At 38.8% G+C, this 72,089-nt stretch overlaps 1 protein-coding gene and 1 long non-coding RNA gene across 2 annotated transcripts; one reads left to right on the top strand and one right to left on the bottom strand.

Moving 5' to 3' along the window:
* Window positions 1-18,167: 18,167 nt before the first annotated feature.
* On the bottom strand, window positions 18,168-26,341 carry LOC306805210. The gene is made up of 3 exons (XR_013775148.1): window positions 26,242-26,341; window positions 26,088-26,137; window positions 18,168-18,293 (listed from the first exon to the last, which is right to left on the bottom strand). It is a non-coding gene; the product is annotated as an uncharacterized lncRNA (long non-coding RNA).
* A 10,915-nt stretch (window positions 26,342-37,256) lies between these two features.
* RAB11FIP2 (RAB11 family interacting protein 2) lies at window positions 37,257-69,703 on the top strand. The gene is made up of 5 exons (XM_079312317.1): window positions 37,257-38,317; window positions 49,011-49,450; window positions 50,137-50,596; window positions 61,473-61,518; window positions 65,088-69,703. Exons 1-5 carry the CDS (start codon window positions 37,965-37,967, stop codon window positions 65,313-65,315), a joined length of 1,527 nt encoding a protein of 508 aa, XP_079168443.1. The 5' UTR covers window positions 37,257-37,964; the 3' UTR covers window positions 65,316-69,703.
* Window positions 69,704-72,089: the final 2,386 nt, after the last annotated feature.

The following is a 72,089-nucleotide window of genomic DNA, read 5'->3' as shown; positions in this document are numbered from 1 at the left end:
GGTAGGGAATGTGGTGGCAGCACAGAAGCAACCCCAGCTGCACCTTTCCACCTTGGAGCTTCAGACCACCACATGTCCCTGCAGCCAGTGCTGGGGTTGGACTGGGAAAAACCCCAGTACAAATCACTGACCTGGCACAAACTGCTCCAGTTACTTCTGCAGTCTGGAGGAGCTCAGCAATCCCCTGTCCTTGCCTCCAGGAGTCTGACACACCACTGCCCAAGCAGCCAGAATAAAGACAGAGAGGTTTTTGCTTCAGTGCATGAACTGGGCACTTAGAGACGATTGTAAAGCAGAGCTCTGAATGTTGATCCCACTGAAAGGCTTTCCCTGCTAATCTCAATAGCCCTAATTTCTTTAGACATTCCAGAAGGATTTTGCATCTCAGTCTAGACACACTTCATCCCTCTGTTTTGAGAGAGAAAGCCTTTTGAAACTGGCAGAGCTGCTTTGTTTTCCTTCTCTGAAGGGCTTTGGTGCCTGTGAACAAAATAGGATAGCCTAGGATGAAGATGAAGTCTTCAAAGCTCAGTGTTACTCTATATGGTATTCAAGGTACAGGCTGTATATCTAGAGTTTCTAGTCCCTTTCTGCTTCTTGTTTCTTAAAGTTCCCCATTAAAGTCAACAAAAGCAGAGTTCTAGTTCTGCCTCAGCTTCTCTGACATATGGAGAAAGTCTCCTCATCTCTTGCTTTCCTACAAATATTCTTTTTCTTGTGCCAATAAATCATCCAATGTCCATACAGGGTTCAGAACATTAGACAGAGTCAAGATTTAAAAGGCAAAATCACGTCTGTTTCCGTTTCCCTCTATGAACTCTTCTGCCCAAGAATCAATCAATTGCAAGTTATAAATACCTTCTGCTGGGAATTTCTGTGTATTTCTGACATCAAGTAGAATGAGACCTGATTATGTTTATATGGGGTTTTGGGGTTTTTTTAACTCACTCAAGTGCTCACATATGGAAGCCAAACAGTTCTTCTAAATGCAGAGTTCAGTAAGCAACTGCCCAGCCCTGGTGAGAAGTGCTGGTCCCATCATTGAGCCCTGGGTCATTTTGCAATAAGTAAATCAGCAGCATCTTAAAAGCAAAAGCAATGCAATGTGCTTTATTATTTTCTTACCTTTTCATACAGTCTTCCTGAAAAATGTCACAAAGTGTGACTCATCACATCTGCATGAAGTTATGAAAAAAGTAAGCCTTGTTAACCTGCTGTTTGAAAACCAGAACACTTTTATCAGTTCATATAATTGCTAACCCCTTATTCACTGTTCAACACTGAAGGGTTCTTTGCCTCCTAAGATCCCACTAATTGCTGACAGATTTGATTTCTCTGTGACAGCAGGAGTCCTGTTTCTGGCCTTTACATCAAGTAATTGCTTTATTTTTCTCCCTCTGCTCTGAAAAACGGAATTCCCTTCTCCCCTGCTTGAACCTCTGTAATGACTTCTTTCTATGTTATTAAATCCTTGCCATTTAAATCACATTTAGAGATGTTTTGAATAACTGATTCCAATTACTAAGGCTCTTACTAAGGAGCAGCTGAAAATGCAAGTCATTACTTGCCCATACACAAGCAGCTACACCTTGCAGCAAAGTCTCTGGTGGACTGTATTTTATTTCTACTCAGTAAGGTGCAATTTATGCTCACAGGAGGCGGGTGTTCAACAAATATACAGCTGCTGGAGTTCCCATAATTTGTTGCTTGTGCAAAATGGAGAGCTGATTTTATATTTATTTTATAAATAGTGCTATTCCTTAAAGAAATCATCCAGTCCTTCCTGTAGTGGCTGGGGAAGGCAGATGGAACAACAACGGAGATGAGCAGTTGACCGAGGAATGACCCACGTGAGTTTGCTATCCCAAAATCTAATAAAACAGCATGGCAGGGAAAAGGAAACATGTACAGGTCGTGCATTCCTTCTGTGAAGTATGACCAACCTCTGTTGTCCCCAAGTGGTTTTTTTTTAATGCAGGTCATGATTTGCTGAATGCACTAAAACTTCCCGGCAATAACAGTTTAGTTCAGTTATTAATCATACTTGTAATCATTAGCGCCTTTGTAGACAAAGAAAAAAATGTACCAGCAGATGATTATTTGACAAATTACTGCAGGGGCTCAGCATAATAGCTTTGCTGATACAATCATCATTGAGCCATTAAAAAAAAAAAAAGAAAGAAAAATTTTAAAAAAAAGAGAAACTTTCAAACTGTTTATGAAAAACACTGTGGAAGGGAGCTGACATTTAAATAGTACCACACAGTTGTCTTCACAAGCACAGGCTCAGCTCTTTTTATATCCAGCTACTACCATGGCACATGTAAACAGCTAATAAGTGAAGATAACTCATAATAAGTGAGGAATTTGCATTTGTCTCCAATTCACAAGTTTATTAGGAGCACAAGTGCTGCAAATCTGTGCTGTGGCTGGATCTGAACTGGAAGCCAGTGCTCGGTGTACTGGGAGCCTGTGTGCAGCTCCAGCTTCTGCTGGGGCAGGCTGAACTAGTGCCTTGGAATCTGGACAGAATTAAATAATCCCTTCTGTATTTTCATATGTACTTCCTTCAGCCAAGCACTGATAATTAGCCCTGCTAATATCCACAAAGGGCAGCAGTGTACTTTTGACCAGCAGAGTAAAACCACCACCAAGTGGAATAAAAGGTGTGCTGATAAAAGCACAGCCTCACCACTAAACTTGCATCAGTTCTGTCAGCACAGCCAAGCTGAAATAAGGATCCCTCCCTTCTCCAGCCCTGACAGCACAAAAACCAGCACAAGATCTTAATTTTCAAACCCCAAAAATGGTCTGTGCAATAAAATTCATCTCCCAAAATGCAATTATTGTTTTCATGCAGCATGACTTGATAAGTAGATACAGTCATGACTTAATAGTTTTATTGTAGTTGTTCTGGAAAGTTATTTGGTATAGTCTAAGGTGCTTCTGTAATTTTGTTGGAATAAAACTGCTTCTTCAGATTGCCTAAAAGGGTGAGCAGACAAGTATCTGTGCATCTCCTTACAGGCATTGCTGTATTTTCATGCACACATAGATAACTATTCACTGTGGTCCAGCCTCACTGTCGCTGAAATAAATGAACATTTTCCCATTGACTTCCACAGGCAAAGATATGGATCCAGAATCCAACTGCCAATACTAATATTGCCTCAAAATTCCACTTCATGCATATAAAATTATGCTTAATGAGCAAACTAAAGTAGGTGGGTTCATTTGGTATTCAGAGATAAGCTCCCTAAATGTGTAAATTAAAATAAAAATAAAATTTTGATGAGTATAGGGGAGTTGTTTTCTGTTCTTTTCTGCAGATATTATTCACAACTTTCCCTTTCTATGCATAAAAATAAAAGAAGATTTAAAATACCTGCCATTGGCTTAAAAAAAGCTGCCCAGTATCATGAAAATGAATAGCTCTGCTGCTAATTTTGTTGCTATGAGCACAGACCAATACACCTGGCAAAGTGTATGTGGGCTGGAAGGCTTTGGCCAGGGGCTAATGAAGGGACTCAACTGCACATACCAAGCACAGGCTGAGAAAGAAATGCTGGCTTGGTGCTGAACCTCTTGCTTTTCATGTGCTTTAATTAACCCCGTTATTGGTTTTAATTAGAGATGCTTGGGAGAATAATGGCTGAGTTTTGATCTGCTGTTTCTAACGTGGCTCCTAAGGAGCCATGGAGTCATTTCCCATGGGGAAACCCAGAGTCAGCATCTCCAGAGGGCTCCTTGAGCTGCCCAAGTGGATCTGGCAGGAGGGTGAGATTCCCCTGGCTGTGAGCAGGGCCAGGGACTCAGCAGGACCCAAGGTTGGATCTAAGGTTGGGATCCAAGGCTGGGATCTAAGTCTGGGATCTAAGGCTGGGATTCAAGGCTGGATCTAAGGCTGAATCCAAGGCTGAATCCAAGGCTGGATCTAAGGCTGGATCCAAGGCTGGATTCAAGGCTGGATCTAAGGCTGGATCCAAGGCTGGGATTCAAGGCTGGATCCAAGGTTGGGATCCAAGGCTGGGATTCAAGGCTGGATCTAAGGCTGAATCCAAGGCTGAATCCAAGGCTGGATCTAAGGCTGGATCCAAGGTTGGGATCCAAAGTTGAATCCAAGGCTGGGATCCAAGGCTGGGATTCAAAGCTGGATCCAAGTCTGGATCCAGGACTGGGATCCAAGGCTGGGATCCAAGGCTGGATTCAGGGCTGGATCCAAGGCTGGGATCCAAGGCTGAATCCAAGGCTGAATCCAAGGCTGGATCCAAGGCTGGGATCCAAGGCTGGATCCAAGGCTGAATCCAAGGCTGGATCCAAGGCTGGATTCAAGGCTGGATCCAAGGCTGGGATCCAAGGCTGCCCCAGGGGTGCCCAGAGCCCCAGGGGTGGGCAGAGCCCCAGGATCCAGCACAGAGCTGGAACCAGTTAAGCAGCTGTACCTCAGGGTACCTGAAATTAGGCCCATAAGGGCAAGCCTCTAGAAATGTTTTAGAAAAGAGCAGCGATGCTCTCAAAAGAGCCAGGATGTCAAAATTCACTTTTGAAAATCTCCCCAGGAATCCCATCTATCTGCCTTTTTAGTCACTTTGAAGGTTGGTGATTAAATCCATACTTACAGTGTGATTCTCCCACACATGGGGAGCAATGGGAGCTTTGTCATCACCACTAATGGGGACGGGATTGTGAGGAATGAAATATGCAAGGAATATGCAAGGGGAAAAAAACAGGCTTGAAAATCATCAAAAGCCAGGGAGATTTTAATTTTTGTTCATGCTTTAATTACTGAAAATTATAGAGGCACTTTGCCATTTTTTTAAATGGTTAAATTTTAAAATGTCTGGGGTTGTTTGCTTGTTTCTTTTGGGAATGCCTTACAATAACCAAGAGATATAAATCAACCCATGGTTTTGCTTTGCTTTTCTTCTGCAGCCACAGCTTAAACAACCAAACAGCAGGGCACCTTCTCAGCAGCCTGGATCCACCCCAGAGCTCTGGGGAGGCTGTGTGGGGCTGGCAGCACATGCCAGCTTTGTCCTGATGGAGTTTCCACAACATTCTGGGTGCCCTCCTGGTTGGGGTGCCCACAGAGCCTCTTAAGGAGGCTGATTTCTCTTTGCCAAACTTTTGAGAGCTTTTCCACCTTGATTCAAAAAAGGAGAGCTACTGAAAGTGGAAGGACAGCCCAGTTTTTGTGATTATTCTGGGGGAAATACTTACTCTGTATTATTCTGCATTACTCTGTATTGTTACTCTGTAAAATACTTTTCTGGGGGAAAAACAGCTCTGTAAGACTTAGCTAAGAAATGGATCAGGTCACACACACAAATCTTTTTCTGATTTCATATCTCTCTGCACCTTCCCTCTCCCCCTTCCCCTACCCCGTATAAGTGACAGATTTTAATGTTTCTCTCTCTTTTGGGGTGTGAGCCTACAGTGTCCCAGATCCCCAGTCCCCAGGGAAGGAAGGCCATGGAGCCATCCCCAAACCTCATCCCCAAGCCTCAACTCAAACCTTGGGTACCAATGTTGGTGCAGCTGGTGTGGGCCAGATGCTTCAGGGACACTTACTTGGAGATTGGGACAAAATCCTCTAGGATGCCACAGTTTTCTACCCTCTGCTGTTCACAGGGACTCAGTTTGGTTTCTCTCAAGGCCCCACAAAAATGGTTTTGGTCCAGCTGTCAGGCACAGAGAACCAACGAGCTGCCAGGTGGCATCACCCTCATCATTCCCCCTGCACCTCTGAAGAAAAGGGCCAAAGCCATGGAACCTATCAACAGACTATTCATTCCTTCCTGTTTAAAACAGTCCCTCCACCCACAAACCATGCTGGATGGGCAAGCAACCCCCTGGCAGTGCTAAGCAGTGATGTGTGACACTGCACATAGCAGAGCCCTTTGTGCCACGGGGCAAGAGCAAATGGCCAGGGGAAGCCAAGGCAGGAGCAGGACTGGCTCCCTGGGCAGCTGAGCTCCTGGAGCAGCTTCTGCTGCCACATCTGCAGGAGGTCAGCCTGACAGCTCTCTCCTTCAGTGTGCCAGCTCTCTGCTTTGCAGAGCTGCAGAATTTCTGCAGAATGCAAATAGTAGCTCCTCTGTGTCTCACAGGCATACTGTGAGGATAAATGTATTAAAGATGTGCAGAAGTCAGAGCCTACATCAGGGCAAAAAATCTTAGGGAAGATAAATACGCCTGTAGACACCAAGTAGTCTCTTTCTTTGATGCTTTAATGCTTTTATGGTCAATAAAGAAACCTTGAGTTTCACAAAGGCTGTCTGACAGTTCTAATATTAGCATCCTCACCACATCCTTGACGATGCCTGTTTGTATCTCTGTGTGATGCTGATGTTGTTGGCAACATTTTCGTGTATGATAAACCAAACTACAAACCTGGTTTGTGCTTGACAGTGAACTGGTTTGCAAAAAACACAGTTGAATCATTTGAAAATGTGAGGAGAGGAAGATTACATTAATATTTCTGTGTTACGTGAAAAGATGTCCAAGTTGTTTTTTCATAGGAAGAATAATAACTTAGTAAAGGAGTAAATGTAATTCCGCAGGAAAATCAGTGGATATTTGCATTTCTCTTGGCTTTAGTTCAACCAAGTCAAGAGCTTTTTTGTGATGAATTCAGTGGAGAGAGAGACCAAGCTGCAGGGATGCTGTGCCAGTAGCTGCAGACCCTACTGGGAGCTGCTCCCACCCCATCACACACAGGAGCAGGAGTGCAACCCCGACCTGACAGAGGTTACACACCCTCAGCATGGCCAAATTCATCTATACTGGAGCAGGAGAGATTGTGCCATCAATCACCTGCACCAGGGATGAAGTTAAGCTGCGTGTACAACTTCCCTTTTCTCCCCTCTTGCTTGTGGAGCTTTACCCACTCAATTGCAGCTGCCTCAAAGGAGGGTTTGTGTGGGCTCTTTTTTTTTTTTCTTTCCTGGAACATTTGACTAAATCACATTTACAGATATTTCAAATGTTTCATTCACGTGACACCTGAGCTTTATTTACTTTTGAAATAAGTCATCTCATTAACAGAATTCATTATCCATTATTACTGTCATGTCATTCTCCTAATAAAAGGAATGACTGTGGAAGCATTCAGTGGCTTAGCTGGTAGCATAGTGAGCTATTATGCAGCAAACCTGCATTCACTCTGTACATTGGTATGCCAAGGCTGGCAGAGACTGGGAGCATCAATGAGGTAATAGTCTTAATCTCTGAGGGGAGGATTATGTTGTGCTGCACTGCAAATACCTCCTACTGTTAGCAGGATAATACTTCAGATGGAGCTATAAAGTGTTCAACAAATAAGGACAGGTGCTGGGAAGAGGGTGAAAAAAACCCTGCAATGTTCCACCATTATCTCCAGATAAGAGGTGGAAAAACTGTTGTTCTCACTGCTAAACTATTACCACTCTTTCCCCATTTAAATTACCAGCGTGGCATGGCCAGCCACTTAAAAGTGAAGTGCACTGATAGCAGTTGGGTCTCTTCTTCCCAGAAATGCTGTTTGCTGTTGTGACTGAGCAAATAAATGCTGGCTGTGGATACGTGTGGCACAAAGTGATCACGGGCAGGGTGCCCCAGAAACACCACCCCACATGGGTTCCCTTTCCCAGGCCGTCCTGTCTGGAATCTGAGCCTGGACAGACTGTGCTCTTCACTCTTCTCCTGCTCAGAAGAGCAGTTAGGATTCATTACTGTCCATGGCATCACAGTTTGCAGCTGCTCTCTTTACAGAACCATGTTTTATAGGCCTGATACTCTGTTTTCACCTTAACTGACCCTTAACAGCAGGTCCTAGAATGAGAAAGAGATTTCTCACTTATTAGTGGCAATAAAAAGGTTGGCACACTCTCCAAAACATCTTTTGCAATAGGATGTCATTGAATATCACAAAGCTGGGCAAATTGTATTATTCCCACTTTAGAGAGGACAGATATGAGATAAACACTAAAAAATATTTAAGCAGTGTTTTGCTGGGGTAAACTTATTCCATTGACCCCCTGGAAAATGCTGCTCTGTCACAGGATAGCAGAAAAGCACTTAATAGCAATGTGCAGATCACCAGTTCAGGCTGAAACATAACCAGAGGTTTGCTCCTAAACAAATGTTGCATTTTACAGGTAGTAGTGGTTTACCATGGTCCCAGCACTTGGCTCTACTTTAATCCTACTGCTCTTCCCACTGCTAGAATTCATCCAAAGCCTCATCCAGCCACACTACAAACCAGAGGTGGGTTCTGAGTGGCAAGCACTGCTTTCAGCCTCCTGGGTTAGTTCTGGAGTCTGACTTTCCTTTGGATCAAGGCAGCATTAATTTCATTTGCCTGGCTCACTTCTCAAGGAACAGAAGTTGATTTCTCTGCTTACCCAGCTGTAACTCAGGGACCTGCTCTTTGCCCAGACCACATCTCTTATGATGCAGTGAGGACCTTTTCACTCACCATGTGAAACACTACCTTTTGGTTGGAAATGCCCAGAGGAACCTTTCCAGGCCCCTGAATCAATAATTTTTTTAATAGTTTTGCTCATGGAAAATTTCAGCACTTGCAAACACTGTCCTGTTTTAGGATTACAGCAAATGAGGGAATACTGACCTTGCCCACCAGCTTGAAATTACTTTTAAAAGTTTATCGAAGCTCAAATTTGTTCAGCTCTGAGAAGTGGGAAGAGAGACCTCTTTTGGGCAAACTCTTAGCAACATCTGATTTAAAAGATGTTCAGATTGTGGGTCCAACTCTTTTCCAGCCATGCCCATGGAGGCATTCAGTAATTCCCCTCAAATTCGTGGTCTGTCCTGTCTGTGGAACCAGTACAGGCTGGAGGAGAAACAAGGACACAAAGTAGTTGATGATATAACTAACAGATTTATCCACCAGAATCACTGGAACAAATTAAAATCTCTATATGCTAGTTTAATTTTTTAATTTTGAGCTGATCCTTCTTCTGCAGGAAGCACATATAAGGAGCTCCTGGTTTTCCTTGCAGAAGGGTTGACCTGCTGCTCACTGCAAAAAAATTTCATACTTTCCATGTCTTCATCTCCCTTCCCATGAATTATTAACTTTTTTTTGCTCTCAGCTTTTTTCACCCTTTCCAACAGAAATACCTGGTTTCATTTGCTACAAAGTTACCAGTTCTCATCAGTTTCAAAGAGTGGGATAAAAAAGGTTTGCTTTAACACCTACTCACCCAGTCACAGCAGCTTGTCCCACCATGGATCTCACTCCACAATTTCCATAGGAGTTGGGGCCTTTTTTGACACAAAAGGGAACTTCTCCAGATTAACCACTGCTGAAAGCAGTGTAAAGGGTCCTTCTGGTGACTCTAAGCCTAAAGCCACCTTGGCAGAAGTGAGAGTGAGATTTGTAAATATATCCACAGAACAGCTTGTCCGTGGTTCCCCTCCAGCCACGTATGAGAGATGCTCAGGGAAAAGCATGAAACACTTAATTTCTGACAATGCATTAGCTCAAAAAAATTCCCTATATCAAAATCCAAACACAGGCTGCTTTACTAGCATTGTAACTCAGTGAATCCTGGTCTTTTGGTTGGTTTTCAGCAGTCTTTGGAAGAGTTTTTATCTTTCTGATTTAAGATACAGTGTTACTTAAAACCCCTTAACAGTCAACCAAATGTCAAAAGATGAAAAAAACATTTTACATCACCCTCTGCTTTTTATAAAAATATATCAATTTAATAACTTGGTTTAAAGAAAAACAGAATGATCATGTTAAAATACTGCCAAATTTATAAACTTTGACAGTCCCACATACTGAGATGAACAGGCAAATTTATTTAATAAGAAATAAAATACATTTTCTCCCTGCATTCACTGAAATAATAAGACAGACACATCTGTCCCAAATTTCTTTTAAGGAACAGAATGGCTGCTGCTAACTAGAAAATAGTGCCTTTCTGCTGGCTTACCTCAAGATAAATTTACAGCTTCACTGTAACAGTATCAGAATTCAAAATGTAATAAGTTCAAGTAGAAGGAGATCAAACATTTCTGCCCACATTAACTCTTTGATGTCACAACTCAATATCTCACAATGAAAGATGGGGATGTAAACTGCAGGAAAGTTTATGCAACTTCTCACTGCTCTCATAGTCGAAATATCTTCAGGGTCTGTTCTGTGGGGTTTGCACATTCCTGTAGGAATGTGTGCTGAGCATGGTAGAAAGCTGCACTGCCACAGGAGTCACAGATTTATGAGATTTTGGGACATGCAGATCTCATTGTGGGCACAGATCTCAGAGCCTCAGAGTCCAGTAGCTGTTTAGGGACCTAAACCAACATCTCAGAGATAAAAACTGTCCCAGGAAAACTTCAGTGCAAGTTCTTTGTGCACTTAGAGTGCTCACACATTTCAAAAGGATTTCAGGGAAAGGGATGGCTCTTCTGCATCTGACCTCAAGGAGGGATAGAGCACTCCCACCCCCAAACAGTGCAGAAAATGGAAAACGATAACTGCAGCCACACAAAAAAAAAAAACATGGTGCATTTGTCAAGACAGAGAAGACTTGTCCTCTGTGACAACAGGTGGAGTTATTATATCACTGTCCCTAAATGTCCACAACAAGGGATTTATGCAATGTCCCATATCAAGTGGAAAACCCTCCTTTATGAATTTCTGCTGTCCTCCCAGACCAGACATTTCTTCTTTGGTCCTCTCTGTTTCCTTTGTGCTCAGGTGGCACCAAGAGGATACCAAGAAAGATACTCCTTTATTGATGAACTTAGATCAAGCAAAGCCAAAGAGCACTTTCAGTTTCATGTGGCATTCCCTTATACTGGAATATTCTGGGAAACTCAACTTTGAGAGAAGTGCTCCCAGCAGAATGCAGGCAAGGTGTGCCAATAACCAGCTACCTGGGTGAACCTTCCTTAAGGGAACCAAGAAAGGGTTTACTGGGGGTACATGAGAGCCAGCTCAAGAGGCTGTAGCTCCCCAGCAGTGCTGCCTGGCAAAGTCCTTGTCTGAGGGTTGATATGACACTGCTGCAGCTGTGCCCTGGCACACATTCAGCTTGTGCTGGCCAGAGAGTGCTTTTCTGGTCTAGCCTGAAACAGTTCTGCAAACAAGGCAAGCTGTATGAGCAAAAATCACTTGATGCCAGTATAAGCTGGGTTTCCCTGAAAGCTTTTTGCCAGTGTGAAGTGTTCTTAAAAATTGTAAAAATAAAAAACAAAAAATGTCACTCCCTTGGCTGGCATTGGCATGTGTGCAGACATTTTAAAGATATATTTGGCTCAGGTTTGCTTTTGCTGGATAAGACTGCACAATGTAATTGAAGAATGTTATGATAATAATAAATGTCACGTTTATTAACATATTTAACTGCATTAATAAATGGGAAGCTGTCAAAGTGGTGTTACCCTGAGCAAAGACCATAATAACACTAAGTGGTTACTCTTGGGGACTATGTGAAAACAAAAATCTTTCTTCTGATGGAGTTGTAAAGTCTGTATCTGAAAACTAAAGCAATATCTCTCTCTCACCTTTGTGAAGAGCAACTTTTAGATAGGGGAGGTTACTTAGCAGAGTCCAAAGCACACAATGAAAGCAGGGAAGGAAAAAGAAATGAGCTTGGACTATGACAGGTCGAGGTCTCTGGATTCCCAAAGGCCATTCCTCTGCCAACAAAAGTGTTTTGCTGTCTAAGAAACAGATTGTGAACATCCTTGCCTATGAGCATCTAAATCTAAAGTGTTTTAACCTGCCACAGTGAAATGAAATCTCCCATGAGAAAGTCCCCAGAGGAAAAATTTGTTGCCCTGAATATACCTGCCTGGTACAAACCATGTGTCCTCCAAGGGGCAGACAAGTTAGACCTTGCATCTGCCCAGGAAGTCTGCATAAAAATCCTTGGAAATTAAAATTAAAAAGTAATTACCTGAATAAGGGCCACAGAATTCATTACTTTGTAGATAGGGCTTATTAGAACAGGAGAATATCAGGCAGACATGGCAAGTATGACCTGCCATAAACCAACTAAACCACAACTGAATGTGCCATTTTATCTGCCAGCTTTTCAGGGCATTGTTGGTGCTGGAGAATAGCTCTGCTCAATGGCAAACAAGTGATGGGCTCACCTTCTGCATAATTGGCACATAATGGGAACTGTAAACTGGGGAGACTAAACAGCTGGGAGCCAGAATGGACCTTTCACCCTATTGCCAGCTCAGGTTTGGAGAGGGGAGGTTTTAAATATATTTTTGCATATTTTTTCCTATTCAATCAGTGCTTTTTCCATAAATGCTTGCAGGTTAGAAGGACTTTTGGACCCTGACCAGACAAAGCTTTTGACTACTTGTAAGTAAAGAGTTTGGAAGTCAACAGAAGTCAACCTATTTGAGAGCTCAAAGGAGCAAGGGAGGCAAGGTTTGCAGGGAGAGGTAATGTATTTTATGAGGAAAACTGTTATCACTGGAAAAAATGGACAAGCTGTCATGGACACAATTTTTAAGTGCAAGTACTGTCAAAGGTTTTTAGTTCCTGGTGCAGATGAATTATTTGGTTTACCCCTTCTGTTGCTTTGAAACACCTCAGGGGCAGTTTCCTCCCATTTCCAGTCACTTGGCTGTGGTGCCTTTTCCCACAGCCTCATCCATGAGATCTGAGCTGCTCTCTAGTTGTACCTTTATTTTTCCACAGGGCACCTGAGGCACCTCCTGAATTATATGTCTATAATTCAAGGGGATTTAGGACACCTGACGTGTCATGTAATGCAGCACAATTACATCCCAGATCCTGGCTTTCAACATCTAAAATCCAGCAAACCTAGATTAAGTGATTTTAGGCTGAATTTCTTTGTGGTTCCATCATGGATTTTTTCTTTCTTTCTTTTTGGACAAAGATTAGCTGTAGCATAAAGCAAATCTAAAAAGAAAGAAATGTGGCTCTGGCTTCTTTATGTACTCAATCCTGTAATCCACCCTCTCATAACCTGTTGTGTCACACAGCCCTTGGTGTAGGTGTGTGGATGGGCTCTGATGACTGAACTGCATGGTGTGAACACCCACACAGCACAAGCAGACAGAGCTGTTGCTGCAGCTCTTCCTCCTCAAGCAGTGCAGCTCCACCATCCTCATCCCCACCCACCCCTCACCCCCTCTGTGCTCTCTCCTTCTCCAGTGCCAGGGAGCTGCTTTCAGAGCAGAGCCTGAGCTCCACTCCCTGCTCTGAGCCTGGAAAAGGATCCTCACCAGCCCCTGACATCACCAGAGCAGCAGGGTGCCAGCTCTGCAGGTGAGAGTGGAAAATGTGATGTGATGTGCTTCACATTGCACAAACCCATGAGCTGACAGCTCTTTGGGAGATGAGCAAGAGGAGAGGGTGGGGATAAAGATTTCCACTGCATGTTCCCCAAATATTCCACTGTGCTTGTACAAGGTCTTCATTTGGTTCAGCTCGTGCTGGGGATATTGAAACTCTACTGGAATATATATTATTTCTACCAGTGCTGCAACTTTGCAATCAAATAAACTCCTATACTCATTTTATATTTCTCAGCCTTCACAATATGTGCCAAATGCAGAATCTCTGAAAAACAGAGGACTGGTGAACAAGTGCTACTGCCATAATAAAATAAATTGTGCTACAGAAACTAAACAGGTTGTGTGTTGAGTGTTTGAAGAAAAAACAACAAAAAGATTTCCACCCACCCAAATACTAACTGAATAAATTGGCCAAAAGCCTCATATTCTTACAAAAATCTACTTTATCATTAAGAAAGATTCAGTCCCTAGCAGGATGCAGCTTAAGAAATGAAGAGTAGCAAAAGAGAGATTAAAAAACCAATGAGGCACGTCAATGGCAATATACTCCTTATATTTGTCTAAAGGAAACCTTATTGGAAATCTAACTAAAAATTGTTGCCAAATACTCCATTAGCTGATTCCAAAACCTGTTTCAACAGCTCAAACATTTTTCATATCACTGTGACTGCACAGGTGCCTACAAAGGTATAATTTGAATTTGTTTCTTATAAAACAGCTCATAAGCAGCAAATACCCTGGTTTAGCCATTATCAGGCATATTTTTCTAGGTGCCCATAATGGCAAAACCAGCATAAGCCATTCACATCATTAAAGCTTTGGGAGCTGACCAGGCTTAGCACAGGGGCTCTGAGAGACCATAAAGAAAATGTCTGTGAGCAAATTCCTATCAAGAATGAATCAGAACTCTGTGTAAAAGGTAATTTTAGCATCTCTGGCCTAGCAAACTATGGCCAATTTAGGTATATAAGATAGGTATATATACCTATATAAGATATAAGGCCAACATCTTTCTACTTAGTCAACATTTCCAAGCAGAAAAAAAAAATTAAATTATGTTGTAGGAAACCTAGGTGGGTATTAGTCCTTTTTTGTGCTTGGTTTTTTAACAAAAAGTAACAACACACCCTCATTCTAAAATTCACAGTCACATCATTTAATGGTTGCTGCTTGTGCCAGCTCTCTGGATTAGTAGATCAGAATAATGAAATTGTGAAATATCTTCCTTCCATCAAGAAAAGAAAAAAAAAAATAGTTTTAGGGTTTTCCCAAGCATTTGCAGTGATGATCTTGCCAATCAATTCTTGTTTGTGAGCAGAAAACAGCTAATTATATGACTTTTCTTTTTTTTTTTTTTTTTTTTTTTAATTTCAGAACAAAGAACATATAATAATTATTGGTCCTGGAAACTTAAATATAGAATGTGCTGTAATCCTGAGTTCATTATGACTTGAGGGACTGGTAATAATAATGAGGCATTACAGCAGCCCTAAGGAGCTTCATATCTAGAAGGTAAATACTTAAAAGCCCTGGTACATCAGCAAATCCAGAGGCAGGAGTAGAGATTATTATGGTTTTAGGTGAGGGTACATTATAATTCTTGTTTTTAAATCAGCTTTAAATCTGATTGCAGAAGAGCTGGATTTCAAAAAAGAGCTTTGGTGTGCAAGAAGATGGGAAGGGCCTGTATCCTGCTTTCTACTCCTTGTTTTTGGTACTCTGGGTTAGAAAAAGTGCCTGAAAATCATTAAGAATTGAACAAACTGAAGCTAAAAGCTTTGATCATAGAGTGGAAACAGGAAGCAGATAAGTGTGCTGTTTTCCTTCATTGCTTTGCCCTTAGACCACAATATTTGAAATTTAAAGTTGTTGTTTGCCGACTTTTTTTTGTTTGTTTGCCCTTTGTGTGCATAATGTTTTGATCAGCTCAGTTCACTTTGCCTTACAGAAGGACTCTCACTGCAAAATAGCAGCTACAAAGCTGCCCTTGTCTTTGACAAGCTGAAATACCTGTGTGATTAAAGCTATCAAATAACCTCCCCATCCTTAAACCACTGAATGGCACCTGAGGCATAACTCAGAAATAACACATGATCTGTAGAATACACCCCCAGTTATAGACCCCCCCCCCTCTAGTCACTCTGTAGTCCCAGTAAATAGAATATTGGTGATTAATGAAGGGTTGCTCTGTCTCCTGAAGGGCCAGGCTGCCCGTGCTTTGCTTTGCCTCTGAGTAACAAAATCTTGTGGAGAAAAAGGAGAGAAGAAATCACTTTTGAGGCACCCCAGCTTGACAGTAATTTCACAGCCCTGTTCCAGATAAAATACAGTTGTGAGCTGGTTGCATATGCCAGCCACTGGACTACAGGAGAGGGGGACTGGGGAAGAGTAGCTGAAAATAGAAACTGAGCTCTGAAATAGAAACTTTGGTTGGAAATGAATCCTAGAGAGCTGATGCTCCTTTGAGTTCTTTTTCTGAAGGGCTGCTTTAGTGAGTTTGGATGCTGACTCCTCTCACCAGGATGCAACCTCTCCATAAATGCCTAGAGTAGCACAGGTCACAGAACCCACCAGTCAGCATAAATATTCTGTTTCCATAATTCCTAACAATGTGCTTTTGGATTTAGCACTGATAAGTGACCAGGACTGAGCTGACATCCTATAGAAATGAGACATCTCCTGCAGCAAGGGGGTCTTGGAGAAACACTCTGTAAAGTTAAGGGTGGAAAAGTCAAAATGAGAAAAGCATCCCAAAGAAACTCATGAATTGAGGGAAAGGTAACAGCTGGATTAATGTTCAACTGCTTCATTTTGGGGTTTGCCATGAATAATTAAGTGTAATTAATAAGTAGTGCCCTGAAGATAGGATCAAACAGACTTTGGGTGTGGTGCTTAATCCTTCCTGAGTTGGAGAGCAAGGCCAGCAGCCTATAATGGATTTAACTAATTCTCTTAATTGCAGCTTCATTTGCCTGATCTTTCTAAATGGTATTAATCTAGTGATTTGCAGAATAAGCACTTGGAAAAGACTTACCAAAATCACGGTAGGATCTCAAAGATACATTTCTCTTCTTAGATTTTCTGCAGTGAGAGATTTCATTGTCAATGCAAATTCTATTAATTTGGCTAAGCACTCACAGTCTTTGTTGGCATAAAATAAGAATTTAAAATGTCATTAACAAATTCAACCCTTAGAATCAACATTGGAAATGACAAATTCTGCAAGACTGCTAATTAGTTATTTACAGATTAAATACTTCTAAAAGGCAAAACTGCAGCATTGGACTCTCATTTCTGTACTGGGTACTGAAGCACTGCACAGATTTCTGTGTTTCACAGAAGGAAACACATCCCACGTGTTGACAACCACACTGGGAGACAAGATAATCACATTTCTTTATCATCCTTTGCCTGGACAGCTACAAATCTGCATGAGAGGCCTTTAGCTCTGAGCAAATTCCAGCCAAAAGGAGTTATGGATCATATCCTCTGGTTTTCCAGATCTGATCTGCCCTCTGCTCCCACCACACTCCACCACTCAGGTGTTCAGTTCCCTTCTCTACAGAGCTCACTAATTTGAGCCCATCAGAGCTAAAACAATTAACACAACCTGGAGATGCTGAGGTCAAATCCAACAGGTTCTGTTCTTGGGCACAACAGAAAATTTTTTTCTCTGACAGCATTTTTCCACACCAAACTCCAGTTTGTGAGTGGAAAAAAGTGAAGCTGAGTGAAAGGCTTTGACTTGCCAGAGGTGACCAGCTGTGCCAATTTTGACTCTTGACCCATTTTGAATTTGATTTCCTTCCTTAGTCCTGCAGAGGTAACTGCTGTCCTGTTTGCCCAAAACTCAACAGTATCATTGGTGTTATCACCATGAAAATAAATGGCAAAATTCCCACTGGCTGAGTGGTGCAGCATCTGCCAGCTGAGCCCAGTTCTGCTCATGGCAAGGATCCTTCTTTCTCTTAATTACAGACTGTGATTAAGATATATATAAAAAACTAAACCAAACACAGGCAACATGGGCTGTCCAACCACACACAACACTCTGCTGGTTTAATGTAGGCTCACACCACCCATCTTTTTCCTCCCCATGGTTTGCTGCCTCCATTGCTGTGTTGTGCCTCAAGCTGGGCCGTAAATTATTAGGAAAAACATGTTTGGTTTTTTTCCCCCTGTGTTTGTGCAGCATTGAATACTGAGAATCCAAATGCCTGTCACCCTACTGTACTATTAAAATTAAGACCAGTGATTATTTCATTCTCATTATCTAATCAAAGAAATAATTCTGATTCAAAGCTACACATGTTGGAAGCAGCAAAGTGCATGTGATATCTGTGGCCCTTTTGCTGCTCTTAGCTAGCCACTAACTCACTTAATTTTGTGTAGTTTAGCACATTACAAGATTGTTCAGGAGTGCCATAAATGATGTCAGGCACCATCAGAAACCACTTCAGAAAATCATTGCCTGTAGCCAGATCAAAAGGTGAACACCTGGAAACTTGCAGTTCTGGGAAAGCAGAATAAATCTTTTTTCTTTCCCCCCTTTCTCTCTCTTTTTTTTTTTTTTTTTTTTTTTTTTTTTTTTTTTTTTTTTTTTTTTTTCTTTCTCTTCCTCTTGGAGATTTGTTTCTTTTTCCTTAAAGAATTTGAAAGGTTTATTTACAGCTTTTCAAATGACCCCTAATCTATTTAGAAAAACATAGCACGGCAAATTCATCTCGGGTGTAACTCCATTTGTTGATTTAAGCAGACTTGTGCCAGAAGGGAGCCTGGCCCAGGAGTTTCTCTGCACAGGAAAACAAAGCATTTGAATACAACACTTAATTGGCTCCTTGAGTCCCATCACAGGCTGTCCCGGAATATATTTATTAAAGGTAATTCTTTTATTGTGGTAAGATTGTATCAGTAGCTGAAACTCACAGTGTTAGTTTTAAACCTTGTCTTGTTCCCTAGGCTTGGCTGCTCCAGGCTGATAATTTTCACAGCACCTGACAGTGTTTAAAGAGACATTGTATTATGTAGTTGAGTGAAATCTAAGACCATAAATAACTGGGAAAGTTGCTTATTTTGTCAGATATCAGCAATATAATTAATTACAATCCATCAGGGTCAGCTTTCAGGAAGTAATATAAAAAGTTGTTTACTGTGGAGCCATGGAATTTAGAGATATGCTGGGAGCCTGTTGCAAAGACACACAGAGCCCATAAGTAATATTAAAATGATGTCTGCTATATAATCAAAAGCTATTTGATTTGTTTAAGCCTACAAATTGCCAGCATTTTTCTCTTTATATTGATTCACTATTTTTACATGAGTTTGTTATTTTTCTCAGCAAGTCCCAAAACATAAATACTTATATGAACACATAAAACCCCAGAAAAAGAATCTGGGTAACAAAAAGTCTATCAAACAGTAGCTGTTGATTTTCTTGCACTAAGGATAAGGCAGGAAGATCTCTCTCCAATGGAGAAGGGGCATGGGGGAGAGTGGAAGGACACTAAAGGGAAAGGATTGGCAAAAAGGATAAAGAAAAGAGACTAAGGAGAGGAGAAGGAGAAAATGTGGGAGGGGGAAATGTAGAAATATTCTGAAAATAGAAACCAGCAAGTGTGACTGAGAGGTTGGATCCTCTTCCCTGTTTGGCTGGTGACTGGATAGAATGGTCATGTAGCATTAATCCTCCCTGTCCTGTCCCAAGAAACAATCCTTGAAAGATCCAGGGATGAAGCCAGCAGAAAACTGGTGAACAATTAGTGCACATTTTGGATGAATCAGTTGCTTCACTTTCATTTGGATGCTAATGATGTTGTGATTGTGATTAGAGTAAACTGGGTTTGGGTTTTCTCAAATACACAGAAAATCTGCACAGTTTTAATTAGTTTGCTATGAACAAGCTCACTTTAAAGATTGTAGAAGATCTCCGTCCCTTTTTTCTGACTTTAATATACCAATTAAGTTGTGCTTGCTGCACAGTTTTTGGCCTTACACTGTGATTTTGGTCATATAGTTTAACAATTTATAAGAAAATCCTGAGGCCACAGAGCATTTGCAAACACACACCAAGCTGAACTGATGGGGAGGGCACTAGGAGGGGAATTTGTTTCAAAAATAAAAATGACCTTCCATGTGCAAACAAACTCATTTGCAGGAAAAGGACTAATGAAACAGAGCCTTTTAACGAAGCACCCAAATAATATTTTTACAAACCAACTTCTTGCTAAAGAAGCTGTCTGGGTGTATGCACATGCACTGCTGCTAAAACCAATTACTTTACTACATTTGCTAATAATACATATGTATGATTAGCAAATACATATGCTAATAATTCAGCCAGGGTAAAAATGTTAAAGAGAAAAAAAAATAAAAGAGTAGTATTTTGTAGAATGCTGGTTTGGTTTATCCAAGCAACTCAAATTTATATACCACAAGGATGAAAATGTTTTCTTTTATGCATATGAAACAACAGCAGGTAATTTAAAAGCAACAAATGTAAACAGTGTCAATCCCAAGCAATTATTTGAGATAAGAATAAATTAAATGCCAAAATTATTTCCATATACATACATATGATTCAGCATCACTGAGATTCTAAAAATGGCTTCATGACACCAAGGTCAAGCTCTGTAGCAACAATGATATTATTGATATTATTTTGATATAGAATTACTAAGTCAGATAACTTTTGGTTTTGCTCTCGTTTGTGAAACACATTTACAATCCTTTCTGCAGTTCCAGGTCAGAAATGGCAAACTTAATCTGAAGAGAAACGTTTATATATTTGATGTTAACTACAACAACAGCTCTATTCAGTTAGAACTCTTAAACCTTTTAATAAAGCAGATACTTGACACAAAGTTTTTATTTTATTTTTATAATAGATATATCCCCCAAAAGCTTGAAGTAATAAATCTGACTATAGAGTAATATTTCTGAGTATTTGCCACATAGTTTGTGCGTATTAGTGATGCATAATAAGTAGATGTTTAAAATATTTGTTCATAGAGGTCTTTCCTTGAACTTAAGCATAAGTTATCTAAACAGTTGAAAAAAGATTTATAGTTATGAAGAGGCCTATATGTCAAGCAAAGTTTTATGATATGTTCCATAATAAATTAGCAATAAATGGATACAGGTGACTGTGGAATTTATGGCCTTTAATGTTTTAATGCTTCACTAAAGAAAAACCTATTATTAAGGTCCTAAAGGGTAATACAGGAATACCATCTACAAATTGTCAAATTAAATAGTTATTGCCAGGTATTTCAACAGTGGAAAGTTTCTGCTTGACCAGCAGCAGGGGTGGATAGCAAAGAAAGCAGAAGACCAGATAATTTCTGTAGCACAGCTGAATATTTTACCCTGCAAACCCCACTCATTGGAAATGATGGGTCTGATCCTAAACCATCTCACATTTGGAAAACCTGTAATTATCCAGGTAATCTAAGTCTTCTTGAAGGACTCCAAATCACTCCTACAGGTAAAGGCTGAAGGATTCATCCCAGTTTAATGGAATGTTAAAAGCCAGTGAGTGAAGCTTTGCTTGGCTGAGATATTTTCAAACATTTCTGTCCACATGAAAACTGTTGCTTGAATTCAAGAAATAACACATTGTGGAAAAGAAATGGATTTCCCTGTCCTAACACTGTGACCTCAGGTAATACTGGAAAGTGCCCTGAAACACAAATGCCAATTTGTTGCTGCAGATGCTTGTGAACCTCTCTGAAGTGATATCCTCATCAAAGGATAAAATATGGATAAAACTGATGAGAACCCAACCAGAAAATAAACCAAACTTTGAATCAAAACAGGGATGGTACTTGGTGAGGTAAAGGGAAAGAGATTTATCTTTGAAGGGAAATCAGACCTGGCAGTAAGGAGTTAAGATCCCAAAACTTGGCAGTGCTGCCCACTCTCTGGAAGCAGCCCCCCCAGGGATGAAGCAGAGAGCAACCCTGTCCTCAAAATTGCTTTTTAAGATTAAGCATATCCAAGGCATTAGCAGGATGTCTGCACATTCACACATCAGCACAAGCATAGGGCCAGGGGGAGGGGGAAAGAGTTATGCAAAAGTGCTCTGCAACTGCCATTGGGGCAGTTCATCCCTAAAAGGAAACACATGTTAGACAATCCTCTGCCTAATAGGGTTGGACAGTAATTAAAAAATATCTTTTATTTGGAGAGCTGGGTCTTGAAACTACCAAGTGGCACCATTAATCTTTTTGATGTACTGCAAAGATCTGCAGCAAAGGTCAGCGAGCAGGAGCTCTGCCATTTGCAGGGGGACCAGGTCCTGGTGGGACAGAGCACACAGAGCCATCACACCCAGCTGTGGCTCACAAGGGGACCCTAGGGTGGCCATGAGCTGATCACATCCCCACCTGCTCTCATATCACTGGGTAAATCACCTTGAAAACCACCAGCAGCTCCTCGGAAATAAAATTCAGGTGAGGCAACTGCACAAGGAAACTATTTAAATGGAATGGATGGCAGGAAGAAGGCTCACTGCTCTCAGGATGCCTTGATCTGATCCTCAGAGAGGGCAGAGCCAAAGCTACTGTAAAAGGAGGTGTCTAAGATTCAAGTTGCATCACACTGACTGTGCCACAGCAGTTCAAGCAGCAAAGCCAAAGCTGCACTCTGTCCTCTCAGCATCAACACTGATAACTCCCCAAGAAATGTTTGCAGCAGTCCCATTTGCTCCAGCTGGGGAATCTCCAGCTCTAAAGAACCTTGATGTCCTCTACCAATACAACAGAACGAGAGGACACAGCCTCAAGCTGCACCAGGGGAGATACGGGCTGGATATTTGGAAAAAGTTTTTCATGGAAAGATTGATAAAGTACTGGAATGGTCTGCCCAGGGAGGTGCTGGAGCCACCATCCTTGGGTGTGTTTAAAAAAGATTGGATGTGGCACTCAGTGCCATGGTGTAGTTGGGGTGTTAGGGCATGGGCTGGACTCAATGACCTTGAAGGTTTCTTCCAACTTCTTCATTCTGTGAATTCTGTGAACTAAATTCCCAGAGTGGCAACTGCCAGAAAATCCAGGCAGAGTTTGTGGTCAGGGGGAAATCTGTCCATAGCAAGAAGAGGCACCAAATAACTGAGGAACAAATAACTCTGTCCCATGGCATGGAGGGCAGTGTTTTAGGCAGCCTCTGGCACTGCCTCAAAGATGTGCCAGGTTAAGCCCTGTTGTCATTCAAATAATCTCCAGTGTGGCTCAGTAAAGAGAGAAGCTTTCCACTGCAGATAGGGATAATGTTAATTAACTCATTAGTCTTGCTCACTTCACAGCTCCTTCCCCTTCCATGCTCTACTGTCCTGACTACTGTTCTTCCTTATTTTGACAGGGCTAAGAACCTCACTCTGGGACTTTTTTTAGATTTTGGGGTGTTTTAAAAAAGAATTTGATGAACACCTGTGATTTCATCTGGAAGTTGTTTTTCTCCCTGTGCTGTGAAGAGCTAACTTCCAGATCACCCTCCTGTCCATATGCCTGTCAGATGTGTTCATCCTGGGCTGGGCTGGGCTGGGTGCTTGGGTTTTTTTCCCACTATGAGCTACGAGTTTGTCTGACCCTTAACAATGACTGCTGCAGGTGAGCTGTAAAACTATCTGCTGTTCAGATAAAACTCAGATATTATCTACAGGCATGGCCTCTGTTTCCAGAAACCTTCTGTCCAGAGGGTCAGCTCTTCCCAGGTTACTGCTTCCCAGGGAAGGCTCCTTCCTCCCCAGGGTGAAGCTTCTGCAGAGTCTAATGTCAGCTAAATTCTCAATTGTTGCTGTTTCCTTGTGCTTTTTTTTTTTTTTTTTTTTTTTTTTCCATTCATCAATTGCCCTAAAAATCCTGTATCACTGTAAAAGGAAGATTATTGAATAAAGATCCCATGATTATTTTTTTAATGTTCTCTCCCTCAGGACAGAGGGAGATGATTGTGTGAGCAAAGGATTAATTTAGCTTGACAAGTGTCCCCAGATCTGGTTCTAGGGTGTAACATCACCTCTCTATTGTCTCTATATCCATTCCTGCTCAGAAAACATGGGAGAAGAATATCCTCTGATAATTTTTTTTCCTTCTCTTTGGACAGAAGTTAGCAGACTTAGATCTTCCTATTCCTTTTAGGGTAACAGTGTCTTTTGTGCCTGATTTCAGCAGCTGTGATCAGCCCACATACAGAAATATTCTGGAAAGATCAGTTCACAAGAACACTCAGCTTCTGGGGACAGGAGAAGTAAAACAATTTTTGTGCAAAGACAATAGATATCTTCTAAATAGGAAGGTAACAAAAAATAGGACAGATTCTGATTCAAAACAATATTTATTTAATTTACATATTTAGCTGGCATATTTGTGAAAATGAGAGACAAAACTGCACTACTACTTCACCATTATAATTACATTATAATTATTCATTATAATTACATGCTTCTAAATAATGATTTTTTTGTTTTTCTGCCTCTATCCACTACTGCAACATGACAAATCTTTAAAGATATTATACAGATATGTTTCCTGAGGTTTCCAATGTATGGGTATTTTAATGGCATCCACAGTAGCATTCAAATGAGGGTAAAGAAATAAAATTTATGAATTTCAGATGCTTCTTCATTTAAAGCAGACTGAAAAAAACAAGGAAGTGGGGAAGTGATAGGTGTAATGCACCACAATTGCTCTGCATCTGGGATTTTCAAACATGTTTAAACCATCAGAATCTCTTCATCCATTCAGACACATTTCAAAGAGCTTTGAAAAGTCTCTCCTCATACCAATGTTGTGCACTGGGAATGGGTGTGAACCAAATCCCTCCTCTGGATATTCCTCTGCCAGCCTGTGGCTCAGCACCCCCTCCTGAATTCTGCAGCTGAGTCACTCCCTGTTATGTCCAGGATTGAATATTCCCATTACCTTTTTCAGGCACCATGTCAAGCACTAAAATACCAGTGAGCTCTGAGAGCTGCAGGGGGGAAGAAGGGATGCCAACCCTCAGCTGCTGGTTTGGAGACTGGCTGCAGGGCAGGTGATGCTTCCAGCAACCCCAGTGGAAACAAGCAGTGCTTGTTGTATACTGCAAAATGGGATTGCTCTTGGCTTGAGAAATCTGTACTGATCCAAAACCCAGCAAAAAAAGCTTGAGTAAAGATGCAGGAGGTGTGTGGCTCTCATGCCCAGATTGCTGCAGCAGCTGGGACCAGAGGGAAAAGGCAGCACTGTTTGTTATAAGCACAAAGGTAAAAAGAGCTGGAGGAAAGCAGGAGGTCTTCTGTAGGAAGGAATGGAGAAAGCGATGGAAGGAGCACCAGACAGGACAATATACAAGTAGAGGTGAAAAAATTCAGATGGGAATTATTCTTTTAGGACTATATAAAATCAGAAATAGTGGGAAGAGGTTAAGCCTACTGGAAGGACAGGGCTGCTGTTGACAATATGAGATCAGTGTTTGAAAGAGTCACTACAAAAGATGGCACAGACATCATGTTGTTGAAAAAAAAATTAAATTTTTAAAAGGTGTGTCAGTTAATATGAGTTTAGACGTTTCAGGAGTCTCTGTAGAGTCTGTATGGAACAAAAAAAAAAATTTTAAAAATAAATAAATAAATAAATAAATAAAGAAGGCCACAGTTTTTAAACAAAAAGAAACCAAGACAGAAAAGTGAATGAATCAACCTCAATCTATGAGGTTGCTGATACTTTCCACACACTCTCAGGAGGGGCTTCCTAAAAAACCATAATATCTTGTGATGTTGAAAGAGAAATACAAAAGAAAAGCACCAGTAGCTATGACTGGATATTAGAAAAATGTAGAGGTCCATTTAGACATACACCTTCAATATAAGGTGATAGTCTAAGACACCTGGGTACCTGTGTGATTTCCTGGGTTAATTTATTTATAGTCTATTGTTTCACATCAAGTGTGTCCATAATATTTATGGAATGTGACATTTGGGGTTTTCTTCCCAAAAGTATGCAGCAAGCTGAGTTTTATGTCCAAATATATATGTCTCATTTGATATTGGCTTAATAGCTTCTTTCCCAAACACAACAAGGCCTGGCTCAACAGCATTTCTGCTGTGATGTTTATGTAACAGCCAAGTTCAGGAACATTTCTTTTTTTTCTTTTTTTTTTTTTTCTCTGACAGTATCTTCTTTTTTTCTTCTTAATTTCAACTCAAGATGGTCTCAGGGAAATAAAAAAAAAAAGGAGAGGAAGTTGTGCTAATGAAATTATATTTCCCTTTTAAAGATACATGCATAATTTTTTTAGCTAACATGCTTATTGCAAATTCAGGCACACAGGACCAAAATTCAAAGTTATTCTCACTTTCAAAAATAAAATCAATATGCAAAAATCTCTAAACCACAGCAGAGAGCACCACACTGTGAAATCAACAGTCTAATTCAGACACAAAGCTGAAATTCCACCACTAAAGCTTCTGTGGGGTGAATCCAGCCCAAGCTTTTGTCTGTAAATTCATTTTTCCAAACATCCCCACCTGGGCAGTGGGAGATTGAAGTGACAGCAGAAAGTCACCTCTCCAGGAGCCAACCTGGCTGCAGCTTGTCTGGTGTTGAGTGTCTGGGTCTGGTTTTACTCCTGCAAGACTGGAGTTAAACTACATATTCTTGCCCTCTCATCTGACAGAGGAATGCACTCAGCCCCCGAACATTTGCACTGCTTGTCTTGCTGCCATCATTAAGGGAACCTCCTGCCTTGTAAAAATGTAACTACACGTGTTTCATAAAAAATCGATATAAAAATAACAACACTGGGGTGCTTACATCTTTCTGGAACAATTGAATTCTGAAACAAGCATCTCTGGTTCTTCCTCCTGCAAATGGATCAAATTACATTTCACTAGGTAATAAAGTGTGCTACAATAGCCTGCCCAATCTGTTTTCATCTTGTCTGGTACAAAGTTTCAGATATACTCACTCATTATTCAACCTAATAGGCTGGGTTTGGCATATATTGAATGTTAGTGCTCTCCCTGGAAGCTGCAGAGGTTAACTGCTCCTAAAAGTCTCTTTCCTTCCTTTCTGAGCATGTTTTCCCCATGAACATTCGAAACAACAGAAGTAAATGTCATAATACCCTAAGATGAAGGTGCTGGTGCAGACCACAGTGATGAAATAATGGTAGAATTTTTTTTTTTTTTTTTTTTTTTTCTAATCCTAGGTCACACCAGTGGAACCTGGTCCATACTGGGAAGTATTTTTAAATGTATCAGGGAAGCAATTTCTTCTTGCCAAAATGCTTGCAGAATTGAAGATCCACATTATTAAGCATTACTATCATTCTTTATTCACTTTCTTGGTAGTGTTTGCATGATTGTGGCTCTCCATGGGAAAAAAAAATACTGTCAGAGGCAGAGCTGGACCCACTTCGTTCAATTATCATTTCAGAGGAGGAAAAAAAAATCATTCTAAATACAAATTATTTAATTTAATGTTAACTATGAGCTAAATAATGGTCATTGTAATCCTGTAAGTGGTCCTGCTGCTGGAAGTTAAAAACAAAGTTACTTCTAAAAGCAGAAGCTTGAAAAACCTATGTATATAATTTCTAGACTCCACAGAAAGGAATTACACAAATTGCTAATCAGGCACCAAAATGAATATACTGTTGATACAGTTGAAATGTTTTCTTTGCTCTCCTCTCGTGCTATAATATTTTTCTAGTCCCTGCACTCAAAGTAGATACATCACATTTTGATGTAGTTAGGCTCTTTTCAAGGTGTGAAATTGGTAAGTACCAACACCAAAGGAAAAAAATTCTTTTAATACTGCGCTGTGCCACTTGAAGCTGTATTACCCTTTGGCTTTGAGCCAGCAAACTCCAGTGAGAACTATTTTAGAGCACATGACTATAATAAAAAATATTTAAACATGGCCTAACAATGGATTAAACTAGTAAGACATAGTTTGTGTTAGATCCCGAGGATGAATATCAAAAATAGAGGCAATAGTTTTGAAACAACAGCCAGCAGTGAAAAGTTTACTTCTAATATAAACCAGACAGCCCCCAAAATAATTTGTGGTTTATTTAATTCTTACCGTTCATCTTGTGTTCTTTTGAGTAAGCTAAAGTAAGACACCCGCGTAAAAGCTGCAGCTGGTTTAGATTTTGATTCTGGATCTCTAGTGAGCTGAAAAACTCTAATCTGCATCTGCAAGGGTGGGGAGTCGTTTTTGTAAACAAGGGGAAAAAAAAGGATTTGCTGTGGGGGGAAGGGCAGCTTAGAAGAAGGTGCGTTTTGGGAGAAGAGAGAAAAAACAACCTCGTTAATATATTATAATAAATTACTGTTTTGTCATTATCTGGTTATATTTGCACAAACATCAATTGCATGTGAGCCCTGAAAAAAGAATGTTTCATTGCCTTTAATATGCTCTGCAGTGTGCACCCATACAAAATCATTACTGTAACAAAACCAGCTGCATGTAATAGAAAGCAAATGATTTACAATGTTACTATAAGAAACTACTTTATTTCATATTATCATAAAAAGAACAGCACTGAAAATTTGCATGACAAACACAAGAATCCAGGAAATTCCAAATCTAATTCATTTTTAGGTTTTAATAGGTATTAACTTACGAAGGTGAATTGTTGAGAACATTTCTTACAGAATATTTCCAGAGAGTTTAGCTGCAATATTGGAACTTATATTCAGTGAAATGTGAACTAGCCCAGTAGGTGAAGAAAATGCATAGGCTTTAAATTCACTGCTGGACCTAAAAAAAATCATATTTATTTTTATCACTCATGGTTTGGGTCTGTCAAGGATCTCTCAAGTCAATGGGTCTTCAGCTCTCCGAACAAAGACTGCTGCATTTGATGCTGTTCTAAAATTTCACTTCTGTTACCAACGTGCACAGTGACAGTGTTTCAAACTGTTGTGAAATTTTAACAAATAAACATGAGCAGTTTCAAACCCACATTCTGCCTGGTTGTACGGAGGGGTTGGGATTCTCTGCAGATTATGAAGGATCAAATCCCGACTCTGTCCCACACAGGTCATGAAACAAGTTCCTGTTGTGTCATGGAAGGGAAGCCTATTGTATGCAGCTAGGGAAGAAGATAACAGCTGTTACCAAAAAGGTGGCAGGCATGCAAAGCAAAAACCAAAGTCTTGAACAAATGAAGCTTTATAAGACCCAGGCAGAACTCAAACAAATGTTCAATGAAAGTCACTTTTATGGCTGTACTTTGGTTTATCGCAAGGCAGTAATAAATGTGTCTCATTAAAAGCCAGTAAAAGAACACCACCTACACCACCAATTGCTGTAACTGCAGATATAGCAGATCTGGAATAGTTACCTAAAGACCCTCATTTCCTAGCATTTAATGCTTCCCTGTCCATATAAACTAGCTTTCTATGGATTTAAAGACTGTTGGATGCTAAAAGCAGCAGCTGTTGCTGGGAAAACGACACTTTCAAAGCCCTGTTTCTTTCTCAAGGTGAAGTTAGAGGAAGGTTGAATGAACATGGAACGCTCCTTGGTGAAAAAAAATTGCCAGAGGAGAACATGCCAAGAGAAAAAACAAGCAATTCCCCCATCCTGGCTGGAGTGTGAGTGTTTTGCCTCAGCTTTATTGCTCAGCGGGTCAAATTCATTCCTGGTGAAATGGCAGTTCCCATGGTGAAGCCGCAGGAAAATTCTGAAACATTCTGGCACCTGTCAAGAAAGGGGGATGTGAAAGTGGGGGGAGGAACTGGCATGTAGAAGCTGGGATTAAGGGTGGGAGCCACCACATAAAAGGTTATTCTTGTTCTAGTTGTTAGAACTTTTTTATTGCGCAGAATTTACATACATGCTTATTAAGTGGTTTAAAAAAGAAGCCTGACAGATATTAAACAGCATGCCACACTCTTTATGCTGCTGCCATACAGATGTGTCCAAAGCATAAACAGACTTACAGTCAGCACTTGATTGCTCTATGGGAGAGTATCTCTGCAGTAAAGTTCTCCAAACTTTTCAGGACAATTAACTTGAGAATTGGAATATTTTTTTTTCTCCCCCCGCAGATTTGATCCATTGCTTGATCTCTCACTGCTTTCCAATTATGCAGGGAAAATATATAGCAAGTGTTTTAATACCCTAGATTGAATTTCCTAAACCTAAGCTAGCAGCAGAATGACTGGGCCAGGGATTCTGGCACAAGAAGTACAGCTGTGTGTGAGCTGGTGGGAAAACTACTGGAATATCATGACTAGTCTTGGTGTTCACACTTCAAAGAAGCCATGGAAAATTGAAAATAGATCAGAAAAGAATGATTTCAAGATCTGGAATATCTGCCTTGTAGGAATAGATGTTTGCAGCCTAATCTGTTTACTTTATCAGAAAAACGGTAAAAGACTCGATCGATATATTAATACCTACATGTGGAGAAAATGTGTAATGACTCCATAATTTAAAATTTTACCTCTTTGCCTCTTTTTTCCCTCACACTTAAGATTTCAGGCTTGCCACTGGATAAAAAAGAGTCTTCTTGGGGAACATATGCTGGATACTTAAATGTTGAAGGGAATCTCTGTTTCTGCAGCTGAAGTAATTCCAGGGATGACCCTGAGAAGTTGTATCTTGGCTGGGATGATATTTAAGTTAGAATTTACAACTGCCTGTGAGTTTTGCTGAGTAAAGGTTATTTGCACAGTAATATTAGTCTTGTGCCTCTTTACTCAGCACTGTCCAGCCATTACCATGCAGCTCAAACTCAGCAGGGGTGCAATTATCAGTTTGGTGACCTCTTAGTACTGTCACAAGCAACAGAAGGACCCAGGCAGTGGCAGGACACTGCACAAAAGACCCTTCAATAAACAAACACCAAGAATATCTGATTGCCAAAGTGAAGCATTTAATCACACAGGCTTTTCTATCACTGGAAATGAAGGCAGACATGCTGTTACAGTAATATGAGGAGAAAAAAATGAGATTGAGCAGCAGCAGCAAAGAAACAAAGGAGAAGCTGAAGGAAAACAAAATATGGAGATGATTTAAAATCACTTATGAGACCTGTGCCTGCTAATGCATTTTTTCAAATGATTATGACTTACAGAAAATACATTCAGACATCTTCTTCTCATTAGAAACATTGAGTTGAAAAAGATATAACCAGTATCCCAGTGTGCTCCCCTAACATGAGCTTTTGAACCACAGCTACGAAGTTGCATCCAGCATTGGTATGCCTTAATATCATATGTTGCTGGATGATGAGACATCTGTGTTCTTATATGGACAATCACACTACCCCAGCATCAGCAAGAGTGTTTCTAGAGAACAATTGCTGATGTGTTAGCATGGTTTCTATCTTTCCACAGAGACTCATATGCTCCATCTTTGACTTCATGATTTTTTAGCTGATAGGGATTTGAAAAGAGCTGCTATAAAGAGCTTTTACTGTTACTCACTGCTTTTTCACATTTAGATGGGCAATGCAACAAACATAACAGAAAATGAGGATGCACCATTGGTTTAAACCATGAAGATACAGTGCCATTACAAATCACTTTTGTTAAAGCACCTTTCAAAGTGGTGGTGAAGAGGCTCAGAGGGTGATGTCTATATCCTAACACAGACTTTTTCAGTGAGGTTTAACCAGAACGAACTCTGGTTGCAAATTTTTGGAAGCAAAGACAAAGAATATGAAAAGCAAAGCAACAAGACATTTTAACACCAGGCAACTGTTTTCATTTTTATTTACTCAGACTCCAAAACCAACTATGTGTCACTTATACTTTCTGAGCATAATTCTGAAGTGAGAGTGGACAAAGTGACAGAAGAGCCTCAGAAGATTTCTAGTGTAGAGGAAAGGCCTTCAGAGCTGCAAATAATAACCAGAAACCAAATTCTGCTCTCCATCACATTGGAGAAAATTCAAAGTAATTACCCTACTGACTTCAGTGTAGTGATCCTAGATTTATATTACTGTAAATGACAGCAAAAATTGGACCCAATATAGAAATAATTTATCTAAGGCCCTAAGTATAGTTAGTTGCACAATTCAATCTGTAAATAATGCCTCTAATGCACATATGGCTAATTTACATCCAGACTATGAGAACATAGCCAGTGCTGATTTCCAGGATGCTTAAAGCACTAGGCAGTGCCAAAATAAATCTGCAGTATTCCCAGAGCCCTCACAATCCTTCCAACTTCTGGGGTTGGGAAGAAGATGCACTACACACATTTTGGAAAAGTGAAATTCTATCTGCTACATACTAGTTATTGGATAATTCTTACCAAAAGGGCATAGCAGGCTGTTAAGCAGCACTCCATGTCTACTTGCAAGAACTCTGCAAGCTCTCTCCTCTCAAGAAGTTGTTTTTATCTAATTTGTCTCTTACTGGGAGCAGAATTCTAGGAGCAGCTTGAGTTTTCTAAGAATAAACCACACTTGAAAGATGCAAGGGTTTTAAGTAACATTGGAGAACGGTGCTTGGAATACATACATTTAACACACATAAAACTTAACCACAGCAATTTAAGTTAGATTCCTTCTCTAATCACATATTTATGTTAAGACCTCGCTGAAGCCAAATTAAAATTGATATTGCTTGGAGGAAAGATGGTATAAAAATCTGAATTATTCACCAGGCTTGGCAAGAGAAAAAAAATTCTGCCAAAATACCAAGTATTGTTCTGGGCTTTGTACAAGCACTACAATGTGTTATGTGAAGAGTTAGAAAATTCATGTCCTGCTGTACCTTGGACTTCAGAGGAAAGATGTTAAATCGAAGTGTAACAAACTCCTTCCTTCCTTCCTTCCTTCCTTCCTTCCTTCCTTCCTTCCTTCCTTCCTTGGGGTGTGGACACAGGACAGTCCTCTGGTAGAACAAAATCCCTGGGAAGAGATTAGATTTTGGGGGCAGCTAAGCCTGGGAGCAAGTCTTGGCAATGTAAATATAACAATTTAATCTTCTTACAAATAATTCCATTTAGTCTGTGCTCATACAGGAGCCTAATGATGTTGAATGTGTGGGCCCTATAAAGCCCTTTGAGCTCCTAGAAAAGGAAAACAATTAGAGAAGTTCAGAACTTATCTCAGAAAGAACTCTGTTCAGAACTTAATTTTCTGGTATTTGCCAAGTTTCTCCTTAAGGGAGTTGGTAACTTTGGAGAATTTGTGAGGTAATGGTCTCTCAGATCCTTGGAGACCCATAAAGAATAAATGACCTAAAGAATAAATGCAGGAGTTATTTAAACACAGGAAAAACACCTCTAAAGAAGCCTCAGACTCAAACAATAATAATTTCTTTTTTTCTCCTGGTTCATTAAGAGACCAGAAAGGTCATAATTTTGAAGTTGTTTTTTCTAATGTTTCTTAGGTTCTGCCCAGCACAAAAAAAAATATTCTTCTCTAAAAAGATGACAAAATTATCCTTGATTCTCCTTATATTACTTATTTCCAATTCCAATGCATAAAACTTCTTTAAGATGTTCAATCATTGGACATGTACCGAAAACAAGAAAAAACGTTTATATTTAAGTGACAGTCTGAGTTCTGCCAGGTGTGGGGCAGGGTGTACCCCATGGCTATGTCAGCTTGGAAATGTTGAAGGAGTTTGCATGATAGAGAGGCTTTGACAGAAGAGCACAGAAGCTGCTGAGAACGAGATGTTTCCATGTTTTTAAAAGGCTGAACTGAAATCTAACCCAGACAGCTGACTAACATCTTGAGACACAGGCAGTTTGGGTCAAATCTGGGTGACTGGCAAGTTTAATTATAGCATTTGATGACTGTTTTACAGCATTTAAGCCTCTTTGAACTTCACAATGGATGAGAGTGTTGAAAGGCTGTGAAACATGTTCAGCTAAAAATGAACAAAAAAGATGATGCTTCCAACACTCTTAGTGGTACCTGGCATTTATTTGAAGTCTGATATTGCACACAGGACTTCCACATCCGTGGCTCCAGATTTCCGGTTGAAAGTGCTGGATTTCTATCAGAACAATGGACAATTCTATGGCTTTTGCCTTTTTGAGCCCCCACTCCCCTTTTCAGAGATACATTTATTCTGCTGTTTCTTGTATGATCCCATTCCTTGCAGTAATGCAAGGTGAAGAGTGAGGCAGGGCAGACACAGACTGCATCCCAAGCAGGTAAACCCAGAGAAAACAGTACAGAAGAAATAGCAGTGGCAGAGCTCCTGAGAGCTCAGCACCACTGAGGTGTCTGTAGGGCTTTCAAAACCTACCTGAGAAAATTCAGCCCTGGTGTTGAGGCCAAAGGTCTCCTCCATCCAAGCAGATGTTCCACAAGAGTGAAAGTGAAAGGTGAAAGAAAGCACACAGAGCAGGACAGTGGCCTCACTGACCCAGCCTCAGCAAACCTTGAAAATTTTGGGTTGCAAAATTTGGGGTCAGAACAGAAATTTCATTAATATTATTCTAGCTTTTAATAATTACATCAAAATACTTTCAGTGCAATGAATTCTTCTCAAACCAAGAGAGCAGATAAAACCAGTAGCTTGAGAAAAACCTTCCAATTCACAGTAGTTTGAGCCCAGATATTTGATTTCTGCAGTCAATTAATTCTACTGAATTCCTGAAGAAGTCACTAATTGAAAAAATAATGACAGCTAAGATAAAGCTAACAGGCAACAATGTTCAGTCTCAAAAAATGCAGTCTTTCCAACAAACAGTCTCAACAGTTGCAACAGCTCCTGAAAGTTATTCAGCAAGGCAGAAAGCAGAAGCCTGTCACATGTCAAGACAAAACCAGTCTATTCTCACAGCAGTGTAACATTCAAAGGAAACACATCACCCACAATCTACCAACTCAGAATTATTCAGCAAATAATTCTGAAGAGAAGATAGCATTTTCATAAAAGGTAACAAAACATTTCCTACTTCACAAACAGAAATCAGGGAGAAATTAAATCACCAAATTACCTGCTACAATTTACCAGTGTAAACACAACTGCTTTGATCCTCTTTAGCAAGTACACAACTGGAAATGAAAAGCAAAATATGGAACTGTCACAGTGGCACAGGCAAAAAGATTTTCTTGCATTTTCTTTTGAAAGGGCAGCCAGAATATCAAGGCTCATGTTTAATCAGATGCACTGTTGGCTCAGGAGGGAGAAATGAGAGGGAATTACAAATTACTGAAATTGAAAAAAAAATCCACCATAGTTCTTGGAATTTCCCCGTTAAAAAAAACCCTCAATATTGATCTCCTGGATTCAAAAATGACTGGAAGAACGTTTAATAGAGATAGATGGCATACATGAGCTTTAGGGTTCTGCATTAAATATACCATAGGTATCCACTGTTTTTCTGTGATTAACAATTGTCTTTTAAACTTGCTCTCATCACTATCTACAAGGAGATGGGGTGTTGGAGTAGCCATCAGGAATACAGGACAGCTATTGCAAATTAGAAATGCAGAAACAATTTTCTGAGGCCACATATTCAGGCTTTGATGGCTTTTTCTTCATCAGCAAGAATTCTAGGCTTGCTTTTCTCAGCTTTCTCCAACATTACCCAGGGAGTGGCAGAACAGGGAAAAGGGGCAGGACACAGGACACTACAGGAGCTACTTACCCAGGGAGAATCTTTTTTACCACAGTGTAGCACACAAAGGAGCTAATTTGACTGCAAGCTCTAAATATAATGTTTTGAGCTCAAAATTCTTTAAAAGAAACTAAGGACTAGAAAATTAATGATGAGACATCCTCAGAATGAGTGGACTTGGACAGAAAACATGATACAGCAGTAACAGTAAGTTTAAAAGATAATTATTACAAAACACCAATGGATATCTATGATGCACTGAAGGAATGGTGCAGTCCTGTAACCAAAATGGTGCATAGGAAATAAAATGGATTTTCTAATGTAATATTCACTAAATCATGGGCAGTGATGAGCAAAACCTACAGTGCATACAGGCACTGAGCAGGCGTGGTGGCTTAGTGAATGAAAATCTGAGTCATTTCTGGATTAATGCTCTAACATAGTGCCAGGGGACACTGTGTTGCTGGAGATATCATTATTTCTCTGAGACATTTTGTCATTTATATCCCACGTTACATTCCAGAAGATGACAATTACTCTATTCTAAAGAGGACAAAATCAAAAGGCCAGCTTTCAGCTTGACCCTAGAGGGGTGTAAGAGGGAATAAAATATATCTGGTGCACCTTTGAGCAGAATTCTCTTCAAGCACGGGGGGGAGGAGTTGAGGGGGCATCTCCCCAGTGCCTGCTCCACCAGCTGAACAGAGAGCAGAAACATGAGAAAGGGGAAAGGTTCCACACTCCTCTTCTCACATGCCAGATTGCACATAAGGAGTAGAGGACTAATAATCTGTTTATTTTTGAAAGCAGGAAAGGCAGATTGGGTATTGCACTGATATATGGTCTGCAGCAGTACAAAAGTTCTTCCACCTTCCCCTGTTCAGCTGTTTGTAGATGTATTCCAGTCAGCTTCTGTTTAGAAAGAGACAACAATAAGAAATTAGAGAATACCAATAAAAGGCAAGGAAAAAGCACAAAACCTGCCTGTTGTAAAAACTCATAAAATTTTTCCTAAGAAGCAGCATGCAAGACATGATGTTTGGCTTAAATTTCTATTAAATAAATACATTCTGCCTACCTAAAATTCATTTCTTGTTTTGATTTGATGAGTTCATCATGCTTGGTTGCTATTTAGTGCAGTGAAGATTATTCCACTATAACAGAATTTGTATGTGGTAAAATTCATTTCAGAAATATTCGGATGTACATAAGTGTCTCTGGTTTCCAAGAAGAACCCTGTGGCTTTCCCCCCTGGCCTAAGTCTCCTGCAGAACACTGGCACCACAATCCCTCCTGGCTCTTCCAGCCCAAAATACTTGGGAGTCTTTCCCCAAGAACATCATTGTTTCATTGTGAAACATTTGGGAAAAATAGCTGAGGATGTGAAAGAATGAGAGCTGCAGAGTAGGGGAAGGGGTTTTCAGGTGAGGGGGATGGTGATTTATCCCAAAGAGCTGACCTGCAGCCTTAATTAACCATTCATATCTCAGCATCACAAACCAAGGCAGACAACCACAGCATTTATAATGCCTTCAGAAACTACCATCCTGGATAATCCATTTACACATTTTTGCCTAAATATGATCCCAGGACACGTATTGAAGTTACCATTTTTAACTGGGCCATCTATTTTCCTACGAATAAAAATCATATTGAATGTAGAAGAGTAAAGAAGTGCCAGCTCTGTGTCAACCATCACAGCATGCAGACAGCTATCATTGCCAGCCAAAAATCGAGCATCAGTTTTCATCAATGAAGTATTTATTAAAATTGTGTACAGAGATGACAAGAGCTGGGACCAAGGCTAATGACATTGTGTAGACTGGTGACCCCTCTTTTCAGACCCTGGATGATAACTTGCTTGGCATTAGGTATTGTGGGCAGCATCATACTTTACTCTCCCTAAAGGCCTTCAATTTTAAGTTTTTAATTTCCTGCTTTATGAGAAGGTCTCCCAAGGTTATTTTGCTCACTATCTGACCTGCCTGCTGGTTTCCCTATTTTTTATGGTTTGCAGGGGTGGGATACACAAGCTTAATTTTTTAATTTTTTTGGTAGAAACTATGTTAATACCTGTGACTGCACTTACAGCATGCAAACACGTGTGCAGTCTCCAAGCAAAATTATGGGACCTCAAAACATGTTGTACAGTATTTTTACTAATACTTTGTAATTTTGTATTTTTCACTCATTTAAATCCAACAGATTTGCCAGGGCGGGTGGATGGGGCTGAAAAATGAAGCGGCTCCCGGAGCAGTTGTCAGCAGGATGGGCTCCAGAGCAGCACCACTCCGGGCTGGCTCCATGGCCGCCCCCGAGCCGCTAATATTGAATAATAATATCAACAACAACGCCTTTAGCCGGGTTCCCTCCGCTCCGCAGCTCCTGCACAGCTCTGTGCCCGCTCCAGGAACAAAAATAGCGATGAATTAATTAACGGGCCGGGATCCCAGCCGGGAGGGGGCCCCGGGAGCCCAGCGCTCCGTCACGCCCGGGGAGCCGCGGCCTGGCCGGCCCTGCCCGCGGGGCGCTCGGCGCTGGGCAGCGCTGCCCGGGCGGCCGCGAGCGGCGGCGAGGGGACGGAGCGAGGCGGCGAACCCTGCCCTCTGCCCTCCGGCAGCATGGGGAAGGCGGAAGCGACGGAGCCGGCCCGTCAGGCCGGGCGGCGGCGGGGGGGCAGCGCGGCGAGAGGCTGAGGCGGCCGCGGCGGGGACGGGCGCGCTGACGGCGGCGGGCAGGGCAGCGCGGCACCGAGCCCCCCGCCGGCGCCCAGCAAGGGGGAGGCCGCCGGCGGCCTGCCGGGCCCCGCGGCGGAGCGGCCCTGCCCGGGGGATGCCCTGGGGGCGGCGCGGGGCCGGGCCGGCAGCGGCGGCGGCGGCGGGCAGGGCCAGGCCGGGCGCGGGAGGGCGGCGGGGCCGCGGCTGCGGCGGGAGCGGCAGCCCCCGGCCATGGAGCCGCAGCCGGGGCGGCCGGGCAGGGGGGGACCCGCGGGCCGGTGAGGGCCACCCGCGGCCAGCAGCGCTAGAGGAAGCACCAGCCGAGCCCCTGACAGGTGTCTCCGCCGTAAGTGCCCTTACGCGGTCACTCGAGGACTGACGGACTTTGCGTTTGTTGTTGCTGCTGCGATCTCCAGAGATGATGTTGGCGGAGCAAACCCAGAAGTGGTTCCCAACTCACGTGCAAGTTACGGTCCTTCAAGCCAAAGGTCTAAAGCCAAAAGGTAAAAATGGCAGCAACGATGCCTACACCATCATACAGCTGGGCAAGGAGAAGTACTCCACCTCGGTGGCTGAGAAGACTCTGGATCCCATCTGGAAAGAAGAGGCCTCCTTCGAGCTGCCTGGACTGCTCATGCAGGAGAATCCAGAAAAATACATCCTCTACCTGATTGTCATGCACAGGTCGCTGGTGGGGCTGGACAGGTTTTTGGGACAGGTGGCCATAAGTCTGAATGATATATTTGAAGACAAGCAAAGGCGGAAAACAGAGTAAGTGATGGTTGGTTTTTTTCATTATAATTTGTGTTCCTTGGACAGTTGCACTTGGGGAGGGTAGGACATAAGGTGTTATGAATGTACTTTGAGATGAAATTAATCTGTCATTTGATTCTATGTTCAAATCTCTTAACCTATACAGTCATGTCATTGTGGCCTGACCTCTTCCACAGGAGTTTACTGTAATCAAAGTTCTTACTCTGCACAGGGAAGGACTGTCAATGACATTAACTTTTCTGACAAACTCTTATGTGTACCATGAACTCATTACAGTCTGTTTTTCTAAGCATTTTTCTTTATTCTGCACAGGGCCATATCCCCATTCATCTCCTACCTCACTTTGAACCATGCCTGAGACTCAGATGCCGTCAAACCTGGTGTGGTTGTCTTTAAAATTGTTTTCCTTCAGTTACTTCAACCACGTGTGTTTAAATATTTTATATTTATGTTTTAGTGGTCAATGAGCTGTGACTTAATGGAGTCTTACCATAACAGTACAGTGCTTTGCTGTCCTGATTAATCCTAGGCCATGATCCCACTGGCTACACTGTGCAGCAGGCCTCAGCTGAGAAGACTGAAGAGAAATTTCATCTCTTGTGGTAGCTTCCATCACTACCTAGAAAAGCCTTTGTCAAATAAAACTGTGTTTCCCAGGAGGTTCAACCACTGGAATGCAAAAAAAGAAATTAAAAAAAAAAAAAGAAAAAAGAAAAAAAGAAAAAGCATCATAGTAGTTTAAGCTGAACTGTGCTTATCTAATTCTCTGTGTTTTTCAATTAAATGATTAAAGTTGTTGTAATTCCTAGACTGGACATGGCTGCACAAAGATGTTTGGTACCAGTGTAATTTATCCTCCATGTGTATGTAGGTGTGAGAGTACTGCAGGCATGCCTATGACTCCGTGCTTTGGGTTTGTTATGCTTGTCCCACAGAAGCTGAATCAGAAGAGCATGAAGACCTCCAAGTGAGCTCCCTGTTGGCAGTGAGGTGTGAACGCTGACAGATCTTTCTGCAGTGGTTAAAAAGTTCCTGCTCCAGGTGCCTTTCCTCCTCTAGTGTCTCTTCAGTAGAGTACAAAGGCTCCTGTGCCTAAATCTCAGCTGTTAAAATTAAAGTCTGGTATCCATAGTGATGGTGAGTCTGTGGTGAGGTGCTGGTGTTTGCATCCAAGCCACTAAAAGACTGGCATTGCTTGTCTTGCACAGTCTCTGACTGTGCTGGGGTTGAACCTCCAGCAGCATTGGCAGCTGGAGGTGGAAATCTGGATGGTTAACATGAGGCAGGGCTTCTTGGTCACACAACTGTGCTGAAACCACCTCAAAAACTGGTCCTGCTTAAATGCATGGCTGAGGTTGAGGAGCACCCAAGACAAGTCAAAACCCTCTTTGCCCTGGTGTTTGTTTTTGTAAACTGAATTTTCTGCAAAACACTATGTTCACAAACCATATGATATGAAAGAAGTCTGTGCAGAATCTCTTGTGGGTTCACTGTCTGGAGTATTACGCTTTTTAATTGCTTATCTTTTTAGGGACAAACCAGTTATCTTGATGGTAAATGCCTGTAGCCTTAGGGTCTTAATTTCTGTTAACACTTGATTCAAGAAGTTTCACTGCTCTTATGTATCTTAAAAATTCTTGAATCATTAGTTGTAATTATCTTGCAAGTCAGTAGTCAACTGCCTTAGATGCAACACCTCGCAACAAGGTGAAAAACAAGGTGAATGAATGAGGGAGAAATGCTACTAAAAGTAAAAACTGTGAATCTAGATAGAAATACTAGTTCAGAAACTAGAGTAAAATATCTAAATTATTCCATTATTACTGTGAGTAACAAAACTTCTTTTCCCTAGAAGAAGAAATATAGACTCCTGCACCCGTTTTAGCAAAAGTGGTACTGGAGTCTTGTAAAATTATTCCAGAAATTTTCTAAGTGGGGTAAGTAACACAGTCCTTGTGATAGTTAAACAAACATTGAGATCTGCAGTATTTTTACAGGAAGTTGTGCTTAGCAAGGCTCCATAGGTGTTCTTTGTTTGCTCATTTCTTTCTTTGAAGTGTGAGAGAGGAACTCCTGCAATGTGGCCGTGGAGCAGTTCCACCCAGAGCAGCTGAAATCACCGCGGCTCCCCGGGAGCTCTGCTGCACAACATGGGGGCCTGTGGGGAAAGCTTTACAAACAGCCCAAGTCCTTTCTTCAGGAGTTACTTGAGCATTTAAGACTGCAAATCTTATTAAAAGTTGATGGGTGTTAGGCTTCTAGGGCCGAACAGCCGTACTTGTAAAAGTCTTATGTAAGTGTAAAAGTGCGGCTGGGCGGCGAGTGGGATTTTTGGCAGCGCGTTCTCGCTTAATGCTGATTTAAATTCTTATGAGGAAGGAGCCACTGAAAGTCCAGTTTTCCCCTTGGTGTCTTGAGGTGCTTAGAAACCTCAGAAATGGCCTTTCTGGAACTCACTTTTGAACAAAAGTAACGCTGAGTTCCAAAGTTTCCATGTTTTTGAGTTTCGTGGTTGTGTGTGCCCCTGTGCCACGCGGGTGTGTCGTGGCTGTCTCCTTTAAGCTTTGCTGGAGATGTGGATTCAAGATTTGTACGTGTGTGTGGGACCAGGGCAAACTTTCAAGAGTAGATTTACGAATGCAATTTCAAACAGAATGCTCTTTTTTCCCTTTTTATTAAATCCTTTTTGATAGAAAATATTCCTAGTCCTATGTTGGCAGTAAACTAAGGGTAATATATTTGGACCTGAAGACCTTCTAACTGTGACTATGGTGTGGGAACTGAGACACCCAGCACCTTTCAAAACCAAGTCCAATGTCTTTGTTACTAAAGCACTCCAATGGTTGAAAGCTATATTCATTGTTTCAGAAACACTAATCTGTTTTATTAAGCAGTGTTTTTACTTTCAAATATGTTCAACAGGCTTGTGCTGTTATTAAATCCAGAGTTATTTTCTTATGTTGATGTAACCTTAACATTTCTTGCTTTGTTTGGGGATGAATGAGATCCAGTTATTTGATGAAGTGTCTATTGGTAATATTTCTACTTTTTAATATATTTAATAGCTTCCTCTTTCCAACACAGCTGTACATATGGTGCTGTAAGAGACAGACTCAAGAGTCACCAGGGTATTGCAAAAAAGATATTTAATATTCTGCACAATGCTGAACCCTGTCAGCAATTCCCTAGTGCTTTTTTAGTAAGGAGGTATGAGAAGTGAAGGCTACCAGCTGATTCTGAATTCCTAGGAAGACCGTGGGTTGTGTGACATTTGGCTTTTAACATATTTTTTTAATTTAATATTTTATAATTTGGAAGAAATAAATTTCAAAAATCATTGCAGACACATGAACATTATGTTAGGGAAAAATAATCTTTTTTTTTTTTTTTTTTTTTTTTGTTTCTGTGAAGCTTTTTTTGTTACTTGTCACATCTTAAGACAAATACTCCCTGCAGTAACGTTTTCAGGCAGAGGCCTCATGATAGGATTTGTCTTGTGTTCTAAGAAACTTGCTCTGGCTCAAGTCTTAATTAAACAATATAGTCTATTTACTATAACTTAATAGGGAGAATTTTGTACACAGCATCATATGATGTCCTTTTCCTTTCTGAAACTGACAATTTTTCAAATTCTTAAAAGTAAAGATTTCTGGAACAGTTTGATCCAGCTGTGGCTCAGATGGTCCCTCACTAGGTCTCTTCCAGAGACTTCATCCAAAGCATCTGCAGGATCCCAGTTCATTTTCTTTCTGTCTTAGTGCAGAAATGCCCATTGCACTCTGAAAGTTCGTAAATTTGTGTCTCTGACATCTCTGCTGTAGCTGGAAATGGACAGGGACTTTTTACTTCTGTTCTTTTTTCCAGAGCAGAAAACTAGGCTCCAGATGCTGAAAAGTTTTACTGAGGTTTTTTTTAACAGTTCAAAAAGCTTTGGAAAAACTGCTTTAATGGAAGTGTATTTAGCATAAAATGTTTCAAATGTTACATTTCTGACATGGCTTTTATTTTTTGCAATAACATCACGTGGGTTTTTAAACTCGTCCTAAGAAGTACATGACAATTTTTTCCGTCTGCTCTTGCAAAATAAATATACCTCTTCTACTCTTCCATTTGAAATGTAAATTATAATCAGTGAAAGTATTGCTTTAAAGCATATATCCTTTTTTGTAATAATTTCAATTCAGTTATAATTCACAGTTGCCTTAATGCTGCTGATAATCTGATTTCATAGCATCAAAACAAATTCTTGGGTTACCATGAATAAAAAAAAATACTCATTTGCTGACATGTCTTAATTTACTGAAGCATTTTTCAGTTGTTTTTTGCAGTGACTGAACTTAGATTTTTTCCTTCTGTGGGCTAAATGAACACAGCACTAGAAGAATCTTTCCTGATATTCTTTATTTCCTCAGCTTTTGCTTCATCCTTGTTACTTTCTAATTCCACTCTGTTTATTGTCCATTCCTTTATGAGCTTTCCTGGACAGCTCATTTTATTGTATGTTCAACTGATTTAAGATATAACACTTGTTTGGAATGCTATAAATTTGAGGAGGCAGGTGATGTAGAATTATTATTTCTTATGGAAATATTGTAGGAGACATCTTTGATTTGTGATTTAGTTCCTCTTCTCCCTGGGGTCTGTAATACCTCAACAGCACTCCCCTCCACACACAGAGATTGCAGCAATTGTTAAAAAAAAATGCTTGCTTGAGCATAATACAGTGAAGGAAACTTGGCCTTTTCTAAAGATACTTCTTGTCTTATATTGATCATAAAAACAGAGTCAAAACCAGTTTCTCAGCAAGCAAACAAAAAGAACTCATGATTGACCATGATCAGTATCCTTGTGCTGTGGGCACTGACTTTAGTGCTGCTGAGCTTCCTGGAAGATATGCAAATGGTGTGACTTTTTCCTAATTAATGTGCATTCTTTCTTGGCAGCCTCTGTCTTGGATACAAACTCCCTCTGCTCTGTCCTCTCTCATCTGTAGCAGCATAAGCAAGAGGGAGGCTTCAAATACATCTGGAATTATGAACAAGCAAAATCCTAGTAAATAGATGATATATGGGCTCAGTGCTTGTTAATGAGTGGGAACCATTTTAATAATATTTCTACAAAACATAGCACACTATTATTTACTCATTTTTAGTCTTAAATGTGGTTTCAACAAGAAAAAAAATGCATTTTAAGGGATGAGCTTCAATAATAGTGGAAATGGCAGGGTGTAACAGAAAATTATTGTGGTTAAAGCAAGGGAAAGACCTTTTTCCTCTCAAGTCAAAAGTGAGAAGACTAGTAACTGAGAAATTTGTTAAAGGCACAGAAATAAAGGGCAACCTGGAGATTCTACATGGATTGTCTTGTAACCACTCATTAAATGTAAAAAAAAAAAAAGAAAAAAAAAGAGAGAGATGGTTATAGGAGAAAACAAAACAAAGTTTTGTCCAACTGTAGCTTTATGGACTTGGAGTGTTATTTTCAAATTATTTAGTAATATTCCCAGCATTTATATTTTGCCAACAAATCTGTGCACATCCTCTCAACAAGTCATAACTCTGAGTCAAAGTGTCATGTGGATTGAAATGCTTCTCCATTTTCTGTGCACATCTTCACATGCTCACACACACACTCTACTCAAATAACTGCCCTTAATTCTTATACTTTCAGTTAGTTTGTTTCTAACATAGAAGTATTCACCATTAGTCTGTAGCCAAAATAATTAGTTAATTAAGAGCACTTTAATGACTTTGACTCCAATTCATGTTAGCAAACCCTGGAGTGAGGGTGTTGTGATAGCTGTCAGTTCCCATATGTTTTGTGGTGTTACCATGTCACTCTGCAGTATTTATTTGAAACTGCTTTGAATATCTCATTTCGGTTGGCTTCCAGAAAGTAAGAGTATTCATCTTTGTGAGTGTCATCACTTACTTTAATAAATAATTTGTTTTCTTCTTAATTTCCCTTCATACATGATGTAGTCTGTGCTCAACCCCTTGCCTTAATTTTATTGCTTATTGACTTTTGGGGCAGCTTCTCAGTATGGTGTTGGAATGATTTATCACAAAACATTTTTCAAAGTGCATACACTGCTAAATGAAAATGTCAGATAGTTCTGGGCTTTGGATGTTGTTTTTTATCAATTAGCTGTGGCCATTTATGTTAGTGAGCTTTTGTGATCCAAGTTTCTTCAGTGTATCCAGTTTTACAGGAGTCATCAGCTTGGTTTTTGTGACAGCTGATGGATGTGTTCTATCATTGAGATTCTGATGGTCTTTTATAGGGGCAAGTTTAGAAGTATCTGCCTTCATAGAAAATTCTCATTAATGTGTAGCAGATCATGAAGCTGATTTTTGCCTGTAAAATCAAGGTCAGAAGCCTTGGCAGATGCTGTAGTGATTTCTTCAGTAATTTGTGAATTGAAATAAAGATTTTGCAAAATTTTTTGAGTTTTTCAGCAAAGCAAAACTAGATCAGCTCAACAGATAATTACTGGTAGAGAAAAGGCAGAGTGGTGTATTTGAGAAGCAGAAAATTGGAAAATTCCTTCAATACTTTCCATCTTTGGCCCTGTCCAGAACACAGAGTTGGGAGATCATCTATCATGCACAGGATGAATGTGCTGGCTGGAACACTTAATTGCTGTTGAAATTGGTAGATAAGTTACCCAGTGTTTTTAGAGGCTGTCAAAGCATATAATTAAAATGTAATTGAAATTAGGTAGTGCTTTTTCTTACCCATGCTGTCAGCCCATCCTGCTCACTGATACATGGTGAGCAGAACAGGCTGAGTGATGCTTCTTCAGAGAGAGAGGGATAAGACTTGGAACTGTCAGATTCTTTGGCAGATTTGGAGGGCAAGTAGAAAAGAGGAGGAAAAAAACAACTGAAAGATGTAGATCACTAACTATTTAAATGAAATAGGCCAGGGTTTTGTAACATTCTCATTTATAGTAACATATTTCAGTTTTCCCCTTCACCCTTCCTGTCTCTTCTCCAAGGTGAAGGGTTCATTATTGGAGTTTGCTTTTTCCACCCCTAATTGTTGGTGTGGCCAAAATCAACTAATTTTGTCATGGGTAGAAAGTGGCCATGCTGCTTCACATAGGGATTTAGCTTTTCAGGGCTGTCTGGTCAGTAGGATTTTCCCTACTTAGCCTTGCACATTGAGCTTCTCTTTGCACATTCATGCAGAGTGGCAATTTATAGAATAGTTAAAAGTGGAAATAAGAAGCAAGGGTTGTTCTGATGGAAGCCATAGGGAAAATGTTGAAATTAGAGGGTGTATGGAGGACATTGCCCTACAGAACATTTGAAGGTGAGAGCAAGAACAATGAATGTGATTCCAAAGGCAATAGGGTTTCCTTTGAAGTTGGGAAAATTTGCCAGACTTTGTACAAGGTCTGTTTAAATAAAGACTGTCTGCAAGACTGGATGTAATATTTGGTTATTAAGTAAAAGGGCATCTGCTCTCATAAAAGCCACCCTGTTTTGCTCATGTATGTTATTGGCTATTTTCCTACTTTGTACAGGCTTTCTATAGAATAAGCTCATGGCAGCCTGACAAGTGGAGCATTTATTGTGGCTAAAAGTACTGTAAACAAAACCAAAATAGCAAGTTTTATTGGCTTTTATAATACATTTCAATTTTTTAAATTGGCGGTAGTATAGTGGAACTTGGTGTTTTAGGACCAAATGTTGTTATCTGAAAACAGTGGACTTCATTTCCCCATTCTTTTTTCTCTCCTGTATAGAGCTGTTTTTTCTATTGCTGCTCACGCCCATGTGTTGTCGAAACAGATTCTAATAAGAAACATTTACAGACTTAGTTGCACATTCACGTGCAGCTCCACATAAATGCATTGCCTGCATTTGTTCTCATGTGTTTAGAAAAGTAATTAGTTGCCTTTGAATTTTGAAGAAAATCATGATTTGAGTCTGCTTCTCATATTGTCTTGTTATGAGCTGAAGCATATGGAGCCTTCATTATAAGTAAAACAAGATAAACTCTCCAAAGTAACAAAGAAACCTCCTTGAAATGCCTATGAAAATTAAATATCTGTCTTTCATACAAAGATTTGATCCAGCAATCATTATTCAAATAGAAATTCCACTGAAGACCAGAGGAATTTTGCTGGAGTAAAAGAGTTTATGATTAAATTCTATTGGAATCAGTAGCAGTGTTGAACCTGGTTCCAGAAGGACCTTCTGTTGTCTTCCTAGGGAAAGGAGAGTTTCTTTGTTTTCCCAGCTGAACTTATTTTTAATATCAATTTCTTCAAGATATACATTGAAAAGAAATGTAGAGACTCTGAAGGTGTGTTATTAGTTGTGGGCTTCTCTTTAGGAAGAGGTAAATGTCAAAATAGTACATGGCATTTGCCTTAGCAGGTGAGTGGCAATGACACAGCATTGTTAACTGAGTGATAAGGATGCAAATATTTTATTTTTAAAATGAATTTTTAAAATATAAGTATTTTCTTCCCCATAGCAAAAGCTTACAAATTTATGTCTTCTTGTTCTGAAACAAGTGTCAAGGATCAATTTAAGGTTTTGATCATTCAGAGGCAGAAATAGAAAAATTCACCAGGTTTATCAGTGTTTGAACCCTGTGAGGAGAGGGGGGAAAGTGTTGCAGTGTAGGCTGAGCCATTACATTTGGATGTCAGAAGGTGAAGTCCTTTCTGCCTCCTATGTTTCTTAAAATACTCATAAGCCTTATTTGTGCTGGTGTGTATGTTTAGTGTGTGGCTGAGGACCATGGCAGGACTTTCTCAGGTCCAGGATGGTTTTTGTTTGGGGTTTTTATCTGCACAGGAGCTGTCTGAGCAAGGCTTTCTCATTATGGCTGTGTACTGTTTATATTTTTTAAGGGAATATGTGAACATATTTTCTTTTTAAAGGAGAGTTTTAATGAAAGTAGGCTATCTCATCTTCCAGTTTCTGCAATATTGTATAGCACAAAGGCAATTGACTTTTGGTTCTGTTTTTGTTTTCTGTAACAACTCTATAGATGACTTAAAGTGTTTCTGGAATCAGTTACCAAAGAAGTGAAGCAATATTAACTAAAAGGAAAAACTATCCATCTTCTTCAGACACATATTCCAGGTTTTGTATTTCATTTAAAGTATATAAATGAAGTAACCTTACAACAGAAGAAAAGTTTTTTCCTAAAGATTTAATTATCCTTTTACTGGTTTGAGCTTCTGGGTCTACTGGTCTGGGTTCATGTTGTTCATGAAGAGAACAGAGGAGGTCTGATATTTTAAAATTATTTTGCTCTAGTATGAAATATAAAATCTTGTGAACATCACAAAGCAACAACAACAACAACAAAAAAGGTGTAATATTCTTTATTGTTTTATTATGTCTTTGCTGTGTTACTTTTGGAAGTATTTTCTCAACTCAAAACATGTCATCTCTGCCTGAAAATTTGATTACAGCTGTAACCTTTAAAATATATTTATGAAATCTGAAAACAAATTGAGGGCTATTGTTCTCCTTTTCTGATCTTTCTTTCTATATTTGGCAGGATTGAATAATGTATGTATAACTGCACAGTCCATTTTTTATCTGTGTTAATAGGCAGTTTGCTTTCTTAGTCTCTCCAATTCGAAAGTTACTGGTGGTGAGGCACTGTTGTGTGAGTCTGTGTGCAAGGATTTCTCCTGACAATGGATTTAGAGCACTTCCTTGGAGCTGGTGGATGTAAAATGTGCCCTTGTGACCTTCTGCAATAGGGAAAGGCTCTTGGTGATGGTTGTGGAGAAGGGATTGTGTGTTGGTCATTCATGTAGGTGAAGCTGTGGAGGGAAGATTGAGCCAGAATTCTGCAGATGCTTCCATGGGACAATGGAGCACAACAGAGAATGAATAAGACACTTGGATAATGATAAGGCTTTTGCTGGACCTGGCAAAGAAGCACACTTGGCTTTTTGAAACAGATGATCACACCTTTGATCTCTTCTCAAGTAGTGGGGATTTATGTCACGGTTCCAAAGGAAATATTTCTGAAGTTAATCCTGCTTGTGACCTGCAAAAGAGAAGATGCTGTTGGATACACCTGTGTGCTCACAGTTGTGCTTGTGGAGTTACTCTCAGCATCCAGAGGGGAGGCAGTTGCTGAATTGAAATGGTAGCTGGCTGTTCAGGGCTCTCAGATATTTCTTAGCCAGCTTTTCTTCAATTGTCATAAATCTTAACCAGTGCTTAGAAGGAAATGAGGAGAAAATGTTTGCTAGTGTGTAAACCTGAGCAAAATTCAAAGAGAAAAGGTCAAGTAGTTGCCACATAGAATACATTAATGTACATAATTTCTAAATAAAGGACACTTGAAAAATATTAAAACAAAAAGAAGAAAAGAAAATGTATCCGTATTTATAATTAAGTACAAAGTCTCCTTCATAAACAGATGGAATCCCTAAACGTTGGTGATGTTTGGTGAGCTTCCAGAGCTGATTTTGATACAGGTGAGCACTGTAAAGAGCTTCCTCTTGCTTAGTAATTAAGTTTTCTCTTTGAAAACAAATATAAATGAAGAAGTTTTTCAGTACAGGAGTGGTTAAATCTTTGATATAGGATTTGGGTTTTCTCACTTCAAATTGTTCTAGCCAGATGCATTAACCAGCTAAGCAGAGTATAATGATAGTCTTCAGAAAACACAATTTAATTTGCTCTCTTTCTCCATTAAGGTGGTTTCCCCTAGAATCCAGACAAGGGAAGAGAACTAAAGACAGAGGAGAAATAAATGTCAATATTCAGTTTATGAGGAATAACATGACAGCAAGTATGTTTGATTTGTCAATGAAGGACAAAACCAAATCCCCGTTTGCTAAGCTAAAAGACAAAATGAAGGGTCGGAAAAACGATGGGACGTTTTCAGACACATCCTCTGCAATCATCCCAAGCACTCACATACCTGATGCAAATCTAGAGGTGTCTAGTGGTGAAGTGCAGATGAAATCAAAACCAAAAAAACCTTTCCTCTTGGGACCTCAGCGGCTGTCCTCAGCTCACTCCATGTCAGATCTAACAGGACCACACGTCTCCTCAGAGAAAATGAAATCCAGCACTGGCTACACCCACCTCTTCAGGCGTCAGCTGGAGTCCTTTGGTTCCGTGGATGAAGGGGGTAAGTGTAACTCATGACCATTACAGTTACAGCTCACTGCTCTTAGAGCATTCAGAATCTGTTACTTTAGTTTATGAAGCACTTACAAGGCCAAAATGTTAAGAGATACTGCTGGACTATTTTTTATGCTTTCTTTAATTGCTGGTAACTCGTAATTGCTGTTTCTGAGCATAAGAAATAACTTAAGTTGCTCATGATTTATGATAATCTAGCATTTTCTTTTATTATTTCCTCATCTGAGAGTATATTATATTCCAGAGGGGACTCTAGGCAGAATAGAATCTTGTGAGAAATAAGTCTAATTAAAAAGTCAAAAACTATCAGCAAATTTTAAACCTGATTTATACAAACAACTGGAAATACTTTGCATTGCTCAAAGTTATTATGCAGCAACATGCTTTGTCTCTTTCTGTAATGGCACACCAGTCATACATGTCTTCTCTGTAGAGCTTCATTTTCATGCAGGAAACAAAAATTTCCTGTGGTGCCTATCTGTAAACATTTCTGAAACATGAAATCAAGGCCACAGCTGTTAATTTTTTTTTAATAGCTTATTTGCTCACCAGTGTTCTGAACTGAGGCTCAATTGCAAAGCTTCTAGATCTAAGCTAAAATGGGTTTTCTGCATGTCATAAACTGTGATATAGTGTCTCATTGATAATATACTAATGACAGATTGTTTGCAGGGAGTCTAAAATCTCCACACAGAAGGACATTAAGTGTTGATACTTCTAAAATCAGCCAACTTGACAGCACAGTTGATGAAACTGCACTTGAAGCACAAAATGACCCATTTAATGTGAGTGCTTCGTTACCCCAAAAATTTGCTACACTGCCAAGACAGAAGAATCCATTTGAAGAAAGCCCAGCAACGTGGGATCAAAACATAAGCCTGTTTTCCAAACCTGGCGAGATCAGAAAAGAAATTAAAAAGGAGAAAAAAGAGAAAGTTAGTCTTTTTGAAAGAGTGACTGGGAAAAAAGATAGCAAGAGGTCAGATAAACTTAGCAATGGGGGATCAGAGAGTTCTACTGAGTTGAAATCACCGGGTGCTTTTGGGGAAGCTCATCAGGAGAGTTTTGATTATGAGTCGACCAATCCCTTCATGGCAAACTTCAAGCCTGGGAGCATGTTGCCATCTTCAAGGTAGGTTTTTGCTCCTTTCAGTCTGATATCTTGAACATGTTATATAAATGAAAATGTGAAGTGTTGGGGAACACATCTTGTTGCTTTATACATGTTTGTATCAGTGCTTGTCTGTTTCTAAATATGTTAACGTTTTATATGATTTGGTAATTTCCTACTTTGTTTTGAAGTGACTTTTTTATTACTAATAAGTGCTGTGAAGGTTTATGGGTGTTTGTGGAAGACTTTGTTTGTGCTTCAGAATGGGCTCTCCCTGAAGTCTTCTGCTTTAACTGAAAGTTCATTGCTAATTTATTACATTGCCCTAAGTCAGGGTAAGAGAGGGAAAGGTTTCAAGTGTAAGAGAAGGATGAACCTGGATAACTAAGAAAGGTGCAAATGGGACTAGTGAAAAGAAATCCTGTGGATGTCACTATTTGGGAAAGAAAAAAAAAAGAAGAGTATTTAGGTTGTATATGTTAAAGAATTAAAAAGCATTCTGTTTCTAAATGGGAGCACCCACATGAACTCTTATCTCACCTGAATTCATTTGGCTTGCTGCAGCTTTGCTGAGTTCTGTGTATTGAAATTGTTGCACAAGGCAGCAGTTTGTGTCTTGAGCAGAATGAATTAAGTTCCAGGACTGATAAGCAACTTTGATTTAAATAATCCATTTTAATCTTTGTTTGTCTATCAATGCTTTACTTGTTTTCCTTAAGAAAAAGTGTAATCCACAGTTACTTTCCTTCCTGAGTTTTGTTTGCTAGTGAGAAAGATAGGCTGTCTCTCTTTATACATGTATAAATATATATATTTATTTATGTACACTGCCACCCACATATACTGTTCACAACAGATAAATGTTTAAGAAGTTAATTAACTTTCATTCCTTTGCTTTTTTAAAATATGTATAAATGCCAGAAATTAGCAGTCCTTGCTTTTTCAAGGTAATGATTCATTTCTATGTAATGACTTCAATTTGGTAGAAAATGCATTTGAAATTAAAATGCTTCAAACTGGAATCCAAAGGCTGTAAAATCAATCACTGTTTTAAATGGAAAACATGGTTCTAAAAATTCACCTTTTCCTGTGTAATTATTTCTTAATTCATGACACAAGAGTAGTTTCTTAAGAAAAAAAAAAAAAAAAATTTTTTTGTTATCTTTTTCTCTTAGAACAGAGGGATCTTACTGTATCTCATCTCAATATTTTTCATGGGTTAGAATCCATGCACTCCTGATTTAAACTTAGAATAATTTCCTTAACAAAACTAATCATGGATATGAGTTAGGAAACTGCTGTAGAAAAGAATTTGTTGCTAGAAGCTCATCCTACCTCAACAAAATATCTTTTTAGTGCCTTCTTTGAGTCCAATCAGTTCCTAGTGTCTTAAATAGCATGTTTATAGACAATCATAGAATATGTTTTATTTTATGAATTATTTCTCTGGATTAATGTAAGGTTAGATTGTAGCTTGGTTTGTGAGAAGTTAAACTTCCATTTAAATAAGCTCCTTTAAAGATAAATAATTCAAATAACAGTTAAAATTGCATAGCATTTAAATTTTTGTAAAATGAAACACTGTATTCAGACAGATGCTAGATATAAGTAGTGAAATCTTTTCAAGTTCTTGAATGAAGCAGATCTTGATAAATATAAAACTTAATGGTAATCATGATGGACTTTTTTTTTCTTTGTTTTGTAATTAAAAAGCTCATCACAGTGCCCATTCAGAAGGACTCCAGTCATTTGTTTCTGTCTTTGTATGAGAGTCCCTTTTACTGGATCTTGACTTTTATGTAAACATCAACTTTTGATAAGACAAATAGATATTATTTTATTTTCAAAAAGCCAAATATAATAAGCATTCTGACCTTCTTTGTGAGACAGCTATTATGGTATAATATCTGACATGCAATAAGTTTAGTTAGAAGCTCTTGATTTTTTATATTCTATTATGATGTCCTATGCAAACCTTTTAGACTTAGTTTACTTTCAAATGTATCTTATACAATTATTTTCTTTTGAAGTAGAAACTAATACAAAATGTGCATATTTAATAAGTTTACAGTTTAAATTTACCTTTTATCTGTGGAGGATTTCTCAAATGGAATCCGTTTTTAATTTTTTGAACCAGTAATGCTGAAAAAAGAATTTTTATGAATATATGGGCACAAAATAAATGAAGCTGGTTAACAAATCCAGTATGCAGGAATTGTACACAGGAAATTTAGTCTTTGGGTTCTTTCTTGTTTATTCAGTGTTCTGTTAAGCTCTTTTGGATGAATCCCATTTCTGCTAGTAAACCAGGCAGTATATTTTTTATTAAGGTGTGTCCAAAATCAGTGTTCTGTTGTGGAGCAGGTGTTTGTTTTGCTGGTGGATCTCCCACTTAACCCCAGTAGCTAAGCCTTGGTTTTGGTGATGGAACATCCTGAGCTGGATTCCTGTCTGGTGCAATCCTGCTGGAGGATGCACATATATATATATATTTTTATATATATATATATATATATATCCAGGAGCACACTGTAGCCATAAAACATCTGTCTGTGGGACCAGGCTGGACACAGAGCAAAGTGGAAGGGAAAAAACCCAACCCATAGCAACCCTCTTTCCCAGCCCTCAAAACAAATCACCCAAACCCAGCTCCTTCATGTCTGCAGTGTGAATGTCACGTTCTCAGTGCTGAGGAAGCCACATCTGTACCTTAGTGGGAAGCTTTTCAGGGACTTTGGTGAACTTTGGGTCAGGCTTAAGTCCATCCTAATTAATTGTGGTTGGTAATGTTGACTGAGCAGTGACAATGTGGAGAACAGCAGCTCATAGCATCAGCTGGGTGAGCTGCTGAATCCTTGAGTGCTTAGCTCTGTCACTAATTACTCTTACTGACTAATTAAATGAATGAAAATAAGTACATCTTCCACGTGTTGCTCAGCTGCTGATCCAAAAATTAAAAGTGATTCAGCAACACTTGTAGGATTTTTTTTTTCCAAAAGCAAGCATGCCAGGATTATTTGAAAATTATTATTTATTTTATAGCTATTATTTATTATTGTTGTTTCAAGAAGGTTTTAGAAGTATTTTGGAAAAGCAAAGCAAAACCAATTTGGTTTGCACATCATATTTATTGACAGAAAATTACAAAATGTGAACCCCTAATTTCTGTTAATCTCTGATCTGGCAAAGGTTTGTTCCCTGGCTTTGGCTAAATCTGTAAAATAGGGATGATATTTTATCTCCTGCAAATGCTGAGTGGATAAATGAGTATTTGAAAAATGTTTTTATAGATATGATATTGCAGTGTTACATAAGTGTTAAGATTGGGGGTTCCATTGTCTGTTGCAGGCATAGTGGTGATATGTAAACATGATTCCATGACAATTTAAAAATGCAGCAGTCTCATAGTGAAACAAAAAATGCTAGTTTTGCAAACACGACAAAATCTGTTAGTTCCAGAGGTTTTGTGTCATACAGCCAATGAAAAATTTTTAAGGAAACAATGTCTAGTGCTCTTAGTCAGTGTTTACCAATAATACTTTTGATTTTGTACTTTTCAATGCTCTGTTTTGAAACTTTTACTTAACGTTGCTTAAATTGCACTCATTCTTACAATTACTGCTATTGTCATGGCTCTCAGGAGGTTAATTTGCAGTCAGAAGCCACGTGGCTTTTGTGTTGAACACAGTTAAAGAAACTGAGGGTGCTCCTGGAAAACAAAGATTGTTTTGTGCCATAAGCAAAGCTTCATTTTTCTGAAATTGTTTTTGTTTAGGAAAATACATGACACTACACTACAGGCTAATAAACCGATGTGAAAATTTCTCAATTTACACCACTTGACAAGTGCTAAAAGAAAAGCATCTTTAATTTTAATGTGTTATTAGGACCTTTTTAGAGAGATTGTACAAGTTATTAACAAGGTCCTCTGAGACAGGAGACGGGTAATTAACAAGACCTACAGAAAGGGAGTTTAGGTAATTAACAAGATCTTAGGCACTGGACACAGGGAGACAAACAGTCCAATATTTAAAGCTGACAGGTTGTTACTAGTCAGATCAAATTCCAGATCCAGGAAACTGGATTGGTAAATAATACTGAATATTACATATGTGTGTGTGTATATATATATAAAGATATATACACATACACGAATAATATCTGTGTCTGTATATACACACACACATATGTGTTCATGAATAGAGGCATTAAAAAACCCTTCTAAAGTAGCATTTCCTTGACCTAACTATTGTTATATTTCAGAGAAAAAAAGATATAGCTTGTGTCTACATAGAGATTACACTTTATCTCAAATTTTGGCCATAAGTATGTTACATTCTAAGCAATGTGGGAGATGGAACAGTGGAGTATAAAGAAACTTGTGTCTTATTAGGATTCCCTGTAACAATTATGAATTATGCTCATATTTATAATACTAGTCACTGGTGAATTGGAGCATAAGTTATGAAAATATTGCTTTTTTTTTTTTTCCTCTGTTCTCTTACTGCTTCAGCAGTTTTTCAAATTTGCAACTCAAAACAACACAAACCAAATCCTTCAACTCTTTTGCATCTTTCTGCTTGTAATTTCTGAATGTGGTGATTTTTTTCAGCCTCTCTCCAACCTTCATCACATGTGGCTGTTAGAGCTGCCTGTCTCCTCAATGTCACAAATCAGGGACTGCAGTTTTGTTTTTCCCATTGGAGGCAATGTTTGAAATAAGCAATGTCTCTGCATTTTGATATGGTCATTATTAGATTTGTTAAAAAATGAGTGAGGTACCATGAAAACAGGAGGCTTTTGATAACAGCAATGTGTTTGGATCATCTTAAATTGTTAAGTCTGAAGAACAGTTGATGTCTGCTGCATTTCAGCAAACATTAATGTTCTGAATGTGTGATGGCTAGGTGGTTAAAGAAGGTTTTGCAACCTCCTGATGCTCCTCTGGCTTCCTGCTTTTCACATGAGCTGTGGCAGTAGAGCAGGTGCCTGTCTCTGCTGAAGTTCTAAAGTAAAACCTGCTATCCCAAATCACACTGAGGGTGAGTTATTAGTGCAATAACTTCAACATAATCAAAGTCACTGCTAAATGGTTTCAGGCTTGCAGAGTTACTGGCAGCAGCTCTGTTGGAATGAACCCCAAAAGTTGCCTGATGAGAGCAGTGGATTGTAGTGGCTGTGTGTTTCTCTGCCAAATAGGAAATCCAGTGTACAATGCAATTCCCTCTTTCTACTTTTCACATGCCTTTTCCAGAAATGTTGCTCTTTAGATATTGCTGTGCTTGCTAAAGCAATAAGGTCTGTTAAGACATTTTAGCACATTTATTTCTCAGTATGTAAAAAAATGACATCAGATGAACTATGGTATTTTCAGAATTTTGTTTCCTCTGTCAGTGTTAGCATGTCTTATTTGAAGAACAGTGTACTTCTGCATTGCTTTTCTTGAAATGAATCATTTTTTTTCAGTTCTCTACTGAAATTTGACTAGACTTTAGTCAACTGTGATCTACAGTCTAGGTAGAATACTGAGGGACTGTGGCAGTGCTTTAATTGTACTCTAGACTGTTAATATTTGTTAATTCAGGGTGTTAAAGCTGTCAGGGGGACATTATTTCTACAAGATAAAATACATTGCTGGTACATGAGAGGCAATGAAAAATTACAAAACAAGCAGAAGTCATGCAGAGATTCTTAATCTGTCCTACTAGGATTGTTATCATCTGATTTAAAAGATCAGTGCATGTGATAAGAGAATAATGAAATCTTTTGCAAAGCTCCATGGTCACAGCATTTGGGACATGACTAAAGTGGCTGGAGCAATCAGTTCTTTGAGGGATATTGTAAAAATACTTGGTATTAATCTTGACTTTTGCAGACTCCTCACCAGCAATCAGTCACTCTCAATTAGTTGACTGTTTAAGGAATACTGTTTGGAAAGTTCATCCTGCTGGCTGTATGACAAGATTTTTTCAAGCTTTCACTGTCTCTTGGTGCACATTAGGGCATATGAAATCTTTTTTGAGAGGATGCATGAGGCATTTTATCTTTCCCAAGGGAAAATGCACTGCCTGTTCTATTTCATTTTTAAAAATAATAATTTGTTCTATTGTTTCTTTATTAATAAATGCAGAAACTAAATAAAAGCAATGTGCTTTTGTGCACAATGTTTCATTATAAGAACTAAGGATTAGTTCTACTCTTTTAATAATGCAGAAATGGATTTGTAAGTTTCAGTGTAAAATTTAATTTTAGGTTGTTTGATTTGTTTGTTTGTTGTTTACTTAGAGATCTCTAATAATAGGGTCTTCCAGTGGAGATGCTAGCACAACTTTTAGTCTAACAGTTCTTTAGTGGTCTCTTGAGAAAAAAAAAACCAAACTTTTTTGCTATAGCACAACTCCTAGTAAAAGGAGAAATGTTTATGTACTTAAAATTCTAACTAATCAAGCAAAGGCAGTGATAGCCACAAAACCTGATCCTCTTTTTGTGTCCTCCTGGGGTTACCCAAGCTCCAAAAGGCCACAGAGCATGGCTTGAGAGCAGAGCAATTTATGCAGTGAAGTGTCTTAAGTGATGTTGCTCAGAATCTAATTGCAAAATAAATGGTAATATGCTTATTCTGTACTTGTTTGGCTGCCAGACAAGACAGTCATTGCTTCTCAGAATATAAAGTGATCTCTGCATTGCCAGGCACAGCAGGCTGACAGTATTCTATGGAAGGCTAAGTTTCTGAATTTCATTAACTGTATCTGATTTTATTAATTTCTTTTTTTTTCCTAGTGCAATAGTAGTAACCTAAATGGCATCCTAATATTTCAGGATTTTGATATGTGTTGTGAGAATCCAAAGAAAAATGCATAAGCACTGTAGTAAGAATCAGTCCAAGACTAAGAAGTAGGGTAGGAATAGAAATTTCAACTCTAATGAAAAATGAATATGGCAGAGCTTTGCTAATTACCTGTATGCAGACATTCCATATTAAAGGAAAGAAACTGAAAGCTCACACTTAGCTCATTGGTATAATGGTTATTTTACAGAATGTTAAGTTAACATAAATTTTAATACTTTGAATAGTAATGATTAATGTAAATATCCTAATTTTAATTTCTAATAGTATACACTACTATCATGTAACTAATAAGAATAGTAAAAGATAAGTGAAAAGCTTTTGCTCCTTAAGAAAATACTCTTTCCATGGAGCATAATTTAGGAGTCTGATTCCCATTCATTATGTTGCCAGACTAAATGGCACTAAAATGTTTAAATCAGTTATAGGAAATATTTGATAAAGATTGTTGAGAAGCTAAATATTTAAGCAGCCACTAGACCTGATCTTTGAATTTTTAACTACCATTAAACTTCAATAGACAAAATTATAAGATGCAGTGATAAACTTGAGCTTGTGGCACATCCTGAACTCAATTCCACTGTATTCTTCCTATACAAACTGTAAATTACCAAAATGCAATGGAAGTGTTTAATTGCCATTTTAAAAAAAGTGTTATTAAAAAAAAAAAAAGTTTCATGTAGTTCTAATGAAATATTTTTAAATGAAGAAAATAAAGTACATATTTGTGTCCATTATTAGTTTATACTATTTTTATTTCTCATCACTTTCTCCCCTCAGGAGCAGGACAATAGAAAAGGGTTCTTGTCTCAGATGAGCTAAAATTGAAATCCAATATAATAAAACCCCAGAAATTCAAACAAACTATTTAAGAAAAAATATAAAAAGAAAGTTCTATCCAAAGCTGTAAAACACTATGGAACAATAAAATAATGGATATGATTTAATCTGGTAAAAATGTCTGTTATATAAAGTAACTGTCAAAGACAATAATTAAATTCCCAGATGGGTAAAATGGGGGACAGGATTGATTGTGCTGGATTGGAGAAGTCTGTTCTGCCCACAGAAGGTGAGGTGCAAGTTGGGTGTCTCAGTGTCTACTGCAGCTGATTTTTAATCTGCACTGGTAGGATTTACCTCCCTTTTAGCTGCTCTTGTCTTGAAGGTGAACTGAGAGAATTGTAAGAGACAAACTGTCAAAAATGAGTATGAGACATCACCTGGAAGCACATAAGGCACAAGAAAACTCCATTTGTTAGAAAAATAAATATCTTTTTTACTTATAAGCTGAGCAAAATTAGTTTGGGCATAATTGAGAAACAAAAATTATAGAATCCCACAGTGCCAGTCTTGTTCACAGTAAGCCTCACTCAAAAAAATCCTGCAAAAATCCAAAAAGATACTTTTTCCCCAGGCTGTCAACATGTGGAGTTCCCTGCCAGTTTATCTGACCCTGGTAAAAAAAGCCATAGGCTGGATTGCAACTTATACTATCACTGGGAACTGTGACAGTAGCACAGGAGAAAACAATGTTATTTTATAACTTGTTTTGATCAATGATTTCAGAATGTTTTTAGAAGTCAAGAGAATGGCTGCTCAAAGGAAGCTTGTGATGCTTGCACAGTGTGGGCTGCAGTCCTGGAGGCCTGTTTTATATAATTACTGCCAGGAACAAAGTCAGGGCATCTATTATTGTGATGGAATTTAAATTTAAAAATAAATGCTGTGGTGAATTTCAATACACCAAACAGACAACTCCACCAACTATTTGCATTCATAATTTTCTAGGATTTTTTTATTTTTTTGAGGTGTTACCTGCTCTCAGACAGTTGAAATAGGGGTGCAGTGGTGGGAGTCTGCATCTGCTCACACTCACCTGGGGCTGGCAGGGAACCTTGCAGGGCTCTGCAAGGCTGACCAGCTCCCACCTTACCTAGCAGACACTTTGATTTAGAAAAATGTTATTATATGCACCCTCAGCACCTGTTTCTTCCTTGAGAAGCAGTATATTTTCTACAGATCTCCTTAAATTATGAGTAAGAGTCTTCATGGCATTTGGATTTTTATTGGGGAATATTTTAATAGCTTTTCTTTTTCTTTTTTTTTTTTTTTTTTTTTTTTTTTTTGCAAGTGTATTCAAATTTCTTCTTGCAAAATACGCAGATGTTCTCTTTTATAACTACAGTTATGATGTCCACAATTTCACAGAAACAATTGCAGGTTTTTACTGCTTAAAAAAAAAAACAAACAAACAACTAGTCCATATTGCCAGTGATTTATACTTCTAATTTTGAAATGCAGCTTCTCATAGTCAGAGCTGCTGCTTTCATTTTAAACTGCCACTATGAAAAAGAGCCCCAGAACTTATTTCACAGAAACTATAAAGTCATTCAAGGCAGTGAAAGATCCTGCTTTTTTAACCTTTCAGAAAGTCACCCAGTTGAGCAGTCAGGCTGTATTATTCTATATCTTGTCTAACATGAGGAAACAGTCCCAGAAGAAAGATATCCCAAATTAACGCCACACTTCGTTAAATAGAGACATTCTTGGTTTTCACCAAGCTAATTCGATCCAGTTCAGTTAACTCATTTTTTTTGTGCTGGGATCAGGGAAGGCAGCCATGAATGGAGGGAGTTCATCATGTGTTTGACACATCCCTGGGAGGCTGAAAGGAGGCTGGGAGGGAGGGACCCTGCCTTTGGCTGGGGGACAATACCCCATGGAAAAGGGCCCCCATTCAAAGGGGTCTCCAGTAAACTGGGCAGGCTGCTGGGGATCTGTTACAAACAGGTGGGGTGGGAATTAGCCAGCCTTGCTTCCTCAGGCACCTCTGGGTTTCTGGTTGTGACTGTTCCTCTATCCCAGTCTCTATTGGATACCCTCAGATGGTTTCCAGGGCTTCTGTGTGCCTGCTTTGGAAATGAAAAATTATGTACTGGCTGAAACAAATAATTAAAAAAAAAAAAAAAAAAAATTTTAAAATAAAAAAAAAATTAGAGAAAAACATCATCATTTATATTTTCACATATTTTTAGTTTGTAAATTTTTGCCGTTCTGCTTTTACACCGTGAAATATGAGGCTTGTAAATTCAGATAAAATACATGTGAATTCAGATAAAATACATGTTCCCTAATATTATCTTTAAAATTAGAAATTAAAATTAGAAAGAAGATGTATTTTTTTTAGGTCTCAGTCACACATCACCCTCAAAGCCACTACATGCAGGCAAACAAAACAGATTCTGTGATGTGAAAGAATGTCTCTGCTGTAGGGCTACCAAGTAAATAATATTTGTGAGCTATATCCACATTCTGAACACATTTTCAGAGAATGTTTTCTCTCCAAACTTGCTGTAGCAAGCACATAAGAACACAGCATCATTGATTTTTGAAGATACTTGCTAATAATTACACCAGCCTGAGTGGACAGTTTCTCAAGCCTGACATGTAGACAGTGTCTGTTTTTATCAGTATCAACAACATTATGAAGGAACTTTACTTTCTGGATATGCACAATAATCAGTAGGTTTGTAAAATAATAGATTATTTACTCAATTTTAAATACAGAATAAATGTAGCTGACAGAAGATGGCTTTTTAGCCCTGAGCTGGTGATTGCACTGGAATTCCTGGAGGAGCTGCCATGAAAGCTGGGATTATGTGTTAGTCTGTAGGGTTTGGTTCTTGGTTTTTATCCATCCCAGCCCATGGACCTGTTTATAGGATATTTCATTTAAAGCAACACTCCATACTTAAAAGCTCAAACTAAGTCTATAGATCAGAGAAGACATAAGGAAACCAAATCCATGATTGCCTTTCTTGCCTTTCTTAATTGGTTATTCAAATTTTAATACAAAAAGAATTGTGAACAAAGAGTAAATTAAAATTTCCTTTAATTTCTAATATTTTCTTGAGTTTAACAAATCAAGAAAATAAACCATATTAAATACTTTGAAGCTGTGTGTCTATTTTAGTACTGTATTTTAGCAGATGTTTTGGTCAAATAAGTTTGCACTGTTAATATTTGTTTGGTGTGGTTTATCCCCCACAGTTTTAATGTGAATCCTTCTGGCACTGAGGATCTCAGGAAAAAAACGGTGAGTTCTGAAATGTTATGGAAAACCATCAGTAAATGCCAACTAATTGGCACTTGTATAAGCTTATAAGCTTTTATTCTTTTTTAACCTCTTATATGGAAATGTTTGTTTGTTTGTTTTAACAAGTCCAGAAAACCTAAATAAAAAAGCACAGGCTTAATGTAAATTTGGAAATAAAGAAAAGTTTTGTACTCAGTATGATGTTTAGCTGTGAAATGGTGAAGAAAGAAATATTTAGTTCTTTGCACAAAAAGTAAAAAACCCCAAAACCTGAATTTTTGAGAGTGGTTTAGATGACTCTAGAGAAATCATGATCATGTGAGGAACTCTGCATTAAGCAGTGATGTGTTAATTGACCAGACAGGAGTTTACCATCACTGTATTCAGAGACTTGGAGACAGTCTTCAGAAGGCAAATCAAAATTGAAATTATGACCTGATATACAGTAGGATTAATAATACACATAATAAATGAACAGATGAAAACACTAAAAAATAAAAATACTGGAAGTATTATTCAAATGCTCTTGTTTCTAAAAGTACTGAGAATAAATTGTGTACTGAGAAAAAAAAAAAATAATCCACAGATTGCCTGAGCAATCTGATTGTCTTTGTCTGAAGGAAAATGTGGTCTTACTACTGTGAATAGATGACATCTTTAAAAGTGGGTTTGTTTTCAATCTCTAAAATATATAGAAAACAAGTTTCACAAGCAAATATGACTTTGTACTGTTTGTTTTCTGCTGGTTTATGTAAATGATTTGTAATAACATTTGATGTTATTGTAAATGCCCAAGTTTTTATAATGTAAGTAGCTGGTGGGAGATGTCAGAGTATTTGAAGGCTGCCTTTGATCAGATAGTAAACTGAATTCTACCAGGCAGTTACTTAATCTCTGACAAAAAGAGACATCAAAAAATTGATTTAACTTAGCAGCCATTGTCTGTAAAGTAACCATAATTACAGTTTCTATGTGCTTGCAAATGTACTGCTGCAAATCATGTAATTTATTGCTGGTAAAAGCATCGGTTTAATTCTTTTGAGATATAAGATGTGAATTGTTTTATTTAAAGGATTTAAAGGTGATAAAAGAAATCCTTGATGATTTTTCTTTTGGAATACCAGCCATCCTAAATGTCAGTTGTAGGATTATGAGGTGGTGCTAATTTAATGCAAAATACAAATTAGGTGGTGAACAAACTCTATCTCAACCATAGTTTTGAATGAAACCATTTGAATTTCTTTTTAAATATTCAGGATTGCTTTCTAAGGTGTTTGAAGTAATTTATTATTAGATTCTGTAATATTAGCCCTCACCAAGTTATTATATTTCTTCCTTGTGCATATTATTTAGTAATTATGTTTGTATGTCTTCTCCTCTGATGCCAACACCTGTCTCTGAAAGCAATGTTTAAATGGGAGCAGTAGCCAGTTGAAAGGGCAGCATGAGCTCTTTAAGGCCTAATTAAGAACTGAAAGGAAGATGAAGCAAGTAGGACAAAAGATGTGAAAGTAGCTTAGATGATATTCCCAGAGCAGGATTCCTCATTAGAACAATGAAGAGATGATCAGGGATTGCCAGGCCTTCATTTTATCTGCTGTTGTTTCCTCTGGCTGGCAGTGTGTGCCTCAACAGGGTTTTGAAGCTGAGACAATCTTTCTTTGCATGGCTTGTTTAGAATCTTTTTTTCCCCCCTTAATAATTAATTCTAAGATTATTTTTATGTATTAAAACTCTGGTATCTGTTTTTGTAAAGAAATAAATGTTCCTTACACATTTAAATATCACCTACTGACTCAAGCTGAACATACCAAATCTTCTTACTTTTAACAATATAAATTTCTAAATACCAGAATACTTCAGCTAGAATTTTCTTGCATAATTAAGATTATCCCCCCCAAGATGTATACAGAGCATATGTATGACAAAATGTCTTTAAAGCATATATATTGCACACAATTTCCCAGTAAACTTGATTGCATAATTAAAGTCATCATTGCACCTTAATTCCTGTTCCTTTGACAAATCAGAAAATTAGCCAAACCCTGTATTTCAGACATATAAGTGTTAATGGTATTTTCTCCAGTGTGTACAAAAATTTAATAAAGAGAAGTTTTACTTCCTTCTTCTAGAAAAAAAGCTGCTAAAATATGATCACAAATGAAGTTATTTTCTCTTCTATACTTGTTGAAAATTAATTACTAACCAATTTATGAGTTTCATCAGGTTAGCCATTTTAAAAAAGTGGGAGTTGCTGATTACTTACAATCCCTTAAATTGGTACATTTAAAACACTGAATATGGATTCATAAATGTCACATTCAATGTCTCAAGTACAGAGAGAAACCCTTACAAGCACATATTTTTGAGAGCTACTGGTGGAGTATAATTGATGGAGAGAGGCTGATCTGTCACACTTCAGCCTGTTTGCAGGGCACCATCACTTTTAATTAGGTTCCTTTGAAAACTTTGGCCAGCTGCATATTTTAATGGGTCTACATGTGCCAATGTGCAAATATGGAGCTGTATGGAAAGAAAAGAATGGGGCATGGAAAAGGAATGAGTATGACTATTATGTGCTGTGCTTCTAGGCTGTGCAAGCTTTATAATTTTTAATGACATGCTTCTACTGTAAATAAAAGCTATCCTGGGTGCCCTGTTGAAAGTGCAGGATTTTTTTGGTTCCAGATCATCTAAATGCTTTCATTTCTGAATGAGATGAAGCATACTGCTTAACATGTCTAACAGTGCTGATACTTTTATAAACCAACACAAAAGAATACATGCAAGTTTACAGTCTTTTGGATCACATGTTGTCCTTTTTAAGATGACTAATTTGTCCATCCCTGTTAATACCTGCATTTACTGAGTCATCAGAAATCATTACAGAAATCTGTTTTCCCTACTGCTTAATTCTGGGCCTCTCCTGCTTTAAAGCAAGCAAGGTCTTTTACAAGTACACATTTATTTCTGCCTTAAGTGCTCTGGTGCAAGTAAGATGCAACCTTTTACCTTCACCTGCAATTTAAAATTGAAAGTTTTATGATGTGATTCAGAAGCCAAGGCCTGGAGAACCACTGATGACTAAAAAAATATGAATATGAAAGACAGATGAGGGCTGATGTCATTTAGAGCTGAGTAAATGCTTTGCTGTGATCCTCTCCAGAGGCAAAGTCTCAGAGAAGTTAGAGTAGGAGTTGAATTCTCAGGACTCTTCTCTTATTATATAATTAAGGTGGCTGGTTTCCCAAAATGTACCTGCCAGCTGTTGTGATCACTGCTCATATGGTCACTAACTCTGACACACTGACTGTGTGTCCACCTCACTGAGAAGATTTTTTTCTGAGATGACAGAGTGGGAAATATTCATCCAGCTGGGCAGCCCATTGTCTTCTCCAGTGGGGGTGTTGGAGGGAAAAGCACTGCAGCAAACAGAGGTCTTGCTGAAATAATTTGCTTTTTGTACCTAGAGATGCACATGAGAAAACATAAAAAGCAATAACAATCAATTTCCTGGGAATACTGAACTGCTCAATAAAATCTGGTGTTTTTCTACACTTAACCTGCAGGAAGGAAATCCTTTCGATGCCGCTGCAGGATACAGAAACCTCACTTATGAGGAGGTTCTGCAGGAGCTGGTGAAACACAAAGAGCAGCTGAAGAAGAAGGACAGCCACATTCGTGAGCTGGAGGATTACATTGACAATCTGCTGGTGCGAGTGATGGAGGAAACCCCCAGCATCCTCAGAGTGCCATATGAACCTTCGAGGAGAGCTGGCAAATTCTCCAAAAGCTGACACTGTGCTGCTTGAGGGTACTTTCTGCTGAGTACATTGGTGGAAGGAGATCACACCTTAATATTCTGACTTCTCTTCATTCCTTTTGTCTGAAGAAATTGCAGAAAAATGGAGAGGAGAGACAATGATGTGGGTTGTTTTCCTTTATGTTTTTTTTAATCCAAACACTAGCAGGGGCTGCCAAAAGTTGTTTTCTGTTAGATTACCAAGGTAACTTTTTTTTTTTTTCTTTTTGAAAACACATTAGGTACAGAATACTTAAAATAGAGTTAATAATACATATTAAATATATCCATGCAGTTTATATAATAGCTTAGTGTTCACCATGTGGCAATTTCAGCTGGAAGCCTGTGCTGATATGAATGTTATCTTGAATGATTATTGGTATTAGGCAAATATATTGATTCTTTTTTTACAGCATGCCATCAAGACCACTGTTTTCAATCCAGTGTAGTACTCTACTAAACCTAAGTGTGGGTTGTTGCAATGGAATGTAGTTCTGCACATATGAGAGGAAAACAGTGATGCACAGTCCTTGCAGAGTCAATGCTGTATTCTATACAATGTGCTTTTTATATAACAATGTAAAAACCCCGTGCCATTTCTGTCATGGCACATGCTGGAACCAGTTATTTTACACTTAAATGCTGAATTTTCTGTGTAATGAGTGAACTTTGGCAGTGAGCTCATGGCATAAGGTTGTTTTGAGGATCTTTTTGTATGAAGTTACTGCATGCCTTTTTATGTGTTAAAGGTACTTTGAACAGTGTTCACAGAGTCAGAGGTACAACAGGAGAACTCAAGTATGGAAAAAAGGAATTAATACTTTTGTTCAGTCAAAATCTACTGCAATGAAAATGTAGCAGAAATGAAGAGGCTGACTTAAATTAAAGACACTATAAATCAATTTAAGGTTGAGTTTTACATTATATACGTGTCTTAACATTTTAAATCTTATGACAACAAAGTATATGCCTTTAGAAATAGGTCATGTTGCTTAAACACATATAGAGTACTTAGGCTTTTCATTAAAAATGTCTGTATTCCATGTAAATAGTTCTAAAAGTCAGTTTGCATTGAGGCAACTGAAAGAAGAATGTAGTAAATATCTTCCTGATCATTTAATAATTGTTTGTAAAATGATGTATGAAAAAGGTATCTGTTATTCAGTGAATTGGAAAAATATATTGATGGAGGTGTAATGGGAGAATACTGTAGGAGAAACCTCAAAATGTTAAGATAGATAGGTTTTAATTTTAATTTCCTTAATGAGAGTCTTACTTGGATTTTCTGTTGCTGTGAGACAGTAAAATGTTATTTAAAACATATACTGAGAATATTTTAGATTTGGATTTAAGATAACTTTCTTTTCCTCTCTTTCTCACCTGATCTGTTGGGTTTTTTTACACCATGACATGGCTGCTGCTGAGGTGACCAAAAAAGCTTGGAATTAAATTCCAATTTATTTTTTTATTGTTGTAAAATATTTTAATGTATTTTAATTTTTAAAACTGCAGAAATTGGTAGTATCTTGGATACTTCTATGTGGAAGGGTTGAGAAAGTTCTCTCTGCTTTTGACATCATTAATATTGTAGGACAGCACAGAATTATTCTAGTCACAAAAACACTTCTTTGTACAAATATTCTCAGATTTCATTTGCTTCTTTTTGGCTCTTTCTGCTTTATTTTCTTCTTTTATTTAGCAACTACCTCCCAACCCCATTTAGTGCTGTCTCTAAAATGTGTGCAGCCAGAGTTCCCAACCCACCAGTGGGATCCCTTAGTGTGGATCCCTGTGCCTGGATGGATGCTGAGAGATCCCAGCCCTGCCCAGCTCTGCATCTGTATTTTGTGGTGCAGAAATCCATCCCACACCAGGCAGTCTCTCTTTTGTCAGCCTAAGGATGTTTCAAGTTTGGTACCTCAGAAACCACGTGAATGTTGTTTTGACCCACTGAAGATCTCCATGACTGTAAATCTGTTGTAATATATTCAAAGTGCCAAAGGTCATGTACTAGTTTATGGTACGTTTGCTGTTGGAAGTTGGGGTTTACACTCAATTAGATTTTCATTTTCTAAATACACCAAGATGTATTTCAGTTGCTCAGTATTTCCATAAAAGTTCTTAAACATTTTGAAATGCTTGGCTGAAGCCAGCAGTTTTCTCATGTTGTTGATGGGGAAATGTTCTGTAATTGTTTTGAATTCCACACTTATTTTCAGCTAACTGGTATGAGACCATCTCTAATATCCACAGTGCTTAAATCATCCACACCAGTGAGGATTAACAACTGCACTAACCAGAGAATGTGCTCCAATGGCTTCTCACATGCAAGCCAACTTACAATTATTAAAATGAAACTCTACTATATTTAGCACCTCTGCAATCACTTCTTTTAGAATGTAAATGTAGAATATCAAACTGCATAATTGACTAAAAGCAGATCATTTGACATATTTGCATACCAAGAACGATAAGCAGATTAAAGGTAGCGAAAAGATCAATTTTTGTGCATTAGGGAAGAAATTTAGTGAAGCTTTGAATGTGTTATCTAGTCTTTATCTGATCTTTAAGTGAATTAAAAGCACCTTTTGTTTCTAACAATTTGTCAAGAAAATGGGGAGAACAACTAATGCAATTTAGGGAAAGGTAAAGTTACTGAGAGGCAGAATGGGACATTAACAATTATGAAGATATTTTTATAGTGTTTATAGGTGAAAATACAGGCTACTTTTGGAGCAATTTTTGACAGATTACATGCACATCACTTCCTGTTCAAAAGGAAAATTTTAGCATTTCCCTGTATTCTGTGATTATTTTTAAAAAGCATCTTCGCCCCACATGTATTTTTTGAACTATGCAGCTTTCAAATGAAAACTTTTCATACAGAGTAATTTGTATGTTGAAAACAAAGGAACTTCTGTTTTTCCCATAGGATAAAATTGTAGCCTTTCTTGCAGATCATTTTAAACCCATAAAAACTTGCCACTTATGGTCAGTCTTTTTTGCCCTTCAAAATATAGGGATGAAAACTTTGAACATCTCCATATTATTTTGATATTTTCTGTCATAGATTAGCATAAGAGTTCTCCATGCATGCACTATATTTTGAAATTATCCTTTGAGACACCTCTGCTCATAGCCATGTATTTTGCTTACTTTAAAAGGACTAATATGAAGGCCATACTTTAATGTTGTAACTCAGAAATGTAAACTTTCTGCCATTCAAGAAGGATGTTTAATATTTATATATCTTACCTCTTGCTGCTGTATTTTACATTTAGCTTGGTTTTCCACCTCCTAATGAATGTAGCATTCTCCCTAGATTATAACTGCATTTATTGCTGTTGGCTCTGTGTCAAGAACTATTTGTGATTTTCCAGCTGTGGAAATGTTGCCTTGTATTTAGAAAGGTTTCATGATTTGGGGACCTGATGAAAATCATGCTCATTAGATATTAGCCTGCATTTCTTTCTGTACAGGATGCCCTTTCTAAGATGCATCTTAAAACAAACAGAGCTGCTGACTTAATGTGTTTACTGCTGCACTGGGGGTTTATTTATGCTTCCAGCTTTAAAGAAAGATTATTGTCCTACATCAAGTATGTAAAGTGAGCTGATGCTTTTCTGCTCTTTCTGTACCATTGCTGTTGTAGATATGATAGAGGCATAAGCTGGGCTTTTACAATGGTGACTTTAGAGCATGCTGACTAACTTCCCCTTCTTTGAAGTATTTGCTGAAGGATTATAGCACTGCTGTGTTCATGATGCTAGATTTAAGGGTCTGTCAGCACTTTTGGTAGGAAACCCTATTTTCAGGGATTTATAACTTAAAAATTTCAATACAGTCACTGGAAGTATTTAATATGCAATAGGTAGCACTTTAATCTGTTTATGAAGGGGTTTGAGATTTGTTTCTGTTGAAAAGGTCACAGTCTCCTGAACATGGTGGGCATTTGCTTTATCTTTTATAATTTTTTTCTTCATTGAAGAAGCCACTGTGTGTTACAAGTGGTCAAGCCATTCCTATTCATCTTAGAATCTTCCAGATGTCTTGTATTACAGTGTATTATAGAAAGCTGAAGATCCAGGTTATATAGGAAGTCTGTGAAAGATAGGAACATTACTTATAACTTAAGGGTTTTATTTTGTCTTGTGCAATCAATGGTAGTTTATCTACATTTAATAATGGTACAGAGTCATAACTATATGCACTTGTGAGAACTATAAACGTAGAATGCATGAAAAACCTTTATTTTTGTTCCATTATTGCAACTTCAGATCCTTTAATTTGATTAAAATGTTATCTTAATATTTTAATTTCTGTTCATTAAATAAATATTGCATGTCTAACACTAATAAAGCACCACAATGCACTACTGCAGTATTTCTTGAATTGTGCCATTAATCTGTGTTATGCAAAGCATGTGACTCCTAAACTCCATGGTGTTAAGGCTCTCAGACCACAGAGAGGAGTATTTCCTTAGGGACAGCTCTAAATTAATATCCCAGATGTTTGCAGGGTAACCATTAAGGGGGATCTCTTCAATAGTGTCCAAAACTTAGAATTAGTGAAAAAAAAATGGTGTATTCTTAAATGTCCTAATCTGTATTGGTTTTTTATTATGATATCTGCAGTTCCTTTAAATTGACTATTTCTCTGATGCCATGGCTGTGTAAGTATTACCAGGAGATCTTTGCCACTGCAGGCCAGAACAGAATTTAGCATGAGGAACAAATACTGTGCAAATTCTGATATGGAAAACCTGGCACATATTTCTCTTAGTACTTGACAGAGTGAAAACCCAACCAGAATGACAGAAAACTGGAGCATCCTTCCCCATCACTCAGAAGTATTTTTTTCACTGTTCCCACAAGTTTTTCTCCTCTTCCATGAAGCAGCAAAACAGCAAAGTCTGTCCCCTGACAGCAGCAGGTTTTCTGGATGGTGAAGTATGGAGAACAGCCCTGGTTTGGGAGAAGAACATTGTGAATCTTCCACCCAGTTTCTTGGGGTTTGAATTCCACAGGGATGTGCTTCCTTCCCTCACAGTCCATTTGCTCTGTGAGCAGGACCTTTGTCAGTACATTATGGACCTAGAAAGGTTCTTCTCCTCAAGGTGTCCACAAAGTGTGGTTATGGGCAGTCACAGCCAGTTTGTGAGCTGCCCATGGACTGCCACTTGTGTTCTGCAGATGCCACCAGCTGTGTCATCCCACAGATTGTGCACCTGTCCTGGTGTGTGAGAGCTGAGGAATGAGGGCAGGAGAGGAAGGCATGTTTCAGAAAGCACCACACTGCCTGTTAAATACCAGTTTCCATCTGTAATTCACATCTGGTAACTAATCTCAGCTCCTGTGGCCATTTGAAAAGGGAGCCACACCATTTCCCTCCCTCAGAGGCATAATGTTTGTTAGCTGATACAGCCACAATCCTATCGATGATATGAGATCCCAACTCAGTTAAACAGCTTCCAGTTTCCCCAGCATGAAATTGTCTTTGGAGTTTTCATTATTAGCCATCTCAACCCCCCAAAGGGTTTCTAATTATATTTTAAATATAGTTTAGCAGTTAAAGAACTATTGAAATTAGATGTAAAACTAGAAGTATCATTAAGGACAGTTCTCTCTCCAGTTGCACTTACTGAAGTTATTTTTTTATGGAACCATAGAGAGTAAAAATAAGGATTTCATTTCCATATTTTGTTTTTTATGGGAATGTTGTGCAAGTTCTGGCTGCAGATCACTTGGGATACATTGCCCTTTTTGTGTTACACTGGGCATGTTTGTAAAGTTATAAATAATGATGATAAAAAAAGACATCTCTTTTTCTGGATTAATGATTTAAAAGTGGGATTATTTTGTTGGATTGTTTTGTAATAGTGTCATTTTATAAGAGATAGGAATAAGACTATCTGCTAAAGGAAGCTGTTTTCTCTTTTCTGTGCTATTTATTGAGTAATTGTGAGAGAAGGCTACCACACTGAGTGCAGCCCAACCTGGAAATTGTGTGGCATTGATTGTGTAATGTTATATATAAATACCAGTGTATTCAGTGCTGGAAGCCAGTGGCTATTACATGGGGATTATTGCAATGTATTTATAATGTGTTTTTACAGCATTTAGCAATGTAGATCTGTCTTTGATAAATGGATGATGATTTAGGACAGAAGAGTACCCTCCATGGCTAAACACTGACATGTTTATACTTTAAAAGTAAGCAGCTTAAAAAGGTTTTAGGGCCATGCAACATTGAAATGAAGCTGAATACTAAAAAGGGAAGAAACTTTGTGGGATATATTTTGTTTGTTTCAGCCCACACAGTGTCTGCTGTGTGCCATGCAGGGAATGAGGGAGATCCAGTTGGGATCCAAAAAACCCAACAACAATAAAAAGTTGGTAGTGCTAGGAGTCTGATTTTAAGGGATCTATTTGCCCACCACGTGCCAGGTTCTGTTTGTAACAGGAAGAGGTAACACAGCACCCCTTACTTACAAGATTATTGGCAGGGTGAAAGCCCCCAAAATGTGGGAGTTTAGCAGAGGGATGAATTCTCAAAGTTTTAGGTGTGGGACAGGTGTTGGGCAGAAGCAGCACTGTCACTTCTGCTTTTCCAGCCCTGCTGACACTCGGTATTAAATGCAGGGATTGAACAAATCACATTCCTAGGAAAGTTAGGAAGTGTCTCAGGAAATTTGGGCTATGCAGCATGTGGCTGGCCAGGTTTCCTCTGCTGTTACTTGAAGTGGGTGTCTGGCTCAGGGTCTTGTGGA

This window comes from Erithacus rubecula, assembly GCF_903797595.1.
Source record: "Erithacus rubecula genome assembly, chromosome: 9".
Lineage (NCBI taxonomy): Eukaryota > Metazoa > Chordata > Aves > Passeriformes > Muscicapidae > Erithacus > Erithacus rubecula.
The sequence above is the reverse complement of the archived record's forward strand: the minus strand, read 5'-3'. Positions and strand labels throughout refer to the sequence as shown.

Excerpts from the sequence above, each read along its gene's own strand:
- RAB11FIP2 (XM_079312317.1), top strand. The coding sequence starts at position 37,965 with ATGATGTTGGCGGAGCAAACCCAGAAGTGGTTCCCAACTCACGTGCAA. Across the intron at positions 49,451-50,136 it reads TGGTTCCGTGGATGAAGGGG|GGAGTCTAAAATCTCCACAC; the intron begins GTAAGTGTAACT and ends GATTGTTTGCAG. Across the intron at positions 50,597-61,472 it reads AGCATGTTGCCATCTTCAAG|TTTTAATGTGAATCCTTCTG; the intron begins GTAGGTTTTTGC and ends TATCCCCCACAG.